Source organism: Ornithodoros turicata, chromosome 6, assembly GCF_037126465.1.
Source record: "Ornithodoros turicata isolate Travis chromosome 6, ASM3712646v1, whole genome shotgun sequence".
In the NCBI taxonomy this organism is placed as follows: Eukaryota; Metazoa; Arthropoda; class Arachnida; order Ixodida; family Argasidae; genus Ornithodoros; species Ornithodoros turicata.
The window spans coordinates 56941321-57012880 of record NC_088206.1 but is presented as its reverse complement, the minus strand read 5'-3'; the positions used below and the strand labels follow the sequence as shown (position 1 = coordinate 57012880).

At 46.4% G+C, this 71560-nt stretch overlaps 2 protein-coding genes and 4 long non-coding RNA genes across 7 annotated transcripts; 3 read left to right on the top strand and 3 right to left on the bottom strand.

Annotated features, from left to right (window-relative positions):
- Window positions 1-17291: 17291 nt before the first annotated feature.
- Window positions 17292-18881, bottom strand: LOC135398656 (uncharacterized). The gene has a single exon (XM_064630041.1). It carries the CDS (start codon window positions 18879-18881, stop codon window positions 17292-17294), a length of 1590 nt encoding a protein of 529 aa, XP_064486111.1.
- Window positions 18882-22990: 4109 nt separating this feature from the next.
- LOC135398098 (uncharacterized) lies at window positions 22991-23952 on the top strand. Its single transcript, XR_010423997.1, has 3 exons — window positions 22991-23042; window positions 23732-23794; window positions 23851-23952. It is a non-coding gene; the product is annotated as an uncharacterized LOC135398098 (long non-coding RNA).
- A 431-nt stretch (window positions 23953-24383) lies between these two features.
- Window positions 24384-26579, bottom strand: LOC135398097 (uncharacterized). Its single transcript, XR_010423996.1, has 3 exons — window positions 26050-26579; window positions 25651-25976; window positions 24384-25065 (listed from the first exon to the last, which is right to left on the bottom strand). It is a non-coding gene; the product is annotated as an uncharacterized LOC135398097 (long non-coding RNA).
- Window positions 26580-29157: 2578 nt separating this feature from the next.
- On the bottom strand, window positions 29158-31872 carry LOC135398096 (uncharacterized). The gene is made up of 3 exons (XR_010423995.1): window positions 31751-31872; window positions 31122-31182; window positions 29158-30714 (listed from the first exon to the last, which is right to left on the bottom strand). It is a non-coding gene; the product is annotated as an uncharacterized LOC135398096 (long non-coding RNA).
- Window positions 31873-31994: 122 nt separating this feature from the next.
- LOC135396778 (ABC transporter G family member 20-like) lies at window positions 31995-42043 on the top strand. Its single transcript, XM_064627939.1, has 10 exons — window positions 31995-32145; window positions 32895-33205; window positions 34415-35581; window positions 35997-36174; window positions 36277-36392; window positions 37137-37207; window positions 39423-39511; window positions 39576-39752; window positions 41553-41639; window positions 41698-42043. The coding sequence occupies exons 2-10, from the start codon at window positions 33029-33031 to the stop codon at window positions 41901-41903; spliced, it is 2268 nt and encodes a 755-aa protein (XP_064484009.1). The 5' UTR covers window positions 31995-32145; window positions 32895-33028; the 3' UTR covers window positions 41904-42043.
- A 2992-nt stretch (window positions 42044-45035) lies between these two features.
- Window positions 45036-67817, top strand: LOC135398095 (uncharacterized). 2 transcript variants are annotated; one of them, XR_010423994.1, is made up of 4 exons: window positions 45036-45088; window positions 63294-63440; window positions 63823-63951; window positions 67769-67817. It is a non-coding gene; the product is annotated as an uncharacterized LOC135398095 (long non-coding RNA). The 2 variants fall into 2 exon arrangements; XR_010423993.1 differs by having other exon boundaries at window positions 67766-67775.
- The last annotated feature ends 3743 nt before the right edge of the window (window positions 67818-71560 follow it).

The window sequence follows — 71560 nt, the reverse complement described above, 5'->3', positions numbered from 1 at the left end:
TCCACCTTCGATAGCTGTTAAACAGAAACAAATAGAAGATGTTTTGGACCAGCTTCCCGCACCGTTCATTCTGCTTGGAGATTTCAATGCACACAACATCTTGTGGGGGAGCCAGAAAACCGATAGTCGTGGGAGAATGTTGGAACGAGTCCTCCTTGCAAGGCCGGTCTGCTTACTAAATACGGGATTGCCAACGTATGTAAACTCTGCATCAAGGTCGTTTTCCGCAATAGACATCTCTTTGTGCAGTTCTTCTCTTTTCCACTGCATGGACTGGAGAGTTGAACAGAATCCCCGAGGTAGCGATCATTTTCCGGTCATTATTAAATTGCATGGTTACACTAACAACATAAAAACTCGTCCACCACGGTGGAAATTACAAGAGGCAAATTGGGACATATTTGAAAGAGAAGCAAATTTCCTGTCTTCTTCTTTTCAGGGTTTGAATGTTGAGGAGGCAAATAAATTGGTCACTCATACAATTATAAATGCCGCTGAACAGTCCATTCCGCAAACATCTGGCCGACTCCCCAAGCGCTCCAAGCCTTGGTGGACGAGCGATTGTGGAAGCACACGCAAAGAACAAAACCGGGCGTGGGGTGTCTTTCGACGGCACCCCACTACAACAAATCTAATTGCTTTCAGAAGAGCTCGGGCGAAAGCACGTTGGACGCGAAGGCAAGCAAAGAAAGAGTCTTGGAGAAATTTCGTATCATCCTTAAATAGTAACACTCCATCAAAAATAATATGGGACAGACTAAAGAAAATAAAGGGCGACTATACAAGCTTCTGTGTACCATTGTTAGAAATAAATGGTACAGTGTGTCAAAGTATGGAGGAGCAGGCCAATGCCCTCGGGGAACATTTCCAACAAGTGTCAAGTTCATCCCATTACAGCAGAGATTTCCTAAAAATTAAATCATCTGCTGAAAGGCATGCAGTTGACAGTGGGTCAGATGAGAGGTGTGGTTACAACTCACCTTTTTCAATGGCGGAGCTACAAAGGGCTCTGTCATCCCCTAAAAACTCGGCACCTGGACCTGATCGCATAGTGTACTCCATGCTTAAACATCTGTCTTCATTAAAGTCTCTCCTGGATTTCTTTAATTTTATCTGGCGAGAAGGTGTTCTCCCTTCTGGCTGGAAGGAGGCAACCATAGTTCCACTGCTGAAGCCAGGAAAAGATCCCTCGCACCCGTGCAGTTACCGACCCATAGCGCTGACATGTTGTCTGGGGAAGACCTTTGAGCGCATGGTCAACAATCGTCTTATGTATTTTCTAGAAGAAAATAATTGTTTGGATAAATATCAGTGTGGCTTTAGAGCTGCGTGCTCAACAGTCGACCAACTTTTGCGTTTGGAGACTACCATTAGAGAAGCCTTCGTCAGGAAACAGCATTGTATGTCTGTTTTCTTCGATTTAGAGAAGGCATACGATACAGCATGGCGATATGGTATCCTTCGAGACTTGCATGCACTCGGTATACGTGGCAGAATGTTCCAATGTATTACCAATTTCCTACAGGGAAGAACTTTCAGGGTACAAGTTGGGACAACACTATCTCGTCCATTCATCCAGGAAAATGGTGTCCCGCAGGGATCCGTACTTAGCGTGACCCTTTTCATTGTAAAAATGAACTCTTTAGCAAGTGTTATCCCTTCATCAATCAAATACTCGTTGTACGTCGATGATGTTCAGATTTCTTATTGCTCCTCTAACCTATCGGTGTGCGAACGTCAGCTACAGCTAACAATAAATAAACTGGTTAAATGGTCTCAGGAAAATGGCTTCAAATTCTCTCCCGACAAGACAGTCTGTGTTCGTTTCTCGAAGTTTCGGAGAATGTTCCCAGACCCCACTCTTTCTATGTGCAACCAAAGTATAAGCGTGAAATCTGAACACAAATTCCTTGGTCTCATTTTCGACGAAAAACTCTCATTCTCAGCTCACCTGAAAACCCTCAAGAAAAAATGCATAAAGTCTTTGAACATTTTAAAGGTACTCTCACACCGATCCTGGGGAGCAGAACGCGATACGTTACACCGGATCTATGTCTCCACTGTCCTTTCAAAACTTGATTACGGTTGTGTGGTGTATGGGTCAGCACGACCTTCTACTCTGAAAATGTTGGACCCTGTACATCACCTGGGACTGCGCCTGGTCCTTGGAGCTTTCCGGACCTCGCCTGTCGAGAGCCTTTACGTAGAAACCAATGAGTGGTCTCTCGAAAGGCGGCGGTTCTACCTGAGTACGTCATATGCATTAAGGATTAGAGGCTACCCACAAAACCCGGCGATCCCTGCTGTAAGAGACACACAATATAAACAACTCTTTTTAAACAGGCCTTCAGCGGTATTGCCATTTAGTATGCGCATGTCTAAGGAAATTGAGCACTATGGCTTTACAGAATATAAGTCCATGATCCTTGAGTACAGTAAAAAAATCCCTCCATGGCAACCTCATCCAAAATATGATAGATCACTCACTAGATATGACAAACGTAATACCCCAAACATTGTACTGAAACAGGAATTTGAGCACCTAAGGAAAACCTTTGGCAATCATGTTGAATTCTACACGGATGGATCGAAAACAAATACTAGGGTTTCATGTGCTATGGTTACTGGAGTTGTCACACGTTCACACCGGCTACAGAACACCATGTCTATTTTTACTGCTGAAGTGTATGGAATAATTTTAGCCCTCAACTACATCATACAAAACCACATAAGATCCTCAGTAATATACACAGATTCTCTCAGTTCTCTGCAGGCTATTTGTAACATACACCCCACTAAAAACCTGGTAGTTCATCGTGCAAGGAGCCTGGCAAGCACTATAGCTAATAGGGCCTATCAGGTACTCTTCTGCTGGGTACCCAGTCATGTTGGCATACCTGGCAATGAACAAGCTGATCATGCTGCTACGGCTGCGTTAACAGGTGACATAACCCCTTTCGAAATTCCATATCAAGATCTCAAACTACGTCTGAAAAGATGCATCAATAATGACTGGCAAACATCTTGGGACATGCAAACCAATAATAAATTACACAGTATCAAGCCCTATGTAGGCTCCAGTTCACCTGGTATGTCCAATCGACTATATGAAGTGTTATCCTCCCGCCTTCGTTTGGGACACACATACTTGACACATGGGTATCTTCTACGAGAAGAAGACCTAACGGAATGAAACCACTGTGGTGAACAGCTTTCGATCATTCACATCCTCATCACGTGTCCAGCGTACCAACATCTTCGTCAACATCATTTTTCTCCCTTTTATAGAACCTTTTTGCCCCTCCATCCAATGCTACTGCTGGGAGATGACAGCTTTGTTCCTTTTGAGAACGTGTATAGGTTTTTTAAAGATACTGGATTTTTAAAAGATCTGTGATTTTAAATACTAATGTAACAGTTACTTTAACTTTTAGTCCTGCACATGTAATTTTTAACTAACTAGTCTTCAGTGGTATTTGGCGCACTATGGCCTTTGTAGCTGATGCGCCAATAAAACCCGAATCGAATCGAATCGAATCGAACCATCCCTATTGGTTGTTCATGCCCTGACCACTTTTTGTTACAATCGCTTTTTTCTATCGATAATTTCTTCGCACTGTGAACTCTGAATTGAACAATCTGGACTGTCTTGGACTCTCAGTGGGAACTTTCTATTTTCATCCCTATTGGTTGTTCATGCCCTGACCACTTTTTGTTACAATCGCTTTTTTCTGTCGATCATTTCTTCGCACTGTGGACTCTGAATCCAACAATCTGGACTGTCTTGGACTCTCAGTGGGAACTTTCTATTTTCATCCCTATTGCTTGTTCATGCCCTGACCACTTTTGTTACAATCGCTTTTTTCTGTTGATCATTTCTTCGCACTGTGGACTCTGAAACCAACAATCCGGGTTGGACTCTCATTGGAAACTTTCTATTTTGGTCCCTATTGCTGCTTTTCGCTACAATCGCTTTTTTTCTGTCGATCATTTCTTCGCACTGTGGACTCTGAATCCAACAATCCGGGTTGGACTCTCATTGGAAACTTTCTATTTTGGTCCCTATTGGTTGTTCATGCCCTGACCACTTTTTGTTACAATCGCTTTTTTCTATCGATAATTTCTTCGCACTGTGGACTCTGAATTCAACAATCTGGACTGTCTTGGACTCTCAGTGGGAACTTTCTATTTTCATCCCTATTGGTTGTTCATGCCCTGACCACTTTTTGTTACAATCGCTTTTTTCTGTCGATCATTTCTTCGCACTGTGGACACTGAATCCAACAATCTGGACTGTCTTGGACTCTCAGTGAGAACTTTCTATTTTCATCCCTATTGCTTGTTCATGCCCTGACCACTTTTTGTTACAATCGCTTTTTTCTGTCGGTCATTTCTTGGCACTGTGGACTCTGAATCCAACAATCTGGACTGTCTTGGACTCTCAGTGGGAACTTTCTATTTTCATCCCTATTGCTTGTTCATGCCCTGACCACTTTTGTTACAATCGCTTTTGTCTGTCGATCATTTCTTCGCACTGTGGACTCTGAATCCAACAATCCGGGTTGGACTCTCAGTGGGAACTTTCTATTTTCATCCCTATTGGTTGTTCATGCCTTGACCACTTTTGTTACAATCGCTTTTTTTTCTGTCGATCATTTTTTCGCGCTGTGGAGTCTGAACCCAACAATCCGCGTTGGACTCTTAATGGGGCTTTCTATTTTTCTCCCTATTGCTTGTTCATGCCGGGACCTCTTTTTGTTACAATCGCTTTTTTCTATCGATCATGTCTTCCCACTGTGGACTCTGAATCCAACAATCCGCGTTGGACTCTCAGTGGGAACTTTCTATTTTTCTCCCCATTGCTTGTTCATGCCCTGACCACTTTTTGTTACAATCGCTTTTTTCTATCGATCATGTCTTCGCACTGTGGACTCTGAATTCAACAATCCGCGTTGGACTCTCATTGGGAACTTTCTATTTTTCTCCCCATTGCTTGTTCATGCCCTGACCACTTTTTGTTACAATCTCTTTTTCCTATCGATTATTTATTCGCACTGTGGACTCTGAATCCAACAATCGGCGTTGGACTCTCAGTGGGAACTTTCTTCATCCCTATTACTTGTTCATGCATTGAGCACTTTTTGTTACAAGCGCTTTTTTCTATCGATCATTTCTTCGCACTGTGGAATCTCAATCCAACAATCCGGATTGAACTCTGAGTGGGAACTTTCAATTTGTCTCCCTATATTGCTTGTTCACGCACTGACCACTTTTTGTTACAATCGCTTTTTTCTATCGATCATTCCTTCGCACTGTGGACTCTGAATCAAACAATCCGGGTTGGACTCTCAGTGGGAACTTTCTATTTTGGGCCACCGCACTGTAGCTTTTACGATCGTTTTTGCCAAGCCTACATCAGTCTCCTTTTCCGTCTGCTGGGATCCCCGTGTCTCTGCAATCCAGATGGAATAGTCCTGCCAGAAGGAATAGTCCTGGTACAGCGGGTCTTTCACCTTTCCTTTTCCACTCGCGGCGCTTTTAGCTCATCATCATCATCATCATCGTCGTCTCGTCATAATCATCATCATCCCTTCACCATGATCCATACTATCATCCATTGACTATTATCACGCTTACGCTGAAGCCATTTACCTTCACCTCCTCCACCACCTTCTCCGTCTACGTAGTTTGTCATCTATTCGACTCTACGGCCCATGTGAATCTCCCTTTGTGCCTAAAAGGGTTTATTCACATGACGTCATCCGCAGGAGAGCACCACTGTCGCTAGCAGATTTGCCGCCGTAATGTAGGTCCCTCAGGTTGTGACTGTCCAGGTTCACGCACATCGCATTCACCGTACATTTGGTGTTTCAAAGTTATTGTACTGTGTGAATATTATTTGTACCATATCCAAGTAATTTCCATGTAATTTCCGTTAGTAGTCCTCTAAATAGCATATGGCAATGATCGAAAACCGGAATCAAACTTCGAGGGACCAACATCATGGAGGCGATTTCACCTTGTCGAAGCTGGCGCCCTCTGACGTCCGTGCATAAACCCTATACGCTATGCAAGTAGGTCAGCCTTTCTCACAGCCCATGAGCTTTTTCCTTTCACCTCATGCACGTAGAACAGTCTCATTGGATTGCCCTAAAATAAGGTACCACAACAACTGCATGTAAGGTCCACGTTGCGACAACGCGAGCCCTTTGACCAGCACCTCGTTGCTTCATCGTTGCGCCCCGTCGGCGATGCCCACTTATAGACCTCTACCCGAGAAACGTCATCGTGACGTTGGTAGACAGATTGAAACCGAAACAAATCATAAGGGTAGGATTGGGTTCCGCGAATGGGCACTTGTTCGCTTCCTCCTATTGAAAGAAAGAAGGTCGCGTCCTTTTCAGGTACCATCGTAAACCTCTCAAACCCGTGGTTTTTCGGGCGCGACCTTGTTCGCCCCTAGCTTTGAGCGTAGTTCAACTCTACCAAATTGGTGGCGCTGTCGAACAGTATGACGTCATTTGTTGACAAACAGGGAGAGGTGGTGCTCTGAGTGGACAGACGTTTTGTCACGTGCTTTCACCAACCTTTTCTTTCTCTCATGCGCAGAGACGTACTGTCGTATAGCGTATACATAGCTTGCACGTGACGTCACATTCGGTGCGGGGTAGCCTCGGCTAGTTTCGGCCGCCATCTTGGTGGTCATTTGAAGCCTCACAGTAATACCATCACATTGAGCCGCATACGAGTTCGACGGGAGTTTTTCGGCCGCAGACACTTCGCAAGTACTAAGCGAGTATGCGCTTGGGCTACCTGCAGCTGTTCGTTCTAGGTATAAGGAGAACATTCAACTCGCCGGAGGAACGGATCCGCTAGTATTAGGAGAAGCAGATACAGTGGTAGATACTGAGAAATACCCAAAGGTGGAGTACGTCGACATCAAAGACTACCTCGTGAACGCAACTAGTTTTATCACGCGTGAGCAGTTTAAGGCTTACAAGGCGTTAGAATCCCACAATTACCTAAGCAGTGGTTGGGTCCAACAACCTCGCGTCAAAGTACTGGACAACTCAAACGTCGTCGTCCTCGGAAGCGTGAGTCCTTGTGTACTATTACTTCAATTCTAAAGCAGGTAACTACAACGCTAACTGCTCTCTCATGCTAATTTTCAGGTCAGTCACTCCCAGAGCCTGAGGGAAAAGCGCCTCTTGCCGTGGTTAGTAATCAAGTCCGATGGACAGGTACTTGGAGCACATTGCACCTGCATGGCAGGTCTAGGCGAAGCGTGTTCGCACATAGGTGCGGTACCATTTTACGTAGAGGCCGTGGTGAGGCACCGTGATTCTGTGGCATGCACTAGGAGAAAGACAACGCATGGTTGCCTCCATCCATAAGGGAACTGGAATGTGTACCACTTTCCAAAGTTGACTTTTCCTAGTCTGCGTCAAAAAAGAGACAATTGTATGCAAGGTGTTCATCAAAAGCCACCCGCCGCAGCAGTAGCACGTCACTTCGACCAACACAACAGCAGTGGGAATGCTTTTTGAAGGATCTTGAGACCTCAAGCACAAGACCAGCATTTTTTGCACTTCTAGATGAGCATTCTGAAGGTTCTGTGCCCACAGCAGCAAAATACAAAACATCCCTTTTGACCTCCTTGTACAGTGATGAACCATTGTAGACCCTGGATGTTGTCACCTCAACATGCAGGAAAAATTGCAGAGGACCTCAGCATGCAGCAAGAGGTACACACACTCACATTAAATTTCTTTTATGTCACTGCTGCATGTATGTATTGCATTTTGTTTTAGGTTCTGCAGCTGATCGAGAAAGAAACAAGGGTTCAGTCTATAACCAATAAGTGGTTCTACTTCAGAGCAGGGAGGGTAACAGCATCAAATGTTAAGGCGGTGTGTCATACATCAGTAGACAATCCATCACGAAGCCTGATTAGCAGAATGTGTTACCCAACTCAACACAGATTCAGTACTGCAGCAACAAGCTGGGGTACAGAAAACGAAGAGCGTGCCGGGGAAGCATACTTTGCAGCTGCTGCGACAAAGCACAACAACTTAATGTTGCAAAAAAGTGGTCTGCACATCAGCAGCACAGATCCATTTCTCGGTGCTTCCCCAGATGGGATTATCCAGTGATGGACAGTGGTTAACTACATGTAGTTAAACTACTAGTTAAACTACCTGATTGTAGTTAAAAAGTAGTTATCAACTACTTGCATAAATGTATGGCAACTGCTAGTTAAACTACTATTTGAAGTAGTTAACTACAGTAGTTAGGTTACTGAAGGCGCAAACTACTTCCGATTTTGCCGCAGGCTTTACGGCACGATTGTGCTTCCGACTTTCGCCTTGAGCTACTTGTTTGAGGAGAACAGAGGTGCAGAGCAATAGATCTTTTAACAAAAGCAAGCGCCACCTGTGGCACGCAAGGGCTCATGGGCACTTATAGCGCCTTAGAGCATTGCGAGACAGACAGAGGCGGATGTAGAAGAACAACAACATTTCCGGTGTACGCAGCAGCAACGTCAGCCGGCATAAACCATAACCGAAGCAGACGACGGAGCAGTGTCGCTCAAAGTTTCCATGCTGCATTGCGCCGCGCGCTTGGTGGCCCGCGCATCTTTGTAAAATCGTCTATGTCGTGCATGTGTACTAAGTCTTCACTTTTAATGCTTGTCTAGTGAAGCCTGATTTGCTGTGAAATAATTATCCAACTTAGTTTATCGCGTAGGCACAGAAAGAATCCTGCCGCAAGCTTTGTATTTGACGATCATAGCAATGGCTTGAGCCAAAGTTTATTATTGCTTGTGATTCATATTTAGGTATCTAAGAACACTACAAGGGATTGGCGTTGGTGGACAATGTTAAGTAGTTATAGATGTAGTTAAACTACATTGCAGTAGTTAAAGAAGTTGTTTTAACTACTCCCCTGAAGTAGTTGAACTACTAGTTAAAGTACTCAGTCGCAAAGTAGTTAGAAGTAGTTAGTGGCCATCACTAGGATTATCTCCTGCGAATGTTGCGGTACGGGAGTACTAGAAAGAAAGTGTCCGTACAAGGGTCGTCATGATACGGTTGTACAGTATGTGCATTCAAGTGGCAGTAGCCTAACTATATCTGATGATGGAGTAATCCGTTTGAATGAGAACCATAGTCACTACTACCAGGTGCAACTCCAAATGCTTGTTTGCAAAGCAAAATACTGTGATTATGTAGTGTGGACACTGGAAGAAGCCTTTGTTGACCGGATTGCAGTTAACGAACAGTTCTGTCTCAGCATGTTGGACAAATGTTCTTTATTCTTTGAACGTGTTCTATTGCCTGAAATGCGATACAAGTATTGTATCGTTGTAATATAAGTATTGTAAGTGGGGATGCGAGTTCTGTAAATGTGACAGAAAACAGCTCGAACACTTTTTGTTACTGCGATGGCCCAGATGTCGGGAAGATGATTTTATGTGATAATCCTCTCTGTGAGAAAAAATGGTATCACTTTTCCTGCATCAACCTGAAACGTGCTCCAAAAGGAGAATGGTACTGCAACACTTGTAAGTAAACTATTAAAACCTGTGCATGTATATGTTATGAATATGTTTTGATTGACTGCATACCATTGTAACTGTTATGAGCTGGATACCAACTTCAATGTTGGGCATTTTAGTTTATTGCTAGTTCATAAACAACTACAATCACTTGTTTTCACGGGGAATGCACAAAAATGTGGAGCTTAACTTGTATGGCATAACGCATAAGTTACTGTATTGTGTAAACTGTTCAATTAAATGGTACAACTGAGTCACAAATGTTTGCAAGTGGAGCACAAACAAACACTATTTTGTCAAGCATGATTGGACGGTCATCGTGCTCTACAGTGAGCATGTCGACAGGCACAGTACTTTTCAGGATGACAGACTTATTACGAATGAGCCCAATGACACGTTCTACATGGATCCTAACGTTTGCTAGCTTTCGTGTAGCTTCAACACTCCACGGTGACAGCTGTGCTCGGCCACGTGTGAACGCTGGCATTTCTAGACCAGCACAATATAGTCCAACTGTGTCGGCAATGGAGAATCCCCTGTCAGCCTGGACAGAATCCCCAGGCAGCAGTTTGTCCAAGATTGGTCTCGGCAATTAACTTGTCACTAGACCTTCCGCACCAACCACGGGAAATGAATGTAACTGCCCCTTGTGGTGCAATTCCAATGAGGTACTTTGCAGTATTCTTGTGCTTGTACTGCGACCAGGTCTGTGCCCTAGCCTTGAGTGATGTTGGCCTCTCGATGAAAATCTCGAAGCAGTCAGTTATAACCGCAACACTGGTGCCAAAAGCTTCACGAAAACACATCGGCATTGTGCGCTTAAGTTGTTCCCTTGTTGGCCATCTTACAACATTCTGAAGGCCAACGTAGAGCCCATCAATCCACTTCGTGAAGATACGTGATATGGTGGATTCAGACACGTCGAACCTATAACGCAAAACACAATTGGTGAAATGCAGAAATTATGTTTAGGGTGTGAAGAAGCTGTACCTGTAGGCCAAGTCTTGCTGTGTAGCGTTCAGCCGCAGCCGCATCAGTGTTACAATGAGTTCTTGAAACTGTGGGAGCTTGTTGTTTGGTGTGTATCGCACCAAGTCTTTGACAAGACGGAACACAGCATTCAGAAGACCAAATTTTGGCAATCCACTGTAAAATGTCGTCAGCTGGTCATCATTTCGAAATGCCTGTTCGTTGAGGGACCGTCTATCTAACCTCTCCCACAGTGTGTACACTTCATACCGAAGGTGGTTCAGCTCCTCCTCAAGCTGAGATACTGAAATGATGGCAGACACAGGGCAGAGTTTTAAAGAAATCTCTATAGTGGAATGCCGGTTTTAATGCATCATCGAAACAAAAGGTGAGCATACCATTTGGCGTCTCTGTGTTTTCTTCAGGGATTGAGTCTGAAATGTCATCCTCCTCTACCACTGTTTCGTTGCAACTAGTTGTGGTTGGAGCCCCATCTCTGCTCCCTCATTCATTTGTCGAGGCGCATGCATCAGGAACAGAGCATGAATGTGCTTGTGTGTCTGCTGCGGCAAGTTGATCTAAAGCAAAACCAATGTAAGCACACAGGCAGATTAGCTGCAAGCAACTCACTGTGTAAAGGTACAAAAGACGGATATGCAAAAAGTGGTTAAACGTAGTACCGTTCTGATTTTGTTCCTGGCCCGAAGACATGTCACGGTTGATGTCAGTAGCGCCCGCGCAGCCTCAGCATTCTTTCGTTGGCTCCGTGCCTTGTGCCGTCTGTACCTGTTGGGCATATTCTACGCATGTATCGATACTTTCCCAGGCGGAAATTTGAACTGGAATCCCAAGTGGATCCACTTGACTACCAAAGTGGTTTGAAGTGGACTGAACTGGTCCCACTTCAGAGTCAAGTGGCTCCAGTAGGGAACCACTAAGCATGCTTGTTCCCAACTGGTTCCATTTTGCCAGCAAGTAGACTTGACAATGTCCACTTTAGTCCAACATGGTTACATTTTGGTGATAAAGCGAAAATTAAAGTGGGTTAGACGGGCCCACTTGGGGTCTGACATGAGGAACACAGAAACCACTTTGACAGCAATCTTGGAGAAAGTGGGAGCATCGCTGTCTGGCGGCATCGCCATCGCTAGCGACAGAATCAGAAGGAGATCATCATCCAATCCGATTCAATCCCTGTCGTTCAGTTGTGTTTGGCGGTTATCGCGTTGGCGGGAACGGGGACTACTGAATCCGACCGCAAGTAATTACAAGGTAAGGCGACTACTTCTGTTGTTGTGACAATCAACATGCATTTTGTAGACCTGGTAAGGCCATTTCATTCGAGCTTGAGACTGAGTAGAATGTTGTTGTGTTGTGGTAACGACAAGATCGCTAGACCGGAAAGACTACATAATCCAAGGCGCATATTGGAATCAAAATGTTGAGATACAAACCTGGTGAAAAGGTAAATGAGGGATAAAATGCACGCTTTACTATCGGCATTTTAATGATACGAGCCGTCACTTTCGATCATTGGTAACGAGTGCAGGTTTTTACTGGACCTAGGTTAGCTCTGCAGGTTTTGTATTAGTCTTGGTTATGTGCTTTGAATCTGTGGTATCACAGCTGTTGTTTTATTGTAGTGCACTTTTTTTTTCATCTGCATTGCTTCCCGTCCCTGCTGATTTATCAACGGATTTTATCGCGTATATTTTTGTGATGGCAGCGCGTGGGCTTTGCTGGCGTCGGTTCATCCCGAATTCCTTGTATGTACCAAACAGAGATAAGTCACGGTTGCATAGGAGTGTAACCTTTTATGTTCACTTTTGGTGATTAAACTGTTAGTAGTCCATCGTGGGTGTTTCATTCCTCGTTCGTGTCTTTTCATCGCTGGTTTATATCTCTAATACCATGTACGAACTCCATATCATTCTGTAAAATAATAATCTGAAATGTCCCTGATGATGTAACAATCGACCAATGTAATGTCAGTTTAGTTTTATAGTGGGCTGAGATGAGTGAATGGCCTTTTGCATAAACGCTAAGTTAGTGAGCATTGAGTTCTCGAATAAATTTTCTTTTGCTGCCCTTTTTACCTCCACAGAAAACCTAACGTACTGTGGGCTTGCCTGAACAAGAAAATGATTGCCAGAAGGAAGACAGATGTCTCAAGAGCAGTTAACCAGATGTGTAAGCTTCATTATTTGGTGTACCAAGTTTTTAAACTTTAATGTTTCAAGTTTTGTTGTATTCTTGTTTCCTTTGGTAAGCTAAGCCATAAGTTCCTCCTCTGGTGGCGACGAATAAAAGTGTGCCCTGTGTTGGCATGTAATGCCCAATACTAAGGACAGGTGAAAATTTTGTCCAAAGCTCGTTGACTCTAAACTTCAAACTTTACTACAGTTGAAGTGACTTAAAGGGAGACTTCGCAAGGATTTGAAAAAAATTAGGTGAGCATCATACCGAGCACGAACCACCCCTCGATACCGAATACGATGCTCGCATTCATTTTGCGCGAGTAATTAATTTGTAAATGATAACAATTGCAAACCGAAACAGAAATGCGAAGAGCAGAAGACAAAGTTCCATACTACAGTGGTTCGTCCGGAGGAGGATACCGTGACGTCACCCAGCGATGTTGTCTACTTCAAAACCTGCATTCTGCCTTGCCGGATGATGTAAGGAGTGTGTTGCTTTCAGTGGCCCTCACGCTTAGCAGAGGCGAAGCGCTCGCTTCATAATAAATTCGTTTGAATAAAATCTGCGTAGTTCTGGAACGAGATATTTCGTACACATGTTCCCGACATCTCAAACGTTACGGATATACCGTAACCTTTGTGGTGATTTTGTTGTGGAATCCCACTTTAAGAATACATGTCTATGCAACAAACATGTATGTGCACACAGCAATTGATACACTTTTATAGGTTGCCACCATGTACTCTTTGCTTGAAAGATTTGTGGTGACATGTCGTGTTAGAGGGTTATATCATTTTGATAGACATTTTGCTTGGCTTCATGCGCAAACTGTATTCCACACTATACTCATATTCAACTTACGAAGGGAAAGGAAATCTAGTCAGTCAGCTCTCGAAATATGAGTGCGTCACGGATAGAAAGGCTGGACACAGTGAGGTCATGCTCCCTGCTTGCGCCAGATAATCTAATCCATCATACTCACTCCGTTTTCGTATTGACTGTTAAGACTGGCAAAATGGCACTAGGCTGCGGCAGAATGTCATCATCATCATCAGAAAGTGCACACCCCCTACTGATGGCTCATGGTGGCGCTGCAGTATTTCTCCTGGCACACCATTGCTTTTCATTATCTCCAACAGCGTATGTAGTTGACAGACTAGATTCCTTTTCATCATGTTGTACACTACTGTAGAGTGTTGAGGGAAAAAATGTTTTTCTACTTAAGCCCTCGAATACATGTACCCGTCTGGCTCTGACATGAGAGCTCCGGTCACTGCTATTGGTAGCCTGTAAGCATGTGACACCTCTCACGCTTGCTCATTGGCAGAAATAGCTGTCCGAATAGCGAACATCTGTCAGGTACATTGTACCACGGTAGCTCTGCCTGTTGGCTTTTGTGTGAACTACCGCCTTTTAAATTTGATTGTAGCTGTGAATATCAAAACTTCACAAGCTTCCATACTCTTGATGCCGTTTTTCTGTGTCTATTACTCCCTTTGCTGTAAAACTTGGGATACTGGGTGACATCAGTGCAAATAACTGCATTTGACATTTTTCCGTGACAGCTTGAAATGAATTGTTGCAGCTAATTTAGTGTCTGTCTTTGCACTTCAGTGTTGTTTTACATTGCTTCAAACCCAGCTGAGTGTGTAAAAATGAGAAATAAAAGTGCTATGCTGTTAAATAGGCGTCTGTGGCTGACTATAAGTGGGCTATACAGAAACGGAACCACTTGCAAGTGGTTCCCCAAAGTGGGAAAGGTTTCATAAACCACTTGCGAGTGGTTCCACTTGCAGAAAATTTCCGCCTGGGTTTGGTTTTTCTGAACTCTAAATTACCTCTAAAATATGTAGTGGCGTAATGGGTTTGTCCTGAAACTAAAAGTGGTAGGGACAGATATGGTGTAGGGGATGGAAGGGCTAAATGGGATAAGGATTGAGAACAAGGTTTTGGAAGATGGTAAAGGATGTGTGTTTTAGGAGGGGAAAGGTTTGATCAATTACTTCAAGTGAATTCCAGTAGCACCTGCATAGTACAGGGTTTGCCTAGCAAACGTTACACATTTTGAGCGCATCGTAAAAATAGAAGACGGGGTTTATCCAACACCAAACGTTGCAGACTGGTAGCTATTTATCTGAAGTTTTGTTGGAATTTTTTGTGAGCATTATGGTCCTGTAAAAGAAAAATCAAAAATCAAGCAACATTTCACTCTATGCATTTTCTATGGCCTATCTCACTCAAAAGCCGCCATTTTCTGCTGTCTGCGCTCCATTTTCATTTCACCACACACAGGTGGCACCAGCATACAGAACAAGACTGGAACAAGAGGATTGGTGAATAACGTCAGAATCGGCATGTCACATCGTTGTAGGCAGCGCTACCTGTCTGAAGTGATGTGAATGTGAAGCAGACACAAGAAAAAATGGCGGGGTTTGTGTGGGATAGGCCATTGAAAATGCATGGGGCGAGATTTTGCTTTATTTTTAATTTTCTTTCTACATGACCACAGCGCTTACAAAAAATTCGAATGAAACTTCAGATAAATGGCTATCAGTCTGCAAAATTTGGGATGGGCCAAACCTAGTCTGCTATCTTTAGAGTGCGATCAAAATGTGTAACGTTTGCTAGAATAACCCTGTAGTTACACACATCAGACATTCAAATTGACAAGTGTAACGAGTTTGTAAGCTTTGGTTGAGCCTACAGTCATTGTAGCCAGGCCTTTCATGTGTTACCTGCTGTCATCATTGTTGAACTCCTTGCCCTGGCCAAGTTCCAAGCTTGGAGCCCAGTCCGGGTGGTGTTGATCAAACAGTGCCGACGGCTCTCCTATGTAGTTTGCGAGGTAAATTTCATGCCATACAAAACGGAACGCATGGACGTGGACAGCTACAGTTCTGTTATCGAACGTACAGCTGAAAACTGCATGCGATAATCGACTACAAAGAGAATAAAAGCAAGGCTGCTTACATACCGCTAACAAAATGGAGTCCGCAAACATGATAGTGTTGTGCTTCCTGGATGATGCCTTTTCTATTCAACCTCCGTATCCATTCCGAACGTCTCATCGCCGATAACTCCAGCTGGGCCCTATTCCGAGCCGCTGTCGAGCGGCAGCGCCGGTGTCGATAGCGGAGTATCGGTAGAAGACGATAACGAGCACCGGGAACGACACCCGCCACTTTTGGTATTCCCATGTAGCTTTTAACGACAGTGCGCTTGATTTGTTGACTGTCGGTAGAGGTTAAGACGTCTGGGAACGAGACGTTGCACTCTGAGCCAATAGTGTAGCAGGAGGAGAATCACGCGGAATGCCTTATTTTGGAAGCAGACGACGACGACGACGCGTTGACGATGGAGTAGTCCGCCATAGATGGAGAAGTCTCGCGCTTCTCGCTCAATGCACGAATATGAAATTGTGTTGCTGTTCGTCATAGAGCACCGCACTTTAGTCACGGACATTTTGCTGACGACCTACACGCAATTAGAATCAGTGGGCAGAATAAGTCGCGGAATTAAATTCCCAGAGAAGAAGCTGTCAGGACAGTTAACAAGTGCAGAAATGTAAGCTTTAGGCAGACCTTTGTGTATTGTTTGATATGTATGATAGGGGGTGGAGAATTGTCTCTGTGGCAAAGTAGTTTCAATAAAGGCGTTTCATCTGATACAAACCCGTTGTCGCCCGATCTAAACACCGGCGCCAACCGTGATTGTGTTTAGCCACGCGAAGTAACTTGCAGCCGTCTTGACAGCTCTCGCTCCGCTTAACGACAGTATCATCCACCATATCGACAGGGTGGAGGCTGTCGTTCCCGTGAGCGACACCGTCGCTTACGGGCGACGCGTTTGGAGCGCAGGGAATACCAAATTCTCTTCGATAGCGTTACGTTGCGTCACATACCACGTGTTCTCGCTCCCGAACGACACGTTCGCGCTACCGACATAGATCGGAATAGGCCCCTATTCCGATCTATGTCGGTAGCGCGAACGTGTCGTTCGGGAGCGAGAACACGTGGTATGTGACGCAACGTAACGCTATCGAAGAGAATTTGGTATTCCCTGCGCTCCAAACGCGTCGGTAGGAAATCGAAAAAAACGCACGTGAACGCGGTTTTCTTCTTCTTCTTCTTCAGCCACAAAGGAAATGGCCCTTAGCCACACAGGGCGATTGGCCATGAGTATGAGAGGGGAGTATAGTTCTGGGGGGAGGGCGTTGTAGGGACGGGGACGGTGGTGAGGGTTAGGTGGTCAGGCTACTCAGACCGGGCGACTCAAAAGCGGCCGCAGGTAGCTAAGAAGGCGACGACGCTGGACGCCACTTCGGGAATCCATTTCTCCGTGTGTGAGGCTCCGAAGGAGAGTAAGGATGGTAAGGATAGAGGGATGCCTTGTCTGGCAAAGGGCAGGATGAAATGGTTGCGGCGGGGCCTGTCGTACAGGCGACAGTGTAGCAGCAGATGCTCAGTGGTCTCGTCCTGCCCGCAGTGAGGGCACGCTGGCGATGGGTGGGTACCGGCGCGGTGAAGGTAAAAGTTTAGAGGCAAGGCGTGGCATCGAAGGCGCGTCAGCAGGACTTCAACACGACGCGAAGGGCAGCGGTCAGTGTGCCACGCGAAGGAAAGGTGATCGTAGCGGGGGTCAGGCAAGCGGCGTCCAGACAGCTCCAGCAGCCTCCGATATCTGGCCCGAATTTATGCGGGCAATGGAGGTAAGAGGTCGATGAATGGCCCAGCGAGGGATGCTTTGGCAACTCGTTGATAGAGAGGCCACGGTGTCCCGGAATCCACGTCAAGGCGACTTCCGTGATATGACTCGGAGTAAGGGACAGGAAGGTCTTCCAGGCGTCGGCAGAGGGGTCCGACAGAGCTGCGATGACAGACAGCGACAGGAGCAGAACCTTGCAGAATTGAGGAGGGACCATGCGGAGAGCCAGTATCATGGCGAGGAGCTCGCTCTCAAACACTGGAGTGAAGTCCGGGAGGCAAATCGGGAAGTGCGCATCCAGCTGCGGGAAGACAATTCCAGCACCCGCCAGCCCGGCGGCCACGGAAGCATCTGTGGCAACAACCAGGTGAGACTGAAACCGGCTGACGTGGTCCGTGAGGAGGGCCTCGAGCCTGGCCGGTGGAGCTAGGACACGTCCAGGGAGGAAGGCTTCAGCGATCAGCAGAGACAGGTCCCTCAGCGGGCAGGTGGGTGGGGCCAGATCAGACAACGATACCTTCAGGGGTGCCAAAAGGGAGTCGACGAATACAAGTTGGGGGATGTTGGACCTGCGCCACCGCCGAGAGACCCACCGAGTCACGTTCCTGAGGGACTCATTGTGTCTCAACGCCAGTGGGCTCTGGCAGAGGGAAAGGAAGCAGTTCACTGCCAGCAGGCGAAACCAGATATTGAGGGGAGGGATACGAGCTTCGGCATAAAGCGCCTGGTTGGCTGCATACTTAGGGAGACCCAAGCATACGCGCAAGGCTTTCCTCTCGATAACAAAGAGCCTGTTTAGGCGATAGTCCGGGGGGTAGGAAAACAGAGTGCACCCGAACTCCAGAATGGGCCGCACATAACACTTGTAAAGTAAGAGTAAGGCGGTCCGCCGCATACCAATGCGGGGGCTGGAGCAACGATGGAGGATGCCAGTTGCCTTTGTAGCTTTTTGGCTCACTACCTCAATGTGATGGTCCCAGTGGAGCTTGTCGTCGTACCAGACACCCAAATACTTCAGCAGGTTAGTCTGCAGGATAGGCTCGGTGCCAGTTTTCAGGTCGATGGTTAGGGCCCCCACAGGTTGGCTGCTGGGTTGGAATAAGATCACTGCGGATTTCTGGGCGTTCAAGGAGAGGTGTGCGGAGCGCATCCGGTCGGATAGAGCAGAGAGGTATGCTTGGAGCACCTCGTACAGCACATGGAGAAAGGTGGACGAGGCGAAGAAGGCAATATCATCCGCATAAGTCATGGTAAGAATGTCAGGCTTCAGAGGCATGGAGCTCATCAAGATGTTAAACAGCAAAGGGGACAAAACAGATCCCTGAGGGAGACCCCTGAGTTGAGTGTGCGACAAAGATGTAAAACGGCCATCAGAGCAGAAAAACGAACGTCCGGAGAAGAACTTGCTCACCCACAAGATGACATATGGGGGTATGTTGAGGGCAGCCATGCACTGAAGGAGGATGCAGTGCTCCACGCTATCGTAGGCCTTGGCAATATCTAGGGCAACCAGAGCAGACAATTCCCCGTTCTCACGCGCAAGGCAGATCTGGCTTTAAAGGTTCGCGTGGGCCATTCAAATTTAGCAGCGGGGGCGAAAGCCAATCTGGCTGTCATTAAGAGCAGTTGTATTCTCCAAGAAAGAGGAAAGACGGCGGTGCAGAATGCCCTCGATAGACTTGCAGAGGACGGAGGTCAGGGCAATTGGACGAATGTTGTCCATGACCAGGCCCCTCGCGGGAATTTTCTTAACGACGACCACCTTGGCCACCTTCCAGTCGTCTGGGAGCCATGACTGCTCGAGCAACACATTCACAATATTTAGAAGCTCGCGAGGATGGGAAGCCCACAGGGACCGCAGCATTCTGCCTGTAATGCCGTCCGGACCAGAGGCAGAGTTCGGAAGAGCACGCACAACTGAGTCGAGTTCCTCTTCGGGAACGGCGCAGAAGCCGGATGTCGATTCGTCGGGCAGCGCTTGGACTCGTGAAACAGAGCTGTGGAAGCGCAGCACAAGACCTCTGGCTATGTCTTCGAGCCGGGTTCTGGCAATGTCATCAGGCACGACAGAGGAGTCGCATGGGGGTTCGCAGGACAGCGATCGTCGGAGGTGTGTAATATGCTGGTGGAGGGCCTTCCGATGCTTCGGGTTGGACAGAAATGAGTTGCGCTCGTTGTAGAAACACTGCTTAGCCGCGGAGATGGTACGTTTAAAGACAGCCTTGAGAAACTGGTAATTCTTCCAGTTCACTTAGGACGTGTTTGCAAGCACTTGTTTCCAAGCAGCCTTGCGACGACGGTAGGCCCTTGTACAAGCCTCGGTCCACCACGGGGCGCAGTTTGACTGCGAGCGCTTAATGAGACTAAAAGTAGCAGCCGCTTTCGAGAGTGACAAAGAGGTCACGGCATTGACCGCGCGGTCGCTGGCAGGTAGGCCAACACCTTCCTGAAGGAGTCGCTCCAGGTTCTTCTCTTGCCGGTGGAAATTGCACAGGGAGCGCGAAGAGACAGACTGCTTGGCAGGAATGGCCACTTCGAAGAAGATAGTCAGATGGTCACTGTTGGAACCCAAGATGAGGGTTCGCCACGACATCAGGCGGACCGAAGAGGGGTGTAGAGTGAGGTCGAACACAGAACGGGCGGTGCCACGGAGGAACGTTGGAGATCAGTCATTCCCAACAGAGAGGTTATGACGGCATATCCAGTCCCACAGCTTCCTGCCGTTGGAGTCGGTCTTGAGCCCGCATTGAACGTGATGCGAGTTGAAATCACCAGCGACCACGTATCCGTGGGGCACCGCTGAGAGTCGAGGGGGATTGGAAGGCCGCTGGGCAGTACACGTTCAAAACAGCCAGGGACCCGTTGCAGGGAAGTGTGAGCTGGACCGCAAGAGCCTCGCAGAGAGGGGACGCAATCTGCCATGCAACATGGGCGGAGTCCACAAGCTGGTGAGAAACAAGGGCCAAGAGGCCGCCTCCTTTCCCCACGGGTCGATCCAGTCGAAATGCATGGAAGCCGGGGAAGGAGAAGGGGCGACGCGGTGACAGCCACGTCTCTTGCAGAACAATAACGTCAGGTGAACAATGAGAGATGAGCATATGTAGGTCGGCAGGGTTGATGAAATCGAGAGGCAGTTCCATTGAAGGACGCGAAGGCTACTCTGCATCGGTTAATATATAGATGTTGCAACTGCGGCGGAGAGGAATGTTTCCATACCCACACATCTTTTTGCCCACTTTCTTCGATCGCTTACCCATGGGGTTATCGCAGGGGCTGCACGAGCTTAGTGCAGGGGGAGAGGCACCACGTTTGGAGTGCGAAGCCGTGGCGTCCATGTCCTCAGGAGACGAGCATTGAGGGAGAGCTTGCTCGGAGGTCGGAAGACGAGAGGGAGGGAGAGGTTCACAGGGCTGAGCATGCGAGGGGGAGGCACCGGAGCGGGTACCTCAGTCGCTTGCTTGAGGCCTTGGACGGCACCACCAGACTCAGAGCGCGGAGGAGAGTGACGCAACCATAGAGCAAAGGGAGGAAATTTCTTCCCTCATCTTCGACACGGCGGCCTCGACGGCGGCGTTGACGGCGGCATTGATCATGTTTTGGAGCCGGTCATCTAGGACTCGGGGCTGCTGAGCTCTGCTGGCGAAATCACAGCCACGGCTCCTTAAAGTGGCAGAGGTATCAAAGCGGGAACAGTGACGAGAGTCCATGAACTCAAGCAAGGAGGACTCCTGCTCACGGCAAGGACATGATTGACAGTCAGCTGGGTGGGAGCCGCCACAGAGGCAGCATTTCGTGGCAGAGTTACCAGAGCAGGTGGATTCCGTGTGGGCTTCTCCGCAGCGCCAATAACGGGGATCGGACCTACAGTTCTTGATATTATGCCCGAACTGGAAGCAACGCTTGCAATGCATGGGTCTTCGTTTGTAGGGGTCCACGCAGAAGATGAGGGGCCGAGACTTTATTTCGGACGGGCAGGAATGACCCGCGAAAGTCACGACGACAGACTCAGTGGCGATGCGTAGGTCGTTATCGAGTCTGCTGCAGCGGAATGCATCCAGCGCGCCAATGTCGGCGAACAGCTCCAGGACCTCGGATGCTGGGAGAGAGACGTCTACACCTCTCACCACACCTTTGACGGAGGCAACGTGATGCGGGATAAAGGCATCAACGGGAACGCCCACGAAGGAGGATGTGGCTAGAAGGGAGCGTATAACATTCAGGTTGGCGGATTTGCAGACAATGCCATCTCTGCCGTATTGGCGGACCTCAGCGGTGTCTCGGAAGTCAGGAGTTGCGGCTTCGAGGCCTTGAAGCAGGGCTTTGGGATTTTTAGAGCGGATGATTGCGCCATTGGTTGGTTTTAGAACAACGGGATGGAAGCAAGGCCATTGGCTCTGAAGAGGTCCAGGGGAACAGAGCGTAGGCTCACGGACGCCGACCAGTATGGGTCAGGGGTGCGTTGTTGGCCATGTTGTCGCCGTGTATCGCAGCTCGTCACCGTCACCGCGCCGCTAGCGGAATGACGACACCCTCCCACTGGCCAGCAACGTGACTCTAACGAACCGTCATTTGCGTCCTCTTCTTTTTCCATTTCCGGGACGCTGCTGTGACGGTACCCTCCGTACCAGATGCCTCTTTGCAGCTTCAAAAAATGAGAAATATTTCCAATAACAGAAATGCTGGTACTTTCATTGAATGTTATTCTTCTTTTCGTCGAATAAAGTTGCCGTTTATGCGCTGACATGAAGGTGGTTCTACAACTGGCCTATAAATATAAGTTAACCAATCAGAGATCCTCAAGTGTCGTCTGCTAGATCTGCCGCTCTGCTGCGACGCATATCACTAGACGCTTACTAGCTCCTGCAGCTCCAACCAACAAAAGTCAAAAGACTGGCGCTTGGTAAGTTTTGCACTTTTATGAGGCAGGTAGATACTAGCGACGGGATATTAACGTCTCTATAAGGCTCAGGTGAAAAATATCTGCAATACGAAATGGTTTATGAAACAGTTTCCACTGTTTTCCACAGTTTACGTACGAAGTGGTTTAAAGTGGTTTCAAGCTGAATTTTTTTAATAAGCCACATGTAAATGCAAACATTTTTCACCTGAGGGGTCATGGACGAGAAATGTCCAATCAGTTGTTATACTGCTTTCGGTTTACAGGTATGGCAATGAATGAATCCCAGAAGGTTCAGCTCCTGGCATTCATGGAACAGCACCCGGAGCTTTGCAACAACCGGCAATTCATGCGAGGGGAGACTAAAGAAGACAGGAGGAAGAAATGGGAGGACATCGCTTCCTGCCTGAACTCCCTCGGCGGCATAGTTAAGACAGCTGCCGGGTGGCAAGTTTTATGGAAGAACTGGAGGTACCGCGTCCGCAGGAATGCACGGGCCAGCCTAACCAACATCTTGAGCACTAGCGGAGGTGGCGGCATGGCCATACACGAGGGAACAGAGCCCTTAGAGGAAAGTACAGTACGCGTCGTTGACGTTGCATCTTCTCTACGGGGTCTGGATTCTCGTGTTATGGCCCTGGTTGGCTGGGACACAGTGGGGGGGTTGCCGGTGGCGCTAACCTCACTGAAGATGGCGTGTTGCTGCCGTCAGAGGTAAGTGTTCTGCTTCAGATCACCATACTATTAGTTAATGTAACACCCATGCTGGCCACACGAAAGGACAATAAAAACACTGTGATGCACTGTGTTCGCATCAAAAGGTCTTATTTCTTAAGATGGTATGCGTTCATACGCGGTATTTGCTTTGTTCTCCTTTTGTGGCAGGAATCATTCCTTCCTTTCCTCTCAGAAAGTTCCGACAGACAGGCAGACTCATTGCTTACATCTGTTAAGTAAAATTCTTGTTTCATTGAGAATATGTTCACCCCCCGACAAAAACATTATTACTAAATTTTTTTTCTTAGCTACCTTATTATTCTTTTTGTCATGTGTCTATACATTTGGTGATCTGTCATTACTTTTCCTTTCCACGTTGCATGTTGTACACCACTTGTCCATAATTATTTAGGGATGACTAATGTAATATTTCAGCCAATTCAGTGCTCTGTATGTGAGTTGTGCTGTAATTCGGTAGCCCCCAGCACTGCAGAATCTGTGTTTTCTACTAATTTTCTTAATGTACGACCAACTGGCCCTTCTTTTAGCTCTCTCCAATTTCAGATATGTGGAAAAATTTTCACGTGCCATGTCACCTCACCAAACACCTCAATAGAGGTGTTTGACCCATCAGTTGACTCCACCTGCACTGTGCTTTAACGTTACGTTCATTGTGTTTTGAACAGTCGAACCCCCAACCACCAGAAGACATGGATGATGCACCAGAAGAGGAGAACCGTGCACCTGTGGTATATACACTGTGAAATATTATCATTTAAGAGAAATTCACATAAAATGATTACAGGAAGTGGACCCTCAACCTAGCACCTCCAGTGATGCACCCCACATCCCAGGCATGAACACTCAAGCGTGTCCTGAGATACCAACTACAGCTCCAGCAATTGCAGCCGAGGGGGACGTACAGAGACAGAGAGTGTGCCGCCGCAGGCGCAGGAGGGTACCACCTCCTGTGGCAAACCGCATCCTTGAAGTACAAGAGCGGTTGGGACAAGAGGTGGCACAGCTCCGTGAGGTAGTCATATGAATTGGCATAGTTCTGGTCTTGATATTTTATTTGCATTACTGAGCTCGAAACTCTTCATCCATACCGCTACAATGTTGAAGATAATTCCTTAGCTTCCCTAATAACTGGGTTCATACACATTCCCTATACCTGTCATGTACTAACAGCAGGCCTGTTTTGTACAGCTCCTGGCACCACTGATCGGCCCCATGACCGAGTTGGTTACACTCATGCTGAACAGAGAGAGAAACAGGGACATGCAAGCATAATGTAAGTTCAGCTTTGTTGTCGTGCTAGGATCATCTAACGGCACAACATGCTTGAGCTCGTTTAGACAACTCGTTGAAAACAACTAAACTTGCAGTATGAGGCTGTACATAATAAAATGCTTGCAACTGAATTCTTGAAGTGGGTATTGCAAATACATAGCTATTTATGTGTCTCTAGTATTAATACTTGAAACTCACTCTTATAGAGACAGTACCAAACTAAGCAATGGGGACCTGCCAAGAATGTGTCACGAAGGTCAGAAGGCAGATACATGGTTTGGATGAGGCGCCCTTTATGTTTTTGTATGTGTTAAAACTTAAAAGTATCTGTCCACAATTCTATTGCGTATGCGCATTGCCTGAGATGTTGAAGTGTCACGGCTGGGATTATCGGCAGCTCCAAAATCGTCCTCATTAGATTCCTCATGGTCACTGTCATTTTCTACAGTCATCACGTCAGGCTCCTCAGTTGGCATAGGCAAATTGTAAGAGTGACATATGTTGTGCAGAATGGCACATGCAGTAATGATGTTACAGACCCTGTCTGGTGCAAAGTGTAGAGTGCGGTAACGCTGCAAGCACCTGAAGCGCATCTTCAACACTCCGAAACACTGTTCGATCCGAACTCTGGTGCTGCTGTGAGCCTTGTTGAATGCTTCCTCTTTGTCTGTTCCAGGAGACCGAAAAGGAGTCATGAGCCAGGGTTCAAGTGGGTAACCGAGGTCCCCTGTGAAGCATATACAAAGTAACATGTTAACTTCCTTCTGTGATACTCATCCTTTAACCAAATTTTTGAAACCAAACTATTTTCATTGTACTGATCTTTTCAACAAGTTTCGTCTTTTTTAAAGACAGTTTCTTCCTTAAAGGGGTTGCGACAGGTCATTCCAGGTTATTTGACATAATCGTAAAAGACAGTTCTTTGCACCGATGTCAACCTGCGTTGCAAGTTTCACTTAGTATTCTAACATGCAGTGCAATGCATTCATGATGTAATGAACCACATGTGTGAAAGTGTCCCAGCCCCTTTAAGCTGATCCTGTAACAAACATTCATCTCTTTAAAACCAGATTTTGTCCTAAACGGTCCAATGTGCATTACTGGTATCCTTACTTTGTTCGATGTAGCTCAAGTATGTTAAAGCGTGTTTATTCTGTTATTAAAGCATCTTTAAGTGTGTTCATTCCACGTTTGCAAGTTATCACCACATTCATTTACTGTTTGTATCACAATTTCGTTATTCTTTCACAGTCAAATAAACAGTGTGTATTCTTCTACTGTGCATCATCTTGCAGTGTGAGCTTGAAATTACCGCCACTCTCCCTCTGCAAAAAGGACTGAGGCCCTCTGGCGTATCCTGCACAAGCTCCAGCACAAGCTTCCTGGGTATCTTGCATTAATGTGGAGTATCCGTCGACTTGCATCGCAGATCTGTTCATATATAGAAGTCTTTATAGCACTGCTCGTACGTCTTTAAAAATGCTTCTTGAAAGTACACACTGTAATTGATTCCATATTTACATACCCCCAGAACGTTCAATGCATGATACCCCTTATGGCAGTAATAGTTGCCATCAATAAAGCGTGGATCTGCCGTGCTTGGTGCGATGATTGAGACTGCCGTCCCATCAACTGCGCCTGCATGAAAGGTAGCATTATGAATACGCGATACAATGTGGTTGCATGGTGTTCATGCACATATGTTACATACCAAGACAACCTAGCAGACCTTTTATATCATAGAAACCACGCTTCACAGCCATCTTTTCTTCAGGGGTTGAAGGAAATCGCAAGTAGCTGGGAGGCAGGTTTTTTATGATGGCCATGCTGACTGCATGAATGGCCTCTGAAACCGGTCGCTTTGTCGTTGCGAAATACTCCTCATGAGCGATGTTGTCGAGAAAGGCGCCGGTTCCATAGAATCGCAGTGCCATCAGAACCCTCTGTTCCACGGAAAGCGTGGTGGAACGCCACTGCTGTGCTGTAAATGAAATACATTTTCTGTCAACGCGGGTTTACTACATTCAGAGCCCAGCAAGTTGCACGAAACCTATCCCCGATGTTCTGTCCTCCTTCTCTCCTCTTCTTTTTCTACCCCCTAGCTATAATGCGAATTAATGCGAGGTCCGGCACAGAGGAGGAAACAAAGTAAAATATTACAGAATCCCGCTGGCTGGACAAAGAAGATAATTTCGTTATTGAATGGAGTAGAAGAAGAAGAGGAGGCCAATCTCCGCTCACGGCCATTCGCTACACACGTAATCATTCGTGCCTTTACCCCGCGAGACAACTCATTGTACGCGTATATGCAATCACATTTCGCTACATTATTCATACTGCATTACCTATTGATTGGTGGTTAAATGATACAACGACTACAACTTCTAATACAACTGCGTAACACGTAATACAGAAAGGTAATACGTACGTCGTTTCAAGTCTTCCGAAACTGCGTTGCAGACTTTTCGAGTTGCATCTTTTGAGAGCCGGAAGTGTGCAACGAACTGATCATCTGACAGGGCTGTGAATGCGTCAGTATGTGGACGAAACACGCGAACCACATCATCTTCACCGATGCCCACATCTGCGAAATATGCATAGAGCTCCGCCATCTTTGAGCTCTCGCGACTCTTACTGACGACGAATGACGCTAAGATTTCCGTCGTCTCTCACTCTCACCCCGATGACGGTAACCGAGGAGCGCAGCGACGGTGTGAAAGTGGCCAGCAACGCCGCTTTAGCTGCACGTGACGACGAGGGTCACGCGGACGCTCCGTTGCTCTGGCAACGGTGACGAGCAGCGCTCACCTGCGAACGCCAACAACGCGCTCCAGGCCCACTGCTAGTGGCCGGCATCGCCGCCGGCTGCGCTCGGCCCTGGTCAATTACCCGCCGGCGGACCAGCACTAGGACCAGGGGCATCCACAAAAAAAGGCTTAAGAGGCCAAAGATATGGACAGGAAACTCGAGAGAGAGACGAGACGCTGAAGAACAGCTGCTGAACAGCTTCTTCTTCTTCTTCATCCTCGGGGAAATGGCCGTTATCCACTAAGGGCGATTGGCCAGTACCAGATGAGGGTCATAGGTGTGGATTTTCCTGAACGCTAGCTATATATGTGAGGAGGAAGAGGAGGGGGTTTAGGCTTGTCGGAATAACGATAGGTGAGGGGCTCGCGGAGGATAGCCGTGAAGTTAAGCGCAAGGGAAAAGGCGAAGATACGTTCGCAGCTCAAAAGCGCTGGCTAAGAACAGCTGAACAGCTGCAGAATTCGAAACGACACTTCGTCGTTTTCATCGTCTTCTGCAGAACCAGAACCGGTGTCAGAAAGATTCCTTGCTTCGTCTTTCTTTTTCCATGATCGGTTAGAGCAGCCAACAACAGCGCAGTTGACCAGTATAGATCATTCGTAAACAAGCGCCGTATGACCACCAACATGGCCGACAACGGGTTGTGACGTCAGCACGGTGACGTACGTACAAGCTATGTATAGCCCACTGATCTCTATGTATAAAGGCTGGATCGCGCATGGGAGAGGGGCTCGTGGGGGAGAGGCGTGCCTTCGGGCCGCCATGTTGGTGGGCCCTAAAGTGCTGTGTGTGCCCATAGAAAACAATGGGAGGCAACAGAGATTGTGAGTATTTATTGCGCTGCAAGCATTGGTCGTTGTTTGTCATCACACAATTTTGTAAGGTGCCAGTATACTGATGTATCCTAACAGTGTTTCACAGGTGTCCTGCCGTTCGATTCTTAATTACGTTATGTTTTTCATTCCGAAACTAGACCGTCACTGCAGTGCAGCGCTGGGGATTGTACTACAACACGTTTCCCAGCCAATATTTCAATAAGAAACGACTTGAGGTTAACAACAACCATGTATATAATATCCCGTACTGCGTTCTGGACAAAAATTGTTCCATAAAGAACGGTCCGGGAAAAGATATACTCGCATATGGCAGAAAGAGATCGTTCTGTAGAATCACAGCCGTTGTTTTAGCCGTGTATGCGTTTAGTATGATTTATATCAAGCATCGCCTTAGAAAGAGTATTTTAGTAAACGACAGCGGTGCTTTGCCTCGCAAATATGGACACACCGAAGCAGCCCAAATAATTACTTCACGCAATTAGATCACACTCGTTAGGACAGTTAATCAGGTAGTGATGTAAGCTTAATCAATTAAGTTACTTAGAAAGTGGTAACACCTGCTTGAGACACAGGACTTACCTCTTTTTGAAGTACAGCCCTTCTATGTTTGTTTGCTTCTTCCTTCATTTGTTCTGATTATTTGCAGGCGCGATTGTGCCAAACTGAATGTCCTTCTCCAGCACTCACGTGCTTTTGTTGAATACAACTGCAGCGTGAGAAAAGCTGCTTGGTGACGGGGTCCTGCTATCCAGTGCTGACTTTGTCATGCTTGTTATGTGGAGCATGTTCCAAAAAATGCAGCTCCGTGGTCTTCAAATTGCAACAGGACTATTTGGAGCTTGAAACAGTTGTGATTTTGTTATTTTGGCCCTCGTGTACTCAAGTCTGTGAAACGCAAACAAAAAAGTCTAACACGATATGCTTTTGTAATGAAGATCACTGATGATGAGTAAAGAGAATATACGAGTTCAAGTTTATTCAACATTTTATATCATTCATTATATTATTCAACATTTTATATCATTCATTATATTATTCAACATTTTATATCATTCATTATATTATTCAACATTTTATGTCAAGTTTATACAACATAAAGTTTATTCAAGTTCAAGATTTATTTCTTGCACTTATGCGTTTCAGGATACAATGAACGTGCAGAGAGGTCCCAAAAGGCTACATTTATTGTTTTGTGACCTTGCTACAATGGCAATATATATTTTAGGAATGACAATGATCAGGTACGCTCTCTAAATTTGTAGCACTCAATTTTAGGTTGGAATGAGCAATGAATAGCAACTTCCATCCTGATATTTTCTCATATATGCTAAATTTTAAATTTAATGTGATCGAATATGTGATAATATAACAATAATATATAAGAATATAATATGTGATAAATGAATGTGATCAACAGTAGATGTAAACAACATGAGTAGCCAGAGAAGGAGGAGGAGCACGTTGCAAAAAATGCAGCTGCACATCTGAAACTCCAATCATTATCATCGTCATCTAAAAGGGAGTGTGGTAGCACTGCCGTGAAACCAGGCACAATTTCTGAAGATCTTGTATGACACTTTCCGCAGTTTGCACACTTTTCTGCAGCGTCAGTCTCTCTCATAGGAGTTACTTTTCAGTAACGGTGACTCCCATCTTACATTTTAATGTGCGAGGGCTCTCTTGCACTACACATGTACGGTTTTCAAACTGCAACATGACGATTTGGAGCTTGAAACTCGAGCCCTGGTGTACCCTGTCTATGAAATGATACCAACTGAATCATGTCTGAAACGTGATGTTTAATGGAAGATGGCTTTCTTGGTTGTGCATTCTGCGTGACAAAGATGTAACACGATATGCTTTTGTAAAGAAGATAAGTGATGTTATGCTCTATGAATGAAGAGAATATACATTTTTCAAGTTCAACATTTATTCTGGCATATACGCATTTCAAGATACAATGAATGTGCAGGGAAGTGACAAAACAATACATTTATTGTTTTGTGACCTCCCTGCAATGACAATATATATCTCAGGAATGACAATGTACACGTACACTATGCAAATTTGTTGCACCCAATTTTCATACATGCTGAATTTTAAATTTTTGTTTTGCTGCCTATGTGTTCAGTGTATTACAAATTGCTTAATGCAAACAACACTTTGTTAATTTCAAGCTTTTTGCTCCCATCTAAGATATTCCTATCCTGGAGGAACTGCCACTTCGACACCATAAAATATTCAGTAGGTTTCACTCTGGCAGGCCCTGCCACTGCAAATTTCCTGAATTGAAACCCTTCAAACTGTGTCATAATCTTAAATACGTCAATATTTCTGCAAGTAGTTGACATGCTGGATGACACTCCTCCTGCAGCTAAGGCAACTACAGAGAGCTCCAAGAGGCCGAAGGTAAACCTACAGCTGCATGAGTGTGATCAACAGTAGTGCATTCTCAATAAATAATTTTCTTCTTATAGCGTACATGTGCATGCCTATTAACTGGAACAATTATCACAGTTCCTTGACAAGTTTTAATTTCTGAGAGTGTACTGTAGAGCCTGCTTAGATCAACAACAGTTCATACAAGGTATTATATACTGTGAATGCCTTTAAAAATCCCATGTGACACATATGCCTTTACTTTCTGGAGGTGCTGTGGTAGTCAAAGTTTGTGGGCATTACGCAGGTTCTGCACCCATTTCTTGAGTATGTTGAGGCAGCTGTGAAGTAACCTGCATTGATGATGATTATTCCAATTTTTATGGTGCATCGACAACAAAAGAAATAATACATCAGAACATTGGTTTGGGTGCAACAGTTAAAAATGAATATGTTGTTCAATAAATGCATTGGCCAAATGTTAAAACATCAGTTTAAAACATGGTTTACAATCCCTGTATCTTCTAATAATTAAAAAGATTGAAAACTATTCTAAAAAGAATATGGGGAACTCTTCTAAAAAGAATTATAATCTCTAATTATTATATTGCTGGGTGAAGGAGCCTAAAGTGTAAGGTGTGTTTCTGATGTGAACATGTAAGAAAATATGCAAAACTGAGAGAGGCCAACCACAGTGCGTGCACTGAGGTTGTTCCTTCCTGTAAAGTAGAAACCAGTGGATGAGGAACGTGATACTTACCTGTACACCCAGCCGTATCACACTGCACAGATAATTCACTGGGTAGCCCTCATGACGAAACCTGTATTGAGAGACCACTTTTGCCTTAAAAACTGCTACAAATAGCACGACACGATACAAATTATTACTATCGTAACAAGCTGACGATACAGCTCAGACACAAAGGCGTTATTCAAGTCGCGCCACACCACCGTTACGTAGGATTCTTTGTCACAAATCAAACCAAGGCACAAAACAGTACCAATACATGAAAAAAGGTGACAATCGTGGTCTCATTATGACGTAATACCGAACTTGTGCGCGAAGGTAATTCAAAGAAATGAATGTGGCACTTGCTTCCGCAGAGAACACCGTGTACCATGCTAGCAATGCATGCAAAAAAGCGCTCGAGTGTTCGCACATATATTGATGACAACACTACCTGTGTAGTGTAACGTGTTCTTTCAAGCATATTATGCACCCAAACTGTATTTGCCGCCGGGTAAAATGCAAGTGTGCTCGATTGAACGTCGGAAGGGCGATCAAGCAACCTGCATCCAGTGCTCGTTTTGGGCAAAAAAACACTTCATAATGGTCAACTAAATATACAGAATGGACGCCTATTTATTCCTCGATAGAGAGTGACTCACCTGTATAAATTTAGGCCCTGTAACCTTGCCAGTACGGTTGGTACGACCGTAATTGCAAGAAGTTGCCATGATCGCTGCGGCGACTGTTGTGGGTACAGTAAGATGGCGGCCGGTTTCTTCACGCTCGCGCTCCCTATCCGCGATCCAGCCTTTTACAATCGAGATCAGTGGTATAGCCATTCTAGATCGTGTTCTACATGGAGCAGAAGAAGAAGAAGAACGCGCGTGGCTGTTTCTCTCGTGTTAACGAACGTAGAAGAAGAAGAAGAAGACGTTCCAGCCTTGGTTACAACGATTTCTGCTGCGACCAGTAGACAGCACTGTTCCTCACTGCTGTCTACTCTGCGCCGGATCTATTGTAGTTTTGTCCAGGACTGCTGTGCCCTTCCACTAGTGTGAGTATAATGAGCTCTGCGTGCTTTGCACCATTGACTATACAGCTGAGTATAGGACATGAACCGTTAGCCGTGCAGCGACTGTATTAGCTGTGTGATCACTAAAAGTAGCTTCCAGTAATGATTGGAGCACTACCATTTCGCAATCTCTGGTTTAAAAATATCTGGTTTTGCGGATAACAATTCTCATAGCATTCGCGACATGCCACTGTTCCGTGCTTATTATGCCTATAATGCATTGTGTTCACGCTAAATATGGAAAATCCCTGGCTATTTTTTGACTATATATATATATATATATATATAATATTTTATATTTATAATTATTATATATATTTTGTTTGAACGGAGATCAAGAGCTGATGCATATTTTCTCTCGCGTCTAAGGGCACGGGAGAAAGCGCGCTTCGGGCAGGGCGGCAAAAATGGCCTCCAAACCTCTACACCTTTTTGAGACCATTGCCTCACACTGTATTGACTCGACCCATCAGCACACCAAAAGGAACGGATGGTGACGTACAATACACGGCCATATGGCCATTTATCGCAATTGGAAAAACGTGTTTTATTATAAAATCCTTCCGTAATTCCTCACCAGCCGCATGCCGCGCTTAATACAACGCCCGAGGCGTATTCTACCTTCATCCCGATTACATACATTACTGACTCGAATGCTTGACAATCCCTGTGCTTACTCTGCTGTGCCGTTGTGTTGTACCTGTTCAAACACTTCCATGTTCGTTGCGCAGAATATCGGAAACTATACAGTGAGCTACTAAGCGCATATCTTGGCCTCCCGTCCGCGTTCTTTTGTGGGATTAAAAGGAAGCAACGAAAGGTGCGACCGTGCAAGCAAACACCATCTACGAGAATAATATAGGGCATGCATCAAGGAGATAGTCAAGATCATCTCCGAGGAGCCGCGCACGAAGAGACAGCTTCGCCATTCACAAGCAACTTGCCCCAATCTGTAAACCCTCCTGAGGTCCTCTCTGCTGCCGAGCCTGACCAAGGCGATGGACAACCGAACCAACTACCGCATGCATATGGCGACATACAGGTGAGCACACTTCCACTTATCATCGGTACGCGGATAACGTTACTGCAGAGTAGTGCTATACAATGTATCAACATATCGCACATAATCGTCGCAACTCTCCCTTTTTAGAACGACGTGACAGTTTTGATGATCGCCAGTGCAGTGCTCCTAGAGATGTAACGTAGTAGTAGATGAGGCAATTAGAGACTTAGATTGAGATGTTACCCGTCAAAAAGAACTCGTTACGAGCTAAGTTACCGTGTCAAAAATGTAAGCAAGTTAATAACAAAGTTCATCAGCCTGAAATGTAACTCGCAGTTACGGAGTTCCTTAAAAAAAAGAGCGAGTTACTTCGTTCCACAAGTACAAGTTCCAAGTTACTTCGGACACGAAATAGCACTACACAGGTGCAGCGCGCGCGACCAGTGGAGTTATACCTTGAGTTGCCTGCGGAGGAGTGCAACACTCTTAGATAGTTTTCGTTTATGTCCAACAATTCGAACGCTTTGTATCTTACCCCCTGTGGGCGCACAATGGTTCAGCTTCATTTCAATGGCAGCGGTTCTTACTTCCTGACTAGAATGCTGTCATTGATTGAATATCACGTTTTGTGGCATAAAATGCCATGAAAGAACAGAAGAAACCAAGAAAATCAAGAAAATATGTGGACGCGAGTGAAAAGCGAATTAAAAGTAACTTGCAACTTAGCTTAAGTTACTTTGGAAAAGTTGCCTGAAAAAGAAAGTTACCACGGCGCAAAAGTATCGAGTTAAGTTACTAGTCCCCCCCCAAAAAAAAAGGAACCTAGTTACAGTAACGAGTTACCTCGAACTCTGATTAGACATAGGACTAACACAACACAAGCATCGCAACAACCAGTTGCATACTTCGATCGAATAATGATAGCAGCAGCAGCAGCAGTGATGGGATTCGAACTTACGGGTGACCTGCAGTCAGAGGCGGATCTAGGGTTACAAACAACGGGTGCTGATGTCCTGACTCCCCGTCAATTTCTGTCGTCAGTTCCTGTCGTCTGTCAAGTTCTTCAATTGATCGTCAGCAGCGTATATAGCATGCTGTCGTAGACAGGGCCCCCTGTGCTCCCGCCAAGTATAGTCCAGGGTCCGCCCCTGCCTGCAACTGAGGTAGTGCCGACCATAGCGGTACATAGCATCCGAGTTTAGCTGCCCGTTATCTTTGTGCGTTCTCTCCACCGAGCCTTACTTCCAGGGAGTTCCAGACCCAGGGAGCTCCGACGCCCAGGGAGTTCCAATGGCAAAGAGGCATTTGGCCGTTGATATTAAAGACCTTAATCTCTGGTACGGGGAAGGCCCCAAAAGGGTTGACATATTCAGGGGCGTCAACATCAGCGTGCCACGAGGTGGAATATACGCATTGCTCGGTTCTTCTGGGTGCGGCAAGACCACGCTGCTTCGTTGCATCTTAGGACGCAAGAAGTTTCAGCGTGGAGAGGTACGCGTCTTCGGCACTAAACCAGGAACTCCAGGTTCCAAGATACCCGGTTCCAACGTCGGTTACATGCCACAGGAGCTCGCCCTCTTCGACGAGTTCACCATCGAAGAGACCCTCGCGTTCTTCGGCCAGATATATTACCTACCTATGAAGGAGTGGAAGGAGCGCGTGGAGTTCTTGGTTCAGTTCCTGGAGCTGCCTGACAAGCAACGATTAGTGAAATACCTTAGCGGAGGACAGAAAAGAAGAGTCTCCTTGGCCTCGTCCATGGTTCACAACCCCCCTCTGCTTGTGCTGGACGAGCCAACTGTTGGAATCGACCCTGTTTTGCGGAAGTCCATATGGCAACACCTGGTGGAACTTACAACAAAGGAGAAGATGACTGTTATTATCACAACGCACTACATCGATGAAGCTCGATTGGCTTCCTTGGTGGGATTCCTCCGCCAAGGGAAGATGCTCGCAGAAGACCCCCCGGCGACACTCATGCGGAGGCACAATACGCATAACTTGGAAGAAGTGTTCCTCATTATGGCCAGCTCGCCAAGCCCTGAGGGCCAACCTCAGGCCCCGGTTCAAACAGAAAGGAGAAATGACCAGGGAGGAGATGAGGCGACACAGTATTCGTTCTTGGCTTCTGTCGTGCGCAGTAAACAACAAACGCTGATTTCTCTTGACAAGAAAGACATGAGTCGGTCGATTGCGAGGACAAAAGCCATTTTTCAGAAGAATGTTGTGAAAATTCGTCGTAATCTGGGTCTGCTTCTCTACAGTTTCCTGCTTCCGTCAGTTGAAGTGATGCTGTACTGCATTGTTATAGGGAAAGTGCCCTTTAATATGTTTTTGGCTGTGGTGAACGAGGACAACCCGGTCAAGTACAGCCGCCAGTTTTTGGAACTGGTGGACTCTAGAATTATGCCTCAGGTGAGTTCATGATTTCATGAGCAGGATTGTTTTTACACATTTCTCCTTTCAGCGTTCTCCACAGCTGTACGGTTTCCTCTTGTATAATGCATAATGCGTAGACTCGTCAATGTACCTCAGGGTTTCCAAATGTACTGGATGCAGAATGCTAATGCACGGTACGAGACAAGAGTCCATATATAATGCAGAAGACAGCGGGTTTTCACTTTTCCCACCGGGTTATCAGACGACATATGCGCAGGTTTCGTCCAACGGCAATGTGGCATGTACGGGTGTCTGTTAGTTGCAAGGTTGATCGTAATAGAATAGAACGTTTCTCTTGACAATGTCCGCTTTTATGCAGCATTATGTAGCATAGATTTACAGTCCATATACAGCTTACGCGTCTGGTTGGTTTGCCTTACGGCTTATGCAGGTGAACTATACCAGCCTTCAACAAGCCCTGGACTCTGTATCAAAAGGCGTTTCGTATGGCGTAGTGCACATGAAGACCAATTTCAGCAAGGGACTAGACGAACGCTTCCAGCAGGGCTACGTCATCGACCAATCAATGGCGGATGCCAGTTCCATTGACGTGTACCTGGACATGTCAAGTGAGTATTAAATATGTACCTTTGATGATAGCTATTGCACGTCGACGCGTATCACATTCGAAACCAATGCGACCTGGAATAAACATCCTCGGCTTCTAATAGACCAGCAAGTGTTCACGACCATCATCCGATATTTAGAAGAAGCGGCTGAGAGGATGGTCACCGACAGTTTTGTGAAGGCAGGGAAAAGCACGTATGGGCTACAAGAACTACTCAGAGTGAGTCCCATGCATATACCTCATACCTCAGAATCGTGAAGTATTCGCCGCTCTCCTTCCGCCGGCTCCCCTACACTCTTAAAAATGAACTTCACCGCATAGCACGCTCCTAGCCAACCATTATCTCGAATGATATCGTTATCTGCCCTGATTTGTTGAAAACAGGGGACGTACGCCTTTTCTGTGACAATTATGAACAGCATAAGTGTCACAGAAATGGCGTACGCCCCCGTTTTCAACAAATCAGGGCAGATAACGATATCATTCGAGATAATGGTTGGCTAGGAGCGTGCTATGTGGTGAAGTTCATTTTTAAGAGTGTACTCCAGAAACACTGCAGTCAAAGAGATTGCACAACAAAACCAACGAGAAAGTGTTGGATCTACGTATGTGCTCTTCATGTTTAGCTGTGGATATACATAATTTATTTGTTTGCATCAATAATCTGCACTTCAGAGCTCCACAGGAAAAGTCTACCGGAATCCCCTCCCCTAACTGCTCTGCTTATCACACACACGTCTACTCTTTCCGCTTTGTCACTTGGTCTGCTTAGCTAGTCCGTATACCTATTTCAGTGCCCATGAACAGCAGAGCCTTTTGTCAAGAACCTATAGTCAATAGGGATGGACTTTGCTCCGCGACCAGATGTAATCTCACATAGATCGGTCATGCATGCTTCTTAGTGTTCAAGAGTTTAGAAACACCGTAAGCATTATGAAACCTGTCGATAACGTCTTTTTGCAGTTGAAAGAACCTGTATATGGAGATAAAAACATGACATTCACAGAGTTCGTTGCACCAGGCATGATCCTTCAGTGAGTACACTGTAAACCTTATCTCTTACCGAAATAAAATTGTACCGTTGTTTATATCCCGAAATAAATTTACCTTTGTTTTTGACGGCACATCTTGTAGCAAGGAGGAAGTCGATGTACAGAGATTTGTACACGCCATTTAAGTAGTCATTTGCGCACGTAACCCGTTGCCTGCTTACCAGACGAAGTTCGTGTGGTGCTCGGCGATGCATTAGAATAGGCTATGCCTATGTCAACATGGCGGTCACCAGATAGTTATGTGCCGGTACCGCTAGGTGCTCTAGAGGTGCACGAACCGAAACGAAGTCCGATAGGGAAGCTAATTTCTGTTAAAGGAGCAGTCTAGAGGCCAACTTCTTTTCTGTTTTTGGTCAGTATGGAATGTTAGGCGGCCGAAAACACTTTTCCCACAATTAGTGCGACCGTAGCTAAATTGGGACGCCTGCAATAGCTCCCCGAACCTCCCGCGCGCCAAACACCCTCCTTCGCCTTCACGATAGGCACGTGATGAGCGCCACCACACACGTCACTATGTGACGCAACTGGTGAGGACGCTCCTCATTGGACTTGGGATCACATGATCGAGGTGAGCAACATCGCCCAGGCCGGAGCGTCTGCTAGCGCTTGGGAGACGCCATGCGTTCTCCGGCTTCGTGATGTCCTAAACGGAGGGTTTGAAGGCTGTCAACGACACAACCACGATTTTTTGGGACCGCAGGCACCACGGGAAGAACGAGTGGTGCAGCCCGAAATTAACTGCGTTTGTACAGCAAAAACCCCGTGCTTCTCGACAGTGTGCAGCCTGTCCGACAGTTTTCACCGCGCAGTTGGTTCAGTGGCTAACAGGTGGCGCCACAATACCGCTTCCACAATACCGCTTTGCAATAGCTTTCTGCTGCTGTGAATTCTGAGATTGCACAGAAGCCACGGATATATTACTCTTGTGATCGTAATCTTATTTTCTCAGGCTGCGTATATGCTTCTTCTTTTAAAGAAAACGTGATATAAATCATATAAATAATAGAAGTCAACAAGAAGCAGCTAGCAATGTTCGTAGCAGACGGTTTTTCCTACGAACGAATGAGGGGCTCTCTACCACGAACGTCACACTAGAGTGGGTGTGGTCTGCAGTTGGAGCGCTCCGGCCTGTCACCGCGGCAGCGATTTTCCAAATTAATTGCACCGTGGTGACACAACTTTGGACAAATATTTTGTGGGAATGCTTTTCACATACTGCTTTACAAGATGACAGCAGTTTTGGGCCATGTTAGATACCACTTTAATGCTCCTTTAATGCACTGGTAGTGCCACTGGCAGTACATGCACACATACAACTCCCCGGAGACTGCCATGTTCACATTGGTACAACCTATTCTAACGCGACTGGGCCGTGGTGGGTTGGAATCCTACCACTGGCTGTGCTGTCAGCTGTGCTGCGAACGTTGGCACGGTTCACCTGAAGTCTGCCTAGGACACATACTAACACCCTGTCCCCTACTCCTACTCCCCTACTCCTTCCTACGTAAAAACGGCGCAGAGACGCCTTTTAGGCGCCTCTCTGCGCTTTTTTACGTAGTTATGTACAAACTTGCCAAAATCTCCGCCTTAACTACTCCTTCCTGCTGTCCCCTCTCCAGCTGTTCACATATATACGCCGCTGATAGCCACAGTTGCTTCGCGGCGCTAACACCGAACAAAAAAAAAATCAAATGCACCGAATCGCAAGTTTGCCTGACTATTTTGTTTTGTTTATTTAACTTCCACAATTTTTCTGTAGTTTCATGGCATAGCTTCAGCTCGCATAAATGGGTCATCTTGCGCACCGGAACTTCGTTCGGCATGTAGGCAAAGAGTAAATTGTGCAAATGCCATTTAGGTTCTTCTGCAGACAGCTCGTATTACATGGTGGTACCGTATGATATTTTACTGTGTTACCTACCTTGTTGGAGGAAACCTGAAAATCCTCTTTTGCAACAATTGTGTGCCCTGTCCTCTTGTTGAAATCGTCAGCTAAACGCTTTCATTTTATAAAAACAAGGATTGAAAGGAATGAACAAATGCTGTTCTACTTAACATGCGGAACCTCCAGTCATTTCCACCCGGCGTTTTTAAAGCTTTCACGTGCTTGCAGAGACGGCCACCCGGCTGTAGTATACCGTCGAAACTGCAGAGCTATATACTCAGAGGCCACGATAAAGTCGTTGCTTCTGTTCAGGATCACGTACATGATGGCTGTGGGGCTGTCCGTAAACTCTCTTCTTGAAGAACGCAGCGATGGCCTCCTGGAACGATGCACAGTCGCAGGTGAGAACAGATGACATGGGAATAGTGGCGACGCGTGATGGACATCCCATTTTTGTACACACAGGAGTGAAATCCATAGAGATCGTTGTGGCCCACATAGCGTCGCAGATGTTTGTCATCGTGGTACAGGACTTACTCCTCCTGTTCGTCGGCTTCTTCGTATTCAGTCTTCCCTCCAAAGGCCCTCTCTGGGTGGCCATTATACTGACACTTTCTCAAGGGTTCTGCGGTCTCTCCTTAGGTAAAGATACCATACCATTGGCAATGTCTCATAGCCATTACCATAGGCGTTCGGTCTATGATAGCTCGATACTTGCATTGCCTGAGCAGAGTGCCGGTTGAACCATCATGGATCGAATGCTTACACGGTACGCTCAAAACGGACTGATACGGAATGATACCGCTCTATTAAGGGTTACAACATGTGGAAATCTTAGTGCTACCAACGTTAGCCAATGGAGGAGATGGGTTCACGTGGACCTGGATTGCAACTAAGAACTATTGAGAGCGAAGCGCCCCGCAGATTGGAAAGCTGCGAAAGAAGCATCAGAGTTACTTACGATGAAGCAAAACACTTCGTAGCGCAGAAGCAGAATCGATAGAGGTTACTCGACCTGCTCGCTGATTGTCAAGATACTTAATGGGTTAATCGGAGCCGCCTGTTGGACAGCGTTGCGCACCGTGCTCCCCGCTGTCCAATAGACGTGTTCGAATTATTTTCCTCGACGCATCGAGTTGTCTCTACACTGAACAAACTTCCAGTCTCAGTTCCAAGCCCGCGAATACCAAACCAAACGCGTATTGCCGCGTTTTGTGGGCGATATGATTATCTGCGCGCGCAAGACCAGCCAGAGCCAGCGAGTTTTTGCGGATTTGCCAGCGTGCAGCCATAGCTCAGAGGCCGACCGGAGAGTCACTGGGCAGCATCGCTAAGCACGTGCCTGATAGGAGCACTGGTGTGTTCTTTAATTGCTCGCGACAGTCCCGAGACTTCGAGAAAGTAAAGGCAGCAATAGTAAACAATCTCGCTTAACAATAAAAGGGTGTGGACCATTTCATGACACGGATCAGTAGCTATATCGGTCGATGTAACGAAGTCGCGGTGGTGGAAGTAATCCCTACAAGGCTATTCGAGAAGTTCCAACGCAGTCTTCCTGAAAGACTTCCGGCCACTACATGCAAGCTCATGACAATTGGAATCTGGGCCTGAAACACGGGGTTCCCTAGAGGACTTGATAGACGGGTATAAATCAACCAAATTCTAGGGAAGCATTGGGGGAGAGGGGACAAGGGTTGTATCACGCTGGATTTTGGGGTCACAACTTGTCCTAGGCTAGCTATTTAGACAATTGGTCCATATGGCACGTCCCGTACAGTCGCCCCGTTAATCCTATGGGCTGGACAATGTTAGCTATTTGCTGGCATTATTCCAGAGTTGGAGCAGACTTATGATTTATCGAATAAATAAACATTGTATTGTGTTCAGAACACTTCTGAGATTCCGTCAAACCATAGAAATCGTGAGGAGAGAGGCTGAAAGAAAGGAGGGAGAGTAATCGTGGAGAACAAAGGGCTTGTACTGCCGGAGTCGAAGTGTGGAAGGCGCCATGATCAGTGCAGTGGATTCGGCCACGGCCTTTCCACGGGTGAGCGCCAGTCCGCATCGGCACCCTGGTATCCAATCCAATCCAAGTCATGCTTCCTTCCGCTGTGCCGTGCGCGAAGTGTGTTGTCTATCACCGCATGTGCTTTGATCGCTTCATATCCCGTAATGAACGGTCATTGTACTGCTTAAACCTTATGCTGCGACATGTGAGAACTGCGTAAGGAGCTTGTAGGGGATACTGTTCGTAACATGTTCGGCCTAACGTATGTCATGGCGGTTCTCATCGCTAGCTTGTTTTCTAGTCACTATGAGAGTTCTGCGCTCCAAATACGAGGGCACTGGCACGTTTCACCCTGGTACGCCTTGCTGTCTCTTGCTTTGTTGCACTTCCTCTATAGTCTGGGCAGTGATACAGCGAACTGATCGTCATTTCAGGGCTCATGATATCCTCAATTTTCGAGAGCCCTGACGCTGCAGGCATGGTAAACGTGGGCATCAACTATCCCGTCCTCATTCTCAGCGGTGAGTCACTTGTAGCTCTCGCGCAGATGTCAATACCTGAACTTGCGCGGTTCCGCAGGCATTATGTGGCCCCTGGAGGGAATCCCGCTTTCCATAAGGTGGTTCAGCTACATGATGCCCCAGACGATCCCATGCGATTCTATGCGTTGTGTCATGTACAAAGGTTGGACCCTCCTGCACACCAATGTCTGGATGGGCTTCTTGGTCAACTACATCTGGGTCGTCATCTTCCTCGTCTCCACCGTGTTATTCTTCAAGCAGTGATAATAGTATCAATCATTTCGCATAAGCATGACCGTTATATGACTCCAATTGATGCGCATATGTTTGCGACAAATTACAACCTCTGTTTGATAGGTGCGATAACAAGACGCATTGTGTGGCGCGAGAATAAAAGCTGCGTACACAAACATGATGGTTAATGCACTTGATCCGTGCGCTTGATCTGTGCAGACTTGTGTAGACCGGTGCAGTTTGCGGTCCAAGCTTGCGGCACTCTCCAATAATGGCAAACCGGTATGTGGCCACGAACCACAGGGGTGGCATCCAGTCAGTGCCGGATTTAAGCGGGGGCTGACCCCCCCCCCCCCCACACACAAAGGGGCCCCCACCAGAAAAGGTCTTGTCCAAGGGAAATCTGTTTTGCATGCAGAAAGCGCATCCCTGAAACGGAAACTTGATAAAAATCTGTCCTCCATCCCCGCATATCGACCCCGAATAACAGATTGGATCGACATAGAATACACGAGGGAGCCCAGTGCCCCGGGGCTCCGTAGACTGAAGCGTGCTGGGACGACCTGCGTGCATCCTGGACAGGTCCTGGTCGCATGTCACAGCAAACGTCAAGGCGCACGTGACCTTAAAGATGGCGACGCTCGTGATCGACGGCCAAACCGTTTGTAAACAATGCGGATATTTCTGCGCTACGTTTTGGATGTCTTTCGATCACGGTAATTATCTCTATCCGATAATCTCGCAGTAAAACGCTCAGTTTTGCACATAATGTATCTTACTGTTGACGACTTCCAGAAGCAGCCCCGCATAGTTTACTCTGGCAAAATACGTTCATCTCTTGGCTTTATGGTGACGGAAATATGTCGGTAAGCGGCAAAACGACATGTAAACAAAGTCACATGACATCAAAATGACGTTTTCTATGACGTGCGACCAGGACAAGATGGCAGTTTTGCCAAAAGCACCCGCTTGAGGGTAGTTACAATGGCGGGTTTGTGTCACCCCTGTGCCACGAACACTGCAATGTGGGAGGGGTGAGCATTACTTCCAGTACAGTGGCCCGGCGGCGCCTTCCTACCATGCGGTCCGTGCGCAGTATTAGGATTACGCACGCAGTATCTAATTGAGAGTAGTTGCACGTAAGGCCTATCAGCATATCAGTTAGCCTTTCATGCGGAGACAGCTATTACTGCTTACTCCTGGGTGGAGCAGCAGCTCGCGGCAGAGCAGACGTGTCCAAGGGTCCTGGATTAGGAGTGAGAGGTAGTTGGCCATGCTTTTTCATGCGCATTTACCGTGTATTGCATCTAATTAAAAACTGTCGTTTTTTTAAAAAAAATGCAGTAATGCAAGGGTTCTCAAATATTTGTTATTCGAGGCGCCCCTGATCGAACCGTTGTGTGACGCGTTGAATAGGAGAAAATACAGAAAAAAGGCAACTTAGGCCCGTGTGAGTGGCTCATATCGAAGGGAGCTCCACGTGGGCTACCCCGATTTATACCGACGGCACCTCTTCGGCCGGCAGGTCACCAGGCGCTTTTACCGTAGAATAATTTATAAAGTATACAGCTATAGGTTTGCCACCTGTCCTTGCTTCACCCAAAAATTCAAGGCTTGCGTTCGTTGTCCCGGTTAAGGGGTAATTCGGACTGAGTAAAAGCCTTATGACTAGTGAGTTTTTCGTTTGCGTCATCACCACATGCATTGCATCATCGTACATGCGTCGATGAGAACCTGCATGCCAAGCTCTGGAGCAGGGTGTGTAATAGACGCATTGGAAATCGACGCCGCGAATATCGAAACTGAATAGAGTAACATTTGGGAAGGTTGGCAAAGTTCCATTTTGAAGCGACGGAAGGTGGACGAACACAGAGGACGATCGCTGTTCTCTGTTTCGTCCTCCGTGCGTCCTCATCTGGCGCTGACGTAGGGCACACATGCCCGCCGGTTATGCAGCCCTATAGGAGAGATCACGTGATTTCGAGAACCAATAGAAAGGCACGGACTTCTCCCTCAGTACTCTTGCATGTATACAGCAAGGTATATCTAAACAGGTAGCGCAACTCCCATAGGGCCCTGTGTCTTCATAATGACGCCATGATAGAGACTGTCAGCGCCATCCATCCGTTGAGCGGACTACTACGATTGTAAATAAATGACGTCGGGGATGACGTCAGCACTATGAATAATAAGTAGTGCATAATTAGCCATGGCACGTTTACATTCGCGCACTTTGTCCGCGTTGTATGCCCTTTCCCTCACCCAAGCAACAACACCAGACGAGAATACAGAAAAATAATTCACATCAGGTTTAATTAAACACATCAATTCGCAATACATAGAGTTATCACAGATTTATACAATTCCAAACTGAAGGGCATCGTGATGACCAGACAGAAATTAGGAAGATTCAGTTAATTTCCATTTCTCTCCTAGAGCTACACGTACACCTAGTGATTAGACGTTTGCATTTATTCAGTGAGTGGCTATTATAGGTAAATTGCAACGAAACATGGCATCGTTGGTGCACAGCTGATTCCTGCTAACACTCACGCTGTCATGGCCGCTCGTCCCATGACGAAATTTTTTTTTCGCGAAGCCAGCAACAGGGGATGCATTGTATTTATCTGTTCACACAGGTGGTTCTTGGTCTACAGCTCCGAGATGTGAACGTCGTTTCCTATTTAACCCAAAAAGTGTACCAACTCAGCATTACAATGCACGGACACAATGCACGGGTACAGGGATGCAGGGATAAACACGCCCACTGTGACACATGCGCAAAAGGAGCAGGACACGGAAATGTACTCGGGTGGTAGATGATTTCGTATATATGCACGAGCGGGGCAACAGAAAGTTTTTTCTACATTGAAATTATGAATAACCTATTAGTACACACACAAGCCACGCCCATGTTGTAAGGTTTTTGTGTTTACGACTGTACCTCTACTGTCAACACCCAGGATCGCTCGCGCCTCTTGCTGGTGGCTTTGCCGATGGGTCTGATTTGGTATTTTCGCTTGTTTACGCTACCAGTTTAGATATACCTTGTATACAATGCATGCATGGTGCAACCGACCCTCCATTAAAGAACGCTCCGCAAGTACGTTTGTGCGCTGCAGAAGAGGGTGAGGGTGTAAAATGACGTGCGCGGCGGCGTGCCGCGCTCCCATTCGCTGGGGCCCCTGTCGCCTCCACGTGCGAACTAGAGAAAGGTAAACAGTAGCGAACAAACCATATGTTTCGTGTGTTTTCCGTTTTGCTAAGTGATACGGCTTTAAATACCTGCTGTATTTATGGCTGTACTTCGTCGCATTTGGATGTAGTGTCACTTTTTTATTTCCAAAGCGCACACAGCTTCGCTGTTGGTGGGAGAACGTGATTAAATGTTGCTGCTGCTGGCGGGTCCCAACGGCATTCTACAGCTGAGGGAGTGTTTGTGTGTTGCGCTGTGTTTTACGGTGGCTACAGAAACAGTTCAAACACGGTGCACAACCAAGGCTCGGCCTTCGTGGCGGAAACGAAGAGCACCACGGCAGGTCACAGTTTAAAGTGCTGTTTTGAGTGGCCCAGTAGAAGTTCTAACGTCTAATAACAGTGAGTCTCACACTTTACCAGGAACGAGCCTGATCATTGTCCGTTCGGGTGCCACTGCCGCAGTATCAGGCTCCAGTTGCCTCACAGTGGGAGATGCAAGTTCGTACGCGTACTGAGGCATGGTTGTCGTCGTCCTTTCGTTCACGATAGCCTAGACCATTGTAGCTGCCACGTGACTAAATTTACCGTTTCTACGTGGACACTCGCAGTTCGCCCCAAATAGTTGTCTACTCCGCGAGACCGTAATTTGAAGAAAACGGGCAAAATAGGTTGCTCGCCCGAGCGAACTTATACGAGAGCCGAATAGTTCAAACATCAGCAAACATATTGCGTTAAACTTTCGTTTGTCTTTTGTCGATAAACCATGATCATTCACAACGAAAAGTGGGACCTCTAATACAGAAATCAGAGCAGTTTTAGCCCCCCCTGGGGCACACTTTACATCGAGTGTTCCTTTGTTTACCTTCTTGCGCGCACATGGTTTCTCCGGCCATTCAGGAGCGTCCTAGAAATGTCACCGGGACTTCGTGCGCATTAATCTCGCGGACTTGCGCAGCATGTGGCGCCACCTCATTTGATATACGAGAACGCGCGCGGCTGTAGCATCAGCAGAGTGATGAGGCTTTGGCGCACGAGGTGCCGCTCGTCGTCTTCGCTGTTGGATATTTCTACTTTTTACATGCTAGCTGCTTACGCATTAGATGGTTGCTAGATTGCTTAGATTGTTCGTTGAGCAATATTGTTTGAGTATTCTGCAAGTTGTGGAATGCGCACATGCGACATTCAGTAGCAAGGAACACATAGTATGTTTTGCAGGTGGAATAGAAAAAAGAAAAGAAAGAAGGCTGCCGTTTCATTCCACTGTTCTGCGTAAACTTGACGCCTCGATCGAGCTTCGTGCCACCAATACTGCAAATAGAACGTCCGTTCGTTTCTTTTATTGGTTTCTGCAAACGACAGAAGGACGGGAGCCTTTTGAATTCATTGTCTTGCCTGATCCACCGACAGTGTTTTCTGATTTTATCGTTCCACCCAAAGGAAAAGAAGTTGTCTTGATGTTGAAAAACGAACTGACAAAATCGTATTAGTTGAAGCAGACAGGCAGCTGAGCATGTCCCAGCGACTGTCCAATTGCTGCTCTACTTTTTGTTTTGTTTTTTTCTTTATTTTGTTTTAACCGCCACATGCTTCGAGTCCGTTGTCCTCGTGCCCTTCGAGAGCTTCGCAGAACTGCGGAAGTTTTCGTAGCAGAAATTCTGGGAATCTTTGAGCACCCATGTTTATCCAAGTGGATTAGCCTTCTCAGCTTCCCCTGAATCACCATCTCATGTCGCCCGCTCGAATGGTGTCTTGGCATCTTTCTCGCAAACATGGGTTTGTAACAGTTCTAATAGAACTGTGGTTCATTGTACTTGATTATTTTCGTTCTTTCTTGTTTCACGTTTCGCTGTGTTTCTCGGTAAACGACAAATAGCCTCCAGTTTAAATAGGTCTTAACTTTTTCCAAGATGTAAACGTTGTCGGACCGTAAAAAACACTAAACCGTTAAAACACTCGTTTTGATGCGAATTGTCGCTAAGATGTGGCCGGCATATTTTCTCTTATTTTTACTCGTGCACAATTTCTCTCCAATATAGGTGCAGCTTCGGATATCAGATAACTCGTGCGATAAAAAGCACGAAAGGCAGTACCCATAGAACTTCAGGACACAAAGTGTTGTGATACAGAGAGCTATATGAGTGACAGCTCACCTTTATCGGAATACGGCATATGTTTTAATTATGAGCGCTGCACCCATTATCATGCACTTTCCGATTTTGTCGGAGTGCAGTAACCACACGTGCCAAACATTTGGCTCTTTCGAAGTAAAATGTTCAGGCGTGCTACCCGAATACAGCTTATGGTGGAAGGAACCACCATTTAGAACCAACCACTCCAACAGTGGTTTAAAGGCTAAATGCTGGTCTAAAGGCTTAATATGTTCACAGGGTATAACGACCATCCCAATTACCTCTGTTATTTGTGTTTCGAATAAATGTTTCAGCTTAATTCCCAATGTTACTATATTTTTCTACTTTATTCTACAGTCTTTATAGCTATTTTTAAATCTTAATTGCTTTAATCGTAAGCTGCGTACTTTTACGACAAGTCGGGAGATTGTTCTTATCCTGCGGTTCTCATGTGATATCAACAACAGTCTTCTTTTGATATACGTCTTATATCGGCGTCATCTCAAATTGAGAAGTAAGTTTGACTTCACCATATTTTCCTATGTAACGCACACGCCCGAAAATTGACGCAATTTGAAAAGGGTTCGATCTATAACCACATCAGTGCATAACACGCAGGGGATGAATATATTGGCGCAAATGGTGCACAGGTATCACAAGTCTGTATTACCGTTAACGTCCACAGTAATTAAAGTCCCTAAGTAAGAAAATACGTAACTTTTCGGCCCATCTTTACTTACACGCACAATACTACAAAACCAAGTAAATACGCCGCACATTACATTTACATACGAGTCTAATGCTGCACATACTAGAACTAGTTCTCAGAAGCTTCCTGTACAGGACAATTTAGGGTGTTTTCTAATTTACCCACACTTTGCAGCTAGAAGTTGCAACTCACTACCACTTAAGATTAGATACATATCCCGATTTACTTCTTTCAAAACAGCAATATGCGTAGTTTCTTCCATAGCATGTAGTTCATAAACGTAAAGCAGTGGTCCCCAAACTTTGCCGCCTCGCGGCCCATGAAAATATGCACTACCTCGTCGCGACCACCACCCCACCGCACCCCTGGTTTCCCTCGTTGCAATGCCGGACGTATTCCTATCTCAGCGCGTGAACGTTAGCTACGATAAACTGACATCTTATTGGAGCTGCATTGAGAGCGAGTTCTTTGGCCCAAAAAGTAAAACGACAACAACTTTATTACAAGATGATGACTGGGGCCCAAAAAAGTATTGCACAACGGCATGCTGCACAACTGCATGCTTGCACAGCGGCATGCTTCGCTCAGCGACAAAGCACGCGGAACGGTTTTCTTCGATTTTTACCTCTCGATATTTTTCTTTCTTTTTCCAATCCTATCCAATCGGTTTTTTGCGTCCACTCTAATTCGAGAAGACGCCACTGCGCGGTGCACCGTGAAGGCTTGGCGAAGGGGCTTTAGCGGGGCGTCCGTGTGTGCCGCGGTAGACGCAGACGCTGTGGCCTTTGGTGAGCGTGAGTGGATTTTACGACATAGATTTTTGCCCTCGTGCACAAGTGAAAGCAGGCGTGAAAGCGAGGCTGTGTGATGCATCGAAAGCGTCCCGTATACCCCGCATTCAAGCGAGTTTATGCGAAGCCTCCGGGTCTGCTGCCACGGGCTTCCTGGTACTGGAGAAGAGCGGGCATGGCGTAGCATTTTTTTTTTTAATTTGTGGGCCACTTTGCGACCCCCCTCGGAACGTCTAGCGACCCAGGGTTTGGGAACCACTGCCGTAAAGTGTATAGTGCAGTGCTTCCCAAGGTGTGTGTCGCGACAGGTTCTGTTAGGGGTCGCGAAGCGTTTCGGTGTGTTGAAAGAGGTACAGGAACAATTTCCACTGAAATCACTTCAAGAATATTGGGCAGGGTTGACAGGAAACTACATACTCTTCAGGTACTAAAGCCATGAGGATTACCCTTTCTATTTGCCACGACATACTTTTGTGAACTTGGCTTACCGTGGTTGAGTTGACTGTCGATGAATACAAAGTACAAGGTCGCAGCTCAACATCGAGACGCAACAGAGTTGCTACGTCCAACCTCTGTCCTCGTTTTGACAAACTGCGCTCCAACACAGCTCACTTCAGTCATTAGGAATAGTCATTCCTGGTGACATGGCATATATATTTATATTTTTTTTGTTTTCTATTTGCCACGGTTACTAGCTGGCTGATTCACTCTGACTTCAGTGATAAGTAAGATTTAAGCCAACATTGTGTTTTGCGGTTCACGCACTGAAATCGTAAACCTTGTGGCATCGCGAAAAAAAAATAGAGGGGGGGGGGAGCTAATATGTAGCGAAAGATAAGGGGATAACAGAGTTTGGGAAGCACTGGTAAAATGTATATCTGTAAGGGTATATGGCTTCAATCCCGAATCTTTGTTAATAATCCGAGGTCCCCATATACTAGTACCCATACTATGCGACCTTCATGTAGCATGTACTGTCATCTATTTATTCATGCGTAAAAGAATAACACAAAAACGCCCTTGCGTTGAGTACGAGCAGTACTTATGACATCTGTTTTTACTCGATTCACTTTATTCACTTTTTTAGATCGTTCCCGAACATCGCACTTCAATGCTTATATGCCCGAGTGTGTAGTGGGCCCGAGGCTAGAGCATTCACTTTATCTCCCTAAGAACGGCTCTTCCGCACTGCCTCTTCTGGACACTTTTTACAGTGCATGATGGGCACATTATACACTGGAAAGTGCTGCACTATTTGATTTTCACCGAGTGAGATGTGATGGAGAGTAGGACCCACTCTACTGTCTCGGATAATCTTACGTCTTGCCGAGCGAACGATCAAGCGTGGCATGTGGAATTCGAAGGTTTTTCAGCAAGTTCGTCATGTAACTATGTGCATTCTTTATGTGTTTTCGCTGAACCACGCCGGCGCACATAACTACAACACCAATGGCACAGCTGTACACTAGGAGTGCATGTAATGAAGTGTGGTTTTACACCCGATTTTACAAGAACACAGATCAAGGGTAGGTTCAAAAGAAAAACTGAAAGGGAATTAGTGTTTGAAGCTTTTCTAATCGAGAGATTGGGCAAAGGTAAATTTGTCAGCGAACGGTCCGTGGCACTGACACGTGAAGGAATGAAGTATCTGGAAGGCAGATGTAGAACCTGAGAAGTGATTTGTTTGTTTCCCCCTTTCCCTTCAGCAACTCCTTTTAAGGATTGCTGCCAATGAAATCAGTTGATAGTGGAGCAAGTGTCACTGCTGGTGTGTTTCTTCGTCCGTGTTTCGTGCTCCAGTTTTAATTCGGTCGTGTGCCAAGAGGCCCACTCCGCCATTTTGGCGTACATGATCTCTTCTTATTTCCTCCGCATTTCTGGCATTGTAGCGTCATATGTTCGAACTAAAATATATTTGCCCGTCCTTATAGTCTCAAATCTCGACAGCACATTCGTTCGGTGCGTGACACACCCTAAACATATTTTGCGAAGCTTTCCCCGTATATCGCACGCATCCGTATAGGGATTACCTTATGTGAGAGGGCGCGCGAGGAATGTCGAGTTTCTTCAACTAACAACGGGTGTTATTTTCCTCGACTATCCAAGTAGTGCATGGAGTGGAGGTCGTCCGGCCACTTGTGTAGCGGTTCCAGCTATCCCGGTCCGTTACGTCTTGTTTGCCTTGGGTAAACCTCGTGCGATTACGCGCAAGAGGGGAACGAAAGAAACTGAAGTTATGATGGGAAAGGCAAAGTGCCAATAAAAGGTGCTGTTATTAGTTCTTGCATTTTTAGAGTCTCCTCGGTTTTCGCGCGGCTTCGAGTGCACACCTGCAAGTGTTGTGCAGGGACCATAAAATGTTCGCGGCTACAATTCGCTTCATTTCTGGTCTTCCTTTGTTCCATATTGCAGTGTGCTCTGTCTGGGTACGTTTGCGCGCTGTACACTGAAGGCAGTTTGATTACGTCCGTAATAAATGGCACTTCTGAATATACGCTATACGACAGTACGTCTCTGTGCATGAGAAAAAGAAAATATTGGAGAAGCCGCGTGACAAAGCGTCTGTCCACTCAGAAAGCAGCACTAACGGGGTATTCGCAGACGGGCCACAACACTATGGTGACAAAGATGAAACCACATTGACCTCACGTGCAGTTGTTTTCGTACCTCGTTTGAGCACGATCCAATGAGACCGTTGCATCTGCACGTCGGGAAAGGAAAAGCTGAGGGGCTGCGCGAAGGCCTTGCATAGCGTATTAGCAGAAGCTGTTGAGAGCGACTGATGTTGATGTTGACACAAAAATAAAAAGAGGATATTGAATTCATCACACGACGAATTCGGCTGCTCCCATAAACCCACCACGGGAAGAAAAAGAATCGGAAGAAAAATAAAAAAACGCCGCTTTCGCCCGCCCTACGTAGAGACGTCAAAACAAACACAAAACCAAACAAGTGGTTAGCATAATGCACAATGAAGCACACGGTCCTAGTAAGCTGTCTTCAATTAACTACTCTGTGTAATAGTCGCAAGCGCTGACAAGGCATCCCTCTTGTCAGGCGGCCAAGTGCCCAGCACTCTTACGACGTCAAAGTCTCGGTTGTTCAGTAGGTCGAGAGAAGATTTCACGGTGGCCCTGTGAGATGCATATCTGGAACAGTGCACGTTTGTGCTCAGTTTCTTCCACGGTTGCACAATGTGTGCAGTTCACTGAATCAGTCCTCCTTATTTTATGGAGGAATTGGCGCTCGTACCGGATGTTCAAACAGAACCTGCACAAAGGCGTCTGAACAGGTCGATGTAGCGTGGACAGAAGACTAAATTTCAGCCCTGGGTCTTCTAGACGTAGCACAAGGAATGTACGTCGGCTTGTAGCCATTGCCGTCTACACATAGCCTGTGTAAGATATCTTAATAGTTCTTGCACATCTGCTTTGGCGTATGGCACTAGATGTTTTGACGGGGACAGACGTGCAGGCCTCCGTGTCTAGGAATGCATTGATGTATGATTGTCATCGTCGGCATCCCCTTGATTGCTTGTACACAGTCAGAATGCCATGGACTGTGGAACCAAGGTGCTCTTTCTCCCTTTCTCTTTTCTTGTCCTGAAGAAAGAAGGTTGCCAAAGTTCGTTCCTGGATGCCCGATGCGTCAGCATCTGGGTGTTCATTCCAAGGCTAGCACTGTACAGATCAACTCAGCACGGTTCCTTGGGCGTACTTATGAGGGCAGTGCGGTCGTGGCGCACATAGGGTTCCTATACAGGAACCCTATAGGCGCACCCAAGCTGCGCGCGAAGGTTGTCACTGGTACAATTTTGAATTTCACGCACTCTCTTTTTTTTTTTTTTTTTTTTTTTGCGAGAAAAAAGGTCATGCAAGATGTACGTTGACGGGAGCACCTGGGTTAGATGTTTCTCGCCATGCTACAGCGTTCCAGTTTACACCTTTGCTCCCAGAGCAATAATTGAAAAGTTAATTAATTATTCAAATTTTTATTGACTAATTAGGTGCGACGAAGAATTACTCGTGAACGGCCTTTGTAAGACGGAGGTCTTACAAAGGCATTACCGCAATAATTTATTTTACAGCACATACATTCATGTTCAACAATTTGCTCTGGGGTAAATGACTCAATTCCTTGTTTTACCAAGATGACAATAACGCCACACACAATTAGCCACGCACTCACATACATACATTGGATGATGATGATGTGGGCGACGTAACTTCAATGCTACAGGTATAACACCCGGTTTTACTTCCACTTTGTGAGTGTACCTCTTGGCCAATCCGATCTGCTTGCGAAACAACTGCCCAAATTCTAAGTTGATAAGTAAATTTTAAAAAATATGGAGAAATTGCCCAAATTCTATTCTACGAGGGGTGTTCAAGACAAACCGGGACTTTTCATTTTTCGCAAAAGTAAAATGAACTTACAGGCGAGAAATTAGTTTTATTTTTCAACGTAATCTCCAGCTGCAATAATGCATTTGTCCGAGCGTTTCACGAGGGCTTGAATGTCAGCACCGTAGCAATCCTTACCGGCGCGTAGCAGCCATGATCGGACCGCATTCTTGACCTCGTCGTCGCAGCTAAAGTGGCAGCTAAAGTGGCGCAGCTAAAGAAAAAGAAGTAGCGCGAGCCATTTATACACTCAGGAGACAGAAAGTCCCGGTTTGACTTGAACACCCCTCGTATGTTTGTGGCAATACATTCGCGCACTCATGAATGTTCGAGCATTGCAACGTCTTCCCTTCAATGCAAATATTTAGCAGCCTTACCTCGTCTCATCGTAAGGCCCATTTCACACTACCGTTTTTCTTCTCCGTCTTTTTCACGGAGGCAAATCGGATGCATTGGAATCTACGGAGCTCGATTGCCTCTCGGTTCTGTTTTTGAAGTACACGGACGAGAGGAACGGCAGTATGAAATGGGTCTAAGGCTGGATTCACATGACCTTTTCACACGACCGTTCGTCGTCCGTGTGCTTCAAAAACACAACAATGGCATTCGAGCCCCATAGGTTCCAATGGGTCCGTTTTGACGATCGTGTGAATCCGGCTAACGTGACGTTTTTCGCGTCCGTGAAATGCCGTCCGTGTTGGGACCCTCTTTTTCTCGGTAATCATCCGATTGCTCACCGCGTGTGAGACGTTTGCCTGCTTTTTCGCTTTTCACAGGTTCATTCGGGTTCATGTTGGCCACACACACTACCGTATTTCCTCGCGAGTGGCGTGTTCGTGACGGTAAGTCCCCTCCACCTCACTGTAAGCAACAATAACTTTAATTAAGATTATGAATAGGAAGTTTCATCGCCAGAGGCGATACTCTACCCCATTTCTGATGGTGATATGGGGAATGAAATAATGAGCCCCTCCACAATTAGGATCAAGTCCGATTGTGTCCAGAAAGGTCAAAAGAGCTTCGAGCGCAGAGCGTTGGCGGGTTGGATTCGGCCAGGGACCAAGTAATTTCGATAGGAAAAAGGAACGAAAGAAAGTCCAGCTCATTAGAGACCCTGAGTGTGCGTTTCGGGACGGTTGGTAGTGTGGGCAATAAGGAAGAATGTGCTGTAGGCCTTCTAGAGCACCACAGTGACAGCATCTGGGAGAGTCAACTTGTCTCAAGCGGTAACGCCACTGAGCTGTAAAAGCCAGATCGGGTCGCATTCGATGAATTAATGCAGCATCTTGACGAGAGGTGTTTAGTGGCATGCGAAAAGCGAGCGTTGGGTCAACTCTGCTCAGCATAGATGGGGGGAGAATGTCGGTCTTTCACTGGCGGGAAGCCAGTGGTGGGACGAGGCGTCGCAGAATGGAACGATGGTCTCCTCTCAGCAGTGCAATACTGGTCCGCTTCCGATGCGAGAGAGCTGCTTCTGCGGCCTGCTCATTCCCCACGACACCACAATGAGCTGGAACCCACTGGAAAACCAACCTGTGGCCTGCTTCATACACGGGGTAGTAAGCCATTCACACGTCCGTGACTAGGGGTTGGGATGAGTCTCGTATGCCGGAATTTTCAATAACTTGCAGTGCAGATTTTGAGTCAGTGTAGACTACCCATTCCCTCGGGGTAAAATCAACGATGAGCTGCAGAAATAAAAAGATGGCATAGATTTCCGCAGCTGTTGATGAGATTGGATGCGAAAGGCGTCGTCCTTGCACTACGGCTTCGGATGGGATGGGACGACGAATGCCGAGACAGACTTGCCGTTTCTGGATGCGCCATTTGTGTATGCTGGTGTAGACGTATAGCAAACTTCTCGTCTACCAGAGCATAAAAATGGGCTCGAAGGTCTAGAAGGGGAACTTGATCTCTTCTTTCCATTGTAAGTGATTTTCACGGAACAAACTCGACCTTAACACCGTGCCTTTTCAGACTACAGAGTTTTTTCCTCCGTGTCATATCGAAATGTATAGTGGGTAGAAAACGGACCATCATTGCTCATGGCTGCTATTCACACTGTTTGAGCCCGCGTGTTCACGCTCTGTGAAATTACTGCATGTTCGTTTCTTACCCGTGTTTCTCTGGCACCACACTCCCCTTGTATGCATCTTCTGTCGCTCCTGCTCCTCTACGATATCAGGACGTTGGAATTTTATTACCTCTCTGTTTCAAGTACGTACATATTGCTCTTGCTCCATTAGCGATCATATCATGGATATTACAATAGTTTTTGATATTGTTACATATGTTTTTATATGTACAAGTTCTGCCTCTGTGCATGCTGACAAAAGAATGCAATTAAAAACGCCCCCTGCTCGTAACATTTTTTGTCGTAAATCATTAGTCACAGAAACGGCAGGCAAAAATGACGCGGTATGAAGGTCTGAGAGTCATGGCTTGAAATCACAGAATGGCGAAACGGCAGGCCGAAAAAGACGGACCTTACAATTCTACAGAAACAGCAGAAACGAATGTCTCCCCTATCTTTTAAGGCCGCTGTCCTTGAGTGTGGCCTATACGTCAAAGAACGCTCTCTTCCATTTCTTCATTCATCTCTTACTTCTATCAGTATCAGGATGCACACGAAAGAGGAATCAGGTTGTGTCAAAACGCGCAACTACACGGCGAGCCCAGTGCGTGAAAAGACCGGCCAGAACCAGGGCACGCCGAGAGTTTCTTTGCACGGACACACGGTCCGTAAACAAACATGCACGTGTGAATGGCACCATAGACTTTAATGGATCCGTTTCTCGCCCCCGTGACAAACACGAACGGGAAAAACGTTTGTGTGAAACCGGTCTAACAGCGTTGTGCTGTGCGGCACCACGAAGAATAGTACTGTTGTCACTCTGTTCCTGATGGTGAGTTTTGCCTCAAAACAAACGTGTACCACTATCTTCTGATCATTGTAAATCACCAGCGTACTTGGCGGCTGTGAGAACGGAAACTTCCTTTAAAAATTATCATCGAACACATCTTTCCCCATTAGCGAAGTCGCTGACCCGGTACCAACTGCCAAGTTGGTACCGTTGAACGTCTTGCAACAAAACATCTGCGGCATTTGGTCCGTCCTCAGTTTTCAGCACCGCAGCCTCTTCGTTATTTAATTCGACTGCAGTTTTCAAATTTCGACAGGTCCTAATGACATGTCCCCATCTTCCACATGTTCCGCATTTTTTATTTACCGCTCGACATTTCCACTCATTGGCAAAATGACCAATTTCCCCGCAACAATAGCATGTCAGCTGCTTACCAGCGCGTTGAAAAGTTAGTTTGTCCCCCTCCCCCCTTTGTTACCGGACTATTCCCTTTCGTGGTTGGATCCTCATCCCACGTTGCTGACCCTTCGTTTCAACTCTCTGTACTTCCGCCATGATGAAACTCTTTCGCTGAGGAGCGGAAGAGTTTCATCAGTGAAATCACTTTCACTGCTTCTTCCAGCGTGACAGCCAACGAAACTGCCGCTTCCAGTGATAGCTGACCACCTTCAATTGAGAGACGGTCACGCAGAGCAGGAACCACAGTACCTTACAATAACTGGTCCTTGGCGGCGGCGTCCTCGAGGTCACCAAAGTCGTACATCGATGCCAAGCATCCAAGCTCGCCAACAAAAGCCTGCGTCGACTCCTCTTGCAGTTGTGTCCGTGCACCATATCGGTGACGCGCAGCACAGCAACGTTGGGCATCTTTTCAATACGCTTATCCAAAATATGCCTGCTATAGTACGTCTGCTGTCTTGCTTTCTGGTATCGCTGTCCCTGTCGTTGTATGCAGGGCTTGAAATATACGCTGCCCTTCGACACCGAGAGTGTGCAGAAGTATTGCCTTTTCCCAAGTCGGCGTGAATGAATGTGCGTCAGCAATCGCATGCAAGTAGTTTTGAAAAACCAAAACCCATCGCCACAGCTTCCAATGACTTTCCGGTTGTCTTGGCGTTGGCTAGAATTGCAACGGAGCTTGCAAAGGGTGCAAAGGATGCGGCGGGTGGGGAGGGGGGTAGGTGCAAATATACTCATACTGTGGCTGTAGATGCGTACTTCTTGTCGCCGTTTTGTTCTGTCGTGTCGACGGGAGAAAGAACTACCCAGTCCAGGATCCAAAATCAACAACAACGTTTACTTGGTTACTTCAGCTAATAATATGCATTCGACAAAAAAGCCGCCTAGTGGCTAAGAACTAAAAGCAATAGACAAGTTAGAGATGAGTCCAAGTCATGGCAGGTTACCAGATTGCCAACGGACATATCGCGCAACTCACGATACAACAGTTTCACAGCAAGAAAGAAATTATACTTACCACGACGAAAACTGCAGAACACTTCTAAGGACCTCAGGCTTACAAGGCAAAAATTCGTTCCACACTTGAGTACTCCTCGATTAGTATGGGACCCCCAGGCCCAAAACAACATTAACAAATTGAAAAAAAGAGAAAGAAATTCAAAGATTGGCTGCTTGATTCATTTTTAATAGATATAATAGGTGTTCTCCATCACAGATCCTGTCAAAGGCTACCAGCGTTGGCTCATGGAAGGAAATGTGTTAGACTTAAGTGTATGTACTATGTACGTACTGTACGACCACAAGCTAGGCATGCCCACTGACCAGTATTTATCCAAGACACAAATGAGACATATACACGACCTAAACATGCATTTAAAATAACCCTCATATATGCTCGCACGAACAGATTCAGGAGCTCATTTTTACAGCGGCGTCTCTTAAGGGATTCTATCCCGTGAAGATTCTGTCCCGTACGTCGCATCGTCGAAAACCCTTCTCTCCCTTGGCGCGAGATGAAGCGAAGAAACAGAAAATGGCCCGCGATGTAGATTGGTCATTTCGGAGAGTCACCTTGGCTGTGACGTTCGCGTTAAGTGTCTCATAGGAAAAGTGGCAGCGGTGGTTGTCCCGGTTCACATATCACGGGGCATGTGAAGAGTTGCGCGCGTGAGTACCGGATTCTCGTCGCCCGCAGTAGCAGCGCAGACGGTATTGCGTGTGTATTCGGAGGTGAATATAGCGGCATTATGGGCCGGTCTAACAAGTGTACGTATACGGAAGATCTTCCTGCGAACCAGAATGGACAGGACGTACCGATATCCCCAGGAAATCCCATCTACCACTTGCCCCTGCTGCGCCGTAGAAGACGATATCTCCCATCACCTCCACTGGCATCATCATCGGGCCGTGCTCTGGCAACACCTCTCAGAGCTTGGGTGCACGGACGGACGGACGGACGTTTCCCTCGCAACAGTCCTTGGCCCCGTGCAGTGAGCTAGCCAGTGGAGTGTCACAAAAGCGGTGCTCCGCTTTCTGCGTGATACGGGCCTCCTGGGCTCCCCGTGAGGCGGGTTTCTTTTCCCATTTTTTGTTGTTTTTCTCTTATTTATTTATTTATTTACGTCTTCTTTATGTGTTTTCCTTTTTTTCTTTTTTGGTTTAGAGAATAGCAAGCCGGCGTGCTGCATGGCTGACCTTTCCCCTCTTTCCTTTTCTTGTTTTTTCTGCCAATAAATTCCCCCCCGGAAATCTTAATGTATATCTTGATCATGTGCATCATCGAACTCACACAACTCAGGGAAAAGCGGTGCTGACGCCAGAAATCGAACCTCGGTCTTCTGATTTCCAGTCAGGTATGCAAACTGCCACACCACACCAGCACGCCGTTTCTTTAAAATGATACACATAAACACGGAGATTAGGAATAGCGTGATTGGTTATACCCCCCCCCCCCCCCGTATCGTGGCACTCACGTAGTCTCGCGCAGGAGCTCGCGGCGTACCGTGGGCGAAGTGATGCATTTAACGGGCGTTATGCAGTTATGCGCGTTATGCCGGCGCTCGTAGCCTTGTCGTTATGGCATTCCATGCCGAGACAGGGAGGTGACATATGTCGGCAGAGTTCCCTTAGAAGCCGGCATAGGACGTACATTCTCCTAGAGCGTTTGTCGTGACGTTGCCCACGTCGTCACGCCTGCCACGTTGCCGTGACGGTCGACAACGGCGAGCACTTCAGGCAATTCCACCACCATCTCTAGGAGGTGACCCGGGTTCAAATCCTGGCTGGCGCCGGCCGTGCCATCTGGGTGTTTTCCCCGGGTTTTCCTCGGACCTCGGGGGGGGGGGGAGTTTAAGACAACTGACAGTGCGGTTCCCTGTGAAATCGGCCCAAGACTAACTATCCGCCCTGCGTTAGTCGTGACGTTGCCCGCCCGAGCGTGGCAGGCTTACTACCACCACCGGGGTATGGGGATAGCGACAAGCTGTAGATCGGGCTCCTATTGTGGTTATTAGGGGAAAGCGACCAACTCTCTCGACATCGATGCATTGGGTAGCCGATCGGTTCCTTTAAAAAAGGGATCATCGCACTCAGCAATTTTCTCAATTTTGAATGTCTATGTGGGCGCAAATCAAAGAACTACCCTCACAAACGACTACCGTTAACTGCAGCACCTCCTACGGTAGCAACAGGAAGGCGAGCAGGTATCAAAAATCCTTAGAAATCGACTATAAAGTCGTCACCAGTGTATACCACTATTCACACTTTCCAGGGTGATTCTCCTTTATTGGCCTTATCGACTATTACCCTTCACTATCTCGCACACCATCGCAGAACACTTCCACGCAGTTAAGCTGCGTTCACTCCCCCCCCCCTCTTCTTTTTTCGCTCCCTGAAACAAGTATATCCTTTCCCCGCTACCCTCACTTCTTGTTCCGACCCCCATTTCGCGTCCGGCAGCACTATCGTCATCACCATCGCGGCCGCCGCCATCTCAGAATTCTTTGCACTCCTCTATTTGCCAGATCCCACTTAGAACTTTCTCACCTGCTCTATCGTACACAGCTTGCGTTATCACACTTCCCAGCACAACGTCTGTCACTCCAAGAATTCCCCCCTCCCGCCTCCCTCCGTTTGCTTTTTGCGGCGGACACACGTCACTCTTCGGCGGCGGCGGCGCCAGGCGTTGGCCAAACAGAGATCTCCTCAAGTCGCCAGGAGGAGAGCATGATTCCGAGAATCGTCGCCGAGCCGACATCTTACTCTCAGTTATATTTTGATCCGACGTTCTGCGAGTTCCGAGAAGCGAGCTCTCTTCAATGAGGAAGAGGCTATATCTTGTTCTGCTGGGCTTTCTTTCTTTTTCTTCTTTTTGTCGCAGCGGAGTTGTTCCTGTTGGTCTGGTGGCATTTGTCCTGGCGAGCTGTCAGATTGTGTGCGTGTGAATGCTGGTGCTGACGTGTCCTGGTTCCGTTTTTCTTTCTTTTTCGCTCTCGTGCACTTCTCGTATACTTCCCAATTTTTCAACCTTCCTGGCTTACGCATAAGTTTTTATTTGTCGTAAATTGGCTCGTTAGTGTGGTAGGGGATGTCACAAAATTGACGGAAGCGTCGTAGAACGCAGTTCTCCTGCACTCTTTCAAAGAACGCAAGTCAAAGAACAGTTAGAACACAACATGGACATCGTATATCGCAAGCTCTAAACTCGCACTTATCTTTTTTCCTTATGTCACCATTTTGTTGCCTTCGGTCTCTTGATTGATTCATTTTTAAAAGAAAAAAGAAACGAAGACTCTTTTTTTGTTACTTTTTAAGACTTCCTAGGTTCAGAAGTGCAGCGGCACATACTGACGTAGAAGGTGACCGTCATTGCATATAGACCCGAGTTCCGCCCCACGCATCGAGATCCGTAATGCACACAGATTCAACACAAATAAAAACTTGAAGCTCCTGCTATATAGGTGCTTTCATGGACAGCTTCGTTCTTTATATGATAATTTTGGGCCACCCTTGCATGAACGCAAGTACAAACCCAAGGCACAGTCCTTCCTGCTTTGATTTATTAGGTAGGAACAACAATAACAGGTATATGATGATGATATGAGCTGCGGCACCTCAGAAGTTACGGCGGGTGATTGCTTCAGTGAGAAGTGAATCAAATAGACGGATCACACATGCCAGGTGACCTCATACACTCTAGGCGTACGCCAACAAAGTGGATATAGAGGTGAAATACAGACTGTACCACAATGCCTGCCGACAGCTACACTTCGGTTCAGCCGACAAGTCCATTAGAGTAATTGTGACCGGAGTCCGCTGTCCTGTGAAAATTACATAGCACGAGTATGCGGTGTCGCGCTTGTACTTTTTACTTTTCTGCTCTCAACTATATATATACTTGGGCGGCGTCAACTTGGTGAAGTGTGCTACTGCACAGAGCCAGTGATATTTCGAATGCAGGTTACGGTGATACCGTTTCAGAAGAGCAAAGCCCTCGAAAAGGGCATAAAAGAAGACCCAAGATTCCTCTCTTTTTGCTCTCTCTCTCCCTCTAAAAACTTTAACTCTCTTTCAAGTACAACAGGAATTCGAAGCACTTCGTAATCTTTCATGCATGGCACAATCGTGCACATAGATGAGCAAAAAAAGAAAGGAAAAAGAAAAAGTTGACATTATCAAGTCGCACGACGTGTACGTAGCAACCGAAAGTTCTTAGAACCAGCGAAACCAAAATTGTATAACTGAGCTTCGCGTCCGCAGTAACAGGCTCTTTATGTCCTACTGATCCCAAGTTCCCCAACGCACTAAGACTCTTCCTCCTACCGGCCCGCAATACCCTACTACTAGCCATCATTAAATCTGCGAAGCAAGCAAGCACCAAGCACACACCCCAATAAACCTCAGACCACTTCACAATGAGCCTTCACAGACCCAGACAGTTAATACATCTCCGTCATTAAGCCTCTGCAGCTAACATTCCAATGAGCGCACACACGGGCTCAGGCTTAACGCATTGGCTTCTCTTTTGAAGTCAACCGTAAGTCTTGCAGACGGCCATTTGGCTTCTGGAATCGTACTGAGATCAAGTCCTTGATTGAGCGCACTCTAATGAGAGCACCCCCTTCTTCTTTTCGCAGAACAGCGGCATACCGTCTGCTTTTCGAGATGAACTAAGACACGCTAGGTGTCGCCGCTGCACTTAACGTCAATCACAGAGCCGTGGTAATTACAGGGCGTTGGCCGCAGAGCAGATTGCGAGCACAGCTCAGTACTCCCCCGTGTCTACTGGAGCGGGAACGCGGGGGATCTCACTTGGATGCCCCTTCTCGATCCCGCAAGCCCGATTCTTCTTGCTACGGAGGAGTAGTTCGGCCTGCTTCTCGGTAGACCGTTCCACGTTCTGTCGGGTTTGGCGAGAGAAGTTTTCTTGAGCAAAGACTGAAAGATAAACAATGAGAGTTCAACATCAAAGGCTTCAGGAGATCCTTACACGCATCTCAATGGGTTGCGCATATACATATATGTATCTTGGTAGAGGGAAAGAGGGGGAGGCTCGAGGGGGGAGGCTCGAGGGGGGGGGGATCGAGTACAGACGTAGAAGTGCTTTTAACTTTCCTCTATGGCACTTAAAATTGATTTATTTCTTCTATACCTCACACTGACACATGTCAACAGACAGTGTTATTTATACTAACAGACAGTGTTGCTCGTACAGTGCCGGACAAAAGTTTACGGAACATGTTCCGGCGCATTCCTTCATCAGAATGACACGCTAGCAGCAAATGGGACCGCACGGGCTTTCAGACATGTGTCTAGGTAACCCAGTCACCTGTTTGTAAGTCCGTACGGTGCCATTCGTTGCTAGCGTGTCACTCTGAGGAAGGGATGCGCCGGAGCGTGTTCCGTAAACGTTTTTCCAGCATTGTACAAAGCTCTCCATGTATAGTGGTATTAACTTAAACCATACATTGCGCCGGAGAAACTGAAGAGCTTAAAAGACGCATCAAAACATCTTTGTGAAGCACGGGCTCCAACAACCATATACGAAAGATCATTTTCTCTCAGGTACAATCGAGCTAATTCATTACGTGAAATTTCTACTCAATTCTGTGAAATCTGATATGCCAATTTCGCAACCACGCTACACGGTTCTTGAAGTGGCCGGTATACTTGGATTCGCACATGCTAGTGCTCCGGAACGATAGTATCGGTCCAGAATACGCATTAACATTTTTAAAGACGTTCTTATACGCCATGGAAATATGGCATTATAATAGGACATACCATTTACTTTAATGTGGTGCCATAATTTAATTAATGTGGTGCCATTTACATGGACATTTTGTGTATCTTTGACGACTTTTTCAGGATGCTATCACTGGAAGGTGGTGACTCATATGGGAACTTACCCAACGTTCCGGCGCTGACCACACCATTTTTGTCGAGTCCAACCTGTTCTCTTCTTCAGCGGAAACACCTAAGAAAAGGTAGCCCCATTAAAGAGCTGCAGCGAACGTGAGTGCTGAGGACTCAGAGCATCTCTGTGTATAGAGGGATACCGTTGACATCTCCAGAGCGTCGTTGCACTATAAAGAAGGGAGCTCAATGCTTGCAAAAATTCGTGGCTGATGAATATGCCCGCACCAAGTGCCTACCGTGCAGGTACCGTATATATGTATGATCACCGTATTTGCCATGGACACTTGCCCCCGTACTCGAGTGTATACGATTCCTTCTATACCAGAGTTGTGTTCACTCGGTTTACCTCGTTCAATTTCAGTGGCCTCTTACTGACCTCTACGCAAGACCATGTCGTTGCCTCGTCTAGTTCTCTTGTTTTGCATGTAGGGCTTGGCGTGCGACGCAGGTATTAAACGAATCATTCGTTCTCCAACAGAGCTTCATGTTATCAGGAAGACGATGTTTTATCTCAGAAGGGCACGTCATCAAACGCCAGTGGACAAATCTCACCCCAGTCCCACCTGCTGACCTTCGACCTGGCATGACGTGTTCGCCTCTTTGAAAGGTATGATAAATGGCATCGTGCTGTGAAGCGTGCAGACGATTGCTCTGGTGTGGAGCAAAGGTTATGGGAGTGGTTAGATGAATAAAATTGCATATCGGTTAGGCTTGGCGCCTAAATGCGTTGCAAACTATACGAGGGGTGCTCAAGTGAAACGGGGACTTTTCATTTCTCGCAAAAGTAAAATGAACTTACAGGCGAGAAATTAATTTTATTTTGCAACGTAATCTCCAGCTGCACCAATGCACTTGTCCCAGCGTTTCACGAGGGCTTGGATGTCAGCAGCGTAGAAATCCTTACCTGCGCGTAGCAGCCATGATTGGACCGCATTCTTGACCTCGTCGTCGCAGCTGAAGTGGCGGCCCCCAAGGAGCGCCTTCAGTGGCCCGAAGAGATGGAAATGATTGGGGGCGAGGTCTGAACTGTAAGGGGGATGTGGCAGCAACTCCCAGCCAAGTTCCTGTAAGGTGCGTGTCGTGAGATGAGCGGTATGCGGGCGTGCATTGTCCTGTAGGAGGAGGACTCTTTTGTTGATGAGGCCCGGCCGCTTTTGCTTCAGCGCCTTATGCACATTCCTGAGAACCTGGCAGTAATATGCGCTATTGATGGTGGTACCACTGGGCAGAAAATCAACATGAACAACACCAGCCTTGACCCAGAAAACCGTGGCCATGACCTATACCCGCAGACGGGGTGCTTCGGAACTTCTTGGGAGCTGGCGAGCCCGGATGCTTCCACTGTTTTGATGCGCGTTTAGACTCAGGAGTGAAATGGTGCACCCACATTTCATCGCACGTGATGATCCGATCAAGGAACGGCTGTCCTTCAGTGTCCAAACGGTACCATAGATCTTGGGAGATTTCCAGTCTTCTCTGCCGGTCAAACACGGAGAGCTGTCTCGGGACCCAACGGACACTAACTTTCTGAAACTGGAGGTGTTCATGAATGATAGTGTTCAACGTTCCCACAGAAAGGTCCGTCTTTCGAGCCAGTTCGAGACATGTTATCCGTCGGTCCTTGAGGATCAGGCGCTCCACAAGTTGGATGTTCTCAGGGACTCTGACACTGGGCTCTGAGCCGCCCCGGTCGGGATCGTCCTGCACTGATGTACGGCCGTCTCGGAACCGTTTGCACCACTCAAACGCTTTGCTGCGGCTAAGTGTATCGTGGCCATACTGAGCCTGAAGTCTTCTGTGAATTTCAGATGACTTTACGTCTTCATTCACGAGAAACTTCATGACAATTCGCTGCTCGATGTGCGCGCTCACCTCGTTGTCGGCCATCTTGTCCAGCACGTGTCTTCTGTTTTGCACAAACTTTGGACCACCAAGTGGTGAACGCGGAGGCCTGTCGCGTGTGAAAATGATGAAAAAGAAGTAGCGCGAGCCATTTGTAGACTCAGGAGACAGAAAGTCCCAGTTTGACTTGAACACCCCTCGTAGTTGGAGACGTTCTGCCTCACTTTAAACACGGGTTTCTAAAATCGCCATCTTAGGAGGCACCAACACGACTCTTTCTCAGCGGTTTTCAAACCATTTATGCTGTCGGCAGTACTACATGTAATTTTGGCATCGTGTATCCGTACGTGGAAGAGGAGCAGAGCTGCTCATATGGATTTTCTATTCTTACTTTTTGGCCTTATTCTGTGCTATTTATTTTATTTTATTTGTTGTCCTACCTTAGTACACGCCTACACGGGTACGTTGAGAGGTCTCTGTCGTGTTTTCATTGACTGTGTTTTACTCAATGTACACTCTAAATTGTTTTACACCTTAAAGGGTGTAAATCAAAATGTTCATGGCGCACACCTTTTAAGGTGTATTTTAACACCCTCATGGCAATTGGGGTGTAAAGGGTGTAATGCCGAATAAAACTGTTGGGTTTCTGGCAATATGCTGGTAACTGTGTTTTCACAATTACCAGCATATTGCGTATAATCACATTGAGGTCCATATATGTATGCACATCAAGGTGATTAAATATGTGTGTAAACATGCACAGCCGACATACAGACAATCATGTATGGCGTGGCAGCTGTGCATGGCAGTGAAGCATGGCAGCTGTATATATAGCTTTTCGTGAAACTGTAGACCTTCTCATGAGCAGGCACCTCCCCCATATGCGTGTTCATTACTTAGAACGCTGCATTTATTCGCTTCTTCAACGCTTTACAGTGTTGTACCCACAAATATCTAACCCCTCTAATGCATTACGTTGTTCATTATTCGCGACTCATCAGGATGTTTGGTCCTTTTCTATCTGTATGGTTGTACGCGTTTCGAAGGGAAACACCAGCATTTTAAAGATGTTGCTAGAAAAAATTGACATTTTAAGAACATAACACTTTCATTAGCAAGAAGGCATCAATTTTATCAAATGCATGTGTGGTCGCAGCCCTTCATGAGAAATGCCACATCTACTGATGGTTCCAAGGAGATACTACTTCAATATGCCCCAGAAGCAATTCAGAGTTACATTCATGACCGTGATATTCACGCAGAATCTATAGTCTATGTGAAAAGTGCAGTTGATAATGATAACACATTTGCTGTTGGCTTGCCAAAGAATCTTCCGAGGAGGACTTATCCGTGTTCATTGAGATTGCAGGCATACATGTTATTAACTCTGATACCATTTTTCTCATACAAACATTAACTACAGTTGAGTATGATGAGCACTATCATGTATTTGTTCTGTCTTGCAATGAGGAGCAACGTGTTTTAAGAAATTTAAGCACTCTCTCAACAGATCTTCTAAATCTGCATGCATTACCAGATTGTAGACGTGTTGTAAATCCAGGGCATGCACTTTTGTAATGTAACTTCCTGTTCCCTGTATATATTTACTTTTGTTCATGTGAACGAAAACAAACATACTCCCTTTCTACACCCTGGCGACACACTATCACCATATTTCACCTAAGGGTGTAGTACACCATTGTTACACCCTCAGGAATTTCCAAAACAAAGTTATAGGGTGTGAAAGGGGTGTGATCTTTGTTAATACACCTATTTTACACCTTTAAAGGTGTGAAACGATTTAGAGTGTAGTGTGTGTGTGCCTCGACAGGGAATCAGTCCCCTTTGGCAACAGCACAGAACGTAACTAAATAGATAAAATAACAAGAAATAAATTTGGCTCGCCGATCATTAGGAAAACTTACTTAGCTAAGTTCTCACTGCAAGGAGCTCTACTGTATTGGCCCTAAACGTTTATTTTTCCCTTTTTGCGAATAATATGTGTAGAACAAGACAGAACGAAGCTCAGTAACCATAACCGGGATCCAACCGGGCGATTGGCTAAAGCTTAACTAGTATGGTGACACAGCACAGCACAGCATAGCACAGTATAGTGCAGCACAGCTTGTACCAGTAGTCGTACTGGGAGGAGACCCATGTTCTTGAACTAGCACCGTGTGTGCGGCACGAAGCTTGTGCGTCGGCTTTCAGCAGACGCTTTTAATAAAAATTAGGCATTGTACTCGGGGAAGACATTATGCTGGCAGCTTTAGCTTCCAGTTACGTCACTGTAATTGGGACGTTTCTTATGCAGTTAAAAGCAGTATGCTTATGCACAGACATTATTATATACAGTCGACCCTATCCGGCTTGACGGTTACCAACGAAAATGTGCAAACGGTACTCCGGATAAGTGAAACACTATATTTTAAAATGTTCAAGAGGCCTGTGCTTATTTCATAATGCATATGCATGAATATGACTCGTTTGTGCAAGATTAAGGCACCAAATTGTCCTAAGCTCTTAGGTATGGCACTAACATTGGGGAACATTATTATTTTGCTCAAACAACGCCAAAGCAGTTCGGAGTGCATTTCGGGCTTCTTGGGGTGTCACCACACGTGGTTCTTCAGTGTCGTCATCTGATTCAAGCAATTCAAGGCTGTCGTCACTGCAACCGACAATAACAACGTCTTCACCAGTAACTATCGATGGCACACGTTTCATCATGTCCGTCCACATCGAGGTACTCGTATATTCGAGATCTGCTGGAGGACTTTCTGACTGACTTTATATTGGTTTACTTCTTAGCATCAAATGCTGAACTGGTCATCAGCACCGCATGAGTACAATGGGAAAGGGGGAAATCCTTGAAGCAGAGTATAGAGTATACCCTCAAGGTTGTCGTCCCCGCTGGAGAAAATGCAGGTCGCACGCTGACTCCGACCCGAAACCGGAAAAGTGGAACAGGTTGTTGGATACTTTCCTGGTTCCTCAAATTCTTCTCTGGATCTGGAAGCTGAAGCCCGGGTAAATGAAGCTAAAATGCATGGACTGAAATCCCTCTCCACGATTTTTGTCTAGATAGCGGGGGATCCGGATAAGTGAAGTCCGGATAAACAGGGATCGACTCTCTAAAAACATAACTAAACTAAACATAAACGTAACATGAGAGCTTTGAAATAGACCACAAAATATGTTTCTGCAACAGCACAATAAACTTCGCGTCCACAACTGCTTAATATTTGTCGAACTGTTGCAGCTTTTTGCTCTGCCTTTCCCATACGAAAACCTTCGTGAAATAAAGTTAATTGGTATGCCAATTTCACTTAGCTAAGTTCAATAATTGAAAAGGCGTGTGTAGTTAACAAATAGACAGGTCATCCCAACGACCGTCGACAACCTCTCTGCCGTTCAGCGCTGCGTAAACCTAAGTTGTGCCGACAACCGTCGATCCTAAATTCAATTAATCGCGCAGTTCGCAGTATATGCACCCTACTTCACCGTACCCTGTGCCCCAAACCTTTTACGTATGCAAATTACCATGGTGCTGAGCGCCTTGCACGTGCAAGGTTAGTATTAGACGGGCCTCGTTTAAGGTTCCAAGCGAAAAACGTAACAAGGAAAGTGTGGTATAAAAAGATCCCAATTAAAAGCCGTCTGATTAGTTCACCCGCGTGTGGGGGGCCCAGTAAGGTTTGCGGCGTGATTATTGGTGCGAAGATCAACTCCCTCTCTGTTGACGAAGGCTGTGTCGTCGGTTGATGACAGGGGGTCTCGCCAATTAACGTTTGGCTCGTTAACCAGGGTTCGTTAACCAGGGTTCGTTAGCGTTTCCCGCGTTGTTTGTGGGGAGTTGGGACGGATCGAAGAGCCACGTGTAATGGCTTCAATCTATACCGAATGGGTATACAGACTTTTTAAATAAAAAAAAATCAGCTTTCTAGCTCGCTTTGTTTAAGGAGATCCTTGATGATAAATGCGTTCGTTGCAGCAGTTATCAGAAAAAGTAGCCAGTATCGGTCGAACAAGAAAAAATAAAGAAAGAAAGAAAAGAACGAAGGTATACACTGTTACGGCTTTGGCTTGTAACATAATGTAAAGTGCGTGAAACTGAAGGAAATTGAGGAGGCAATTTGGAAGCAAAGCCACTGATACGACGATAAATGTGATTGATTGATTGATACTGCACTCGCACATTCAAATCAACACATAAGTAGGAAATAATAATATAGGTCCCCGACTCCTGGATGCTAACTTTACGCAAAATTGTTTCTCTCACCCACATATATGCTCGCCGCCAAACACCAGCAACCTCAAGTACAAAACAAACAAGCCTTTACCTCGTCGTTCACTCCATTCACCTCCACTGGTCTGCTCAATGAAAGCGTGTACTCTAGACGCTTTCGGGAAACAAACAATTATGAAAATGAACAATTACGCATGCATACAAACACAGACATCCCGCTCCAAGTCACCACCGCGTAAAAGAAATACGGCAGCTGTTCACATAGCGCACACTAGCCTCGCGTTTTTCCAGTACACCACACCTCTATCCGACCTTTATCTACCATTTCAATCAAGCCCTACTTACCTATAATACACGCACGGTGTGTGTGTGGTCGCTTAAGTAAATGCGCAACTTAATTCTTATGCCAGCTGCAGCGCCCGAAAAAAAAAAGAAAAGAAAGAAACCAAAAGAAAGGAAAGAAAATACCCAAGAGCACTAATTGCGTGCAGAAAAAATTCAATATTCCCGTTCTGAAACCGCAGTAGCGGCGTTCGACGAATAATTTAAGAAAGTCGTTTTAAGGTGGAACTATACGGCATGCAGCTGCTGCGGTTATATGATGGGTTCCTTTGTATTCCGAGAATTTGCCTCGAGCTAAGGCTGCAAAATGCACAAATAAATATTATAAATAAATAAAACTGCGCGCTCAGTGATCGGGTGACTTCCGTAATAGTTCATACAAATGCGGAAATTAGATGCAAGAGGAAAATGAAGACTGCCGGTCAAGTTAATGGTTGTACACACGTGCATCGATTAGAAAAGTACGAGTCTGGGAAAAGGAGACTTGCGGTTTGTTAACGGGCACGGGATGTTCTTTGTGTGTGGCAGCTATTATTTTAAGAGGGACATTATTTTCGAGTAAGGGACGGGAATTTTTGAGTTTCGGTTTCTTATGTTTCGCTTTCTCTTCTGGGAACGTACGTGTTTACAATTAACCTTGTTTGACAACGTAACAATTCATGCTTTGTTGCAGTCATTCGCATTGACGCTCCGCCCTCAAAGCTGGCGATGAAACTACCCATTCATCGTCTGAAAATAAAGTTGTTGTTGTCGTTGTTCTCATTCCGTGTAAGTATAAGATTTAAAGAAACGTTTACATTTAAACAATCTTTTGAGGTTTTATGTTACATTCTTTCACCGAAGGAATATCTTTCTACGTGGCCCCGGTATTAGTGCGTAGCTTATTTGTTATCATTGCATTGCTTCATCTACACTAGGTCCAGTTTGGGGATTTGGGGCTTAGTTTTGCATAGCAAAAATCCCATCGCGGATTGAGATTATGGCCTCAGATCAAAATAAATGTCCCACGCTTCACATATGGTCTTATTATATGCGAATTTTACTTTCATATTATTATCTTAGTTCTGTGAGCCATACCACAGCACTGGAGAAGATAAAACGCATCCGGGTACGACAATACAGCAGACACAGCCCCTTCCTTCCATCAACTTGTGCGCCCTCTCGCTCGCAGACGACGCTACGGTCGCAGGCGAGATCTCGCTTCGAGATAGGACGAGAGTCACGAGGGCGCCGTAATGAATTCGGAGTGACCACTACTTTGTTGCGAGAAAGAGGACGCTTATAAAATTAGGAACCCCGCATGCGTGACAATGCCACGATATCACGGATAATGCAGGTGATTAATGGTGGCTTATGATCCGAGTGATATATGCGTATCTTCTCTTTGAGCACACACACTTCCTTAGTTAACTGAGCGAGATATACAGATCTGGGGTAGAAACATGCTATACAGTAACAAGGAAAAGGACCAGCGATGCGTACTTCTGCGACGTGCATGTGGAAGGAGCTTCTCTGTGGGGTTGTCTGTATTTATGTTACTCCTTGTATGCTGGTGTGCATCCTGGTGTATCCTGCACACGTTGAATGAAGCTCGCACGTGATACTCACCTGCACTTGAGAGCAGGAATGTATAGGGACAACAGGTTGTCGAAGAAAACCGAACTAAAAACTGAAAATAACCGTAATTTTTCGGCTGAATCGGAACTGAACCAAAACCATATTCCTGCCATCATCTTGGAGCTGAACCCGAATTAAACCGATTGAAGAAATCCCGGTTACCCGT

What these genes read in the sequence shown, in the direction of transcription:
- LOC135398656 (XM_064630041.1), bottom strand. Translation starts at nt 18,881, where the DNA reads ATGGCTGCCCTCAACATACCCCCATATGTCATCTTGTGGGTGAGCAAG.
- LOC135396778 (XM_064627939.1), top strand. Translation starts at nt 33,029, where the DNA reads ATGCATCAAGGAGATAGTCAAGATCATCTCCGAGGAGCCGCGCACGAA. An exon ending in GGAACGATGCACAGTCGCAG is followed by an intron (nt 39,512 to 39,575) that starts GTGAGAACAGAT and finishes TTGTACACACAG; the next exon opens with GAGTGAAATCCATAGAGATC. An exon ending in TCCCGTCCTCATTCTCAGCG is followed by an intron (nt 41,640 to 41,697) that starts GTGAGTCACTTG and finishes GCGGTTCCGCAG; the next exon opens with GCATTATGTGGCCCCTGGAG.